General features: G+C 42.9%; 4 protein-coding genes across 4 annotated transcripts; all 4 read right to left on the bottom strand.

Annotated features, from left to right (window-relative positions):
• Positions 1-2,314: 2,314 nt before the first annotated feature.
• Positions 2,315-10,806, bottom strand: LOC117058973 (vomeronasal type-2 receptor 26-like). The gene is made up of 5 exons (XM_033170402.1): positions 10,589-10,806; positions 8,967-9,258; positions 5,809-6,036; positions 3,715-3,841; positions 2,315-3,216 (listed from the first exon to the last, which is right to left on the bottom strand). Exons 1-5 carry the CDS (start codon positions 10,804-10,806, stop codon positions 2,315-2,317), a joined length of 1,767 nt encoding a protein of 588 aa, XP_033026293.1.
• Positions 10,807-12,810: 2,004 nt separating this feature from the next.
• On the bottom strand, positions 12,811-23,877 carry LOC117058972 (vomeronasal type-2 receptor 26-like). The gene is made up of 5 exons (XM_033170401.1): positions 23,798-23,877; positions 21,524-21,815; positions 17,909-18,124; positions 14,090-14,216; positions 12,811-13,712 (listed from the first exon to the last, which is right to left on the bottom strand). The coding sequence occupies exons 1-5, from the start codon at positions 23,875-23,877 to the stop codon at positions 12,811-12,813; spliced, it is 1,617 nt and encodes a 538-aa protein (XP_033026292.1).
• A 5,439-nt stretch (positions 23,878-29,316) lies between these two features.
• Positions 29,317-34,090, bottom strand: LOC117058623 (vomeronasal type-2 receptor 26-like). Its single transcript, XM_033169908.1, has 4 exons — positions 33,800-34,090; positions 32,108-32,335; positions 30,810-30,936; positions 29,317-30,218 (listed from the first exon to the last, which is right to left on the bottom strand). Exons 1-4 carry the CDS (start codon positions 34,088-34,090, stop codon positions 29,317-29,319), a joined length of 1,548 nt encoding a protein of 515 aa, XP_033025799.1.
• Positions 34,091-40,507: 6,417 nt separating this feature from the next.
• Positions 40,508-43,945, bottom strand: LOC117058622 (plasma membrane calcium-transporting ATPase 1-like). The gene has a single exon (XM_033169906.1). The coding sequence runs from the start codon at positions 43,865-43,867 to the stop codon at positions 40,538-40,540; it is 3,330 nt and encodes a 1,109-aa protein (XP_033025797.1). The 5' UTR covers positions 43,868-43,945; the 3' UTR covers positions 40,508-40,537.
• Between the last annotated feature and the right edge of the window lie 17,159 nt (positions 43,946-61,104).

The following is a 61,104-nucleotide window of genomic DNA, read 5'->3' as shown; positions in this document are numbered from 1 at the left end:
CCAGTCTGCAATGAGTTGCTCTAATTTTGTCAGATTCAAAAGAGCAGCTCTGTGACAAGCACAGGGACTAGTTTGGTTCATATGGGAGAGGCGGTCCTTAAGGCCTTGTGGTCCTGAGCCATGAGGCATTATAGATCAACACCAGCACTTTGAATTGGGCCCAGAAACTAATTGGCAGCCACTGCAGTTGGACCAGGATCAATCCTTAGTCAATTCAGATTGGTCTGATACATATATTGTGTTTTCTTTCACCCCCTTAAAATCTCCTACTGTTTTATTATATGGGATGCGCCCCTCCCCAGCGACGCTCCTGCAATATTCAGTTTTGCAAATACATGATTATTTGTGTTTTGTCTGCTCATACCTCTGAGTTATGGGTGGTGCTGTGGGTTAAACCAGTGTTTTTCAACCTTTTTTGGGCAAAGGCACACTTGTTTCATGAAAAAAATCACGAGGCACACCACCATTAGAAAATGTTAAGAAATTTAACTCTGTGCCTATATTGACTATATATAAAGTAATTCTCTTGAATAGGAATCAAATAAACAATTTTTTCCCACGGCACACCAGGCAACATTTCGCGGCACACTAGTGTGCCGCGGAACAGTGGTTGAAAAACACTGGGTTAAACCACAGATCCTAGGGCTTGCTGATCAAAACGTCGGCATTCGAATCCCCATGACGGGGTGAGCTCCCGTTGCTCGGTCTCTGTTTCAGCCAACCTAGCAGTTCAAACGCATGACAAAGTGCAAGTAGATAAATAGGTACCGCTGTGGTGGGAAGGTATACGGCGTTTACATGCACTGCTCTGGTTCGCCAGAAGTGGCTTAGTCATGCTGGACACATGACTTGGAAAAACTGTCTGCGGACAAACGCCAGCTCCCTCGGCCAGTAAAACAAGATGAGCGCCACAACCCCAGATTCATTCACGACTGGACTTAAGAGACAGTGGTCCCTTTACCTTAACCTTTACTGTTTTATTATTAAAAACATATACAAAGATTTCATGGATCATCTAATATAGGTAGCAATTTGGGTTTGATAATTTTGTTAATGTGCATCCATAGAATCTGTGGCATAGATGTTTTAAGGGCACACTTGATGAGAAGGCAGGATGTGTAGAGTTTGGATTCCATATTAATACTCTCCCTTCTTATGCTCACTGATTTATGCAAAGCTACAAGACACTGGGCATCCTACTTAAGCCCCCAAAGCCTCACTTCTAACCCAGACTTCCTGGAACAGCACATTAAGTTCCTTTCAGAGCCAGAGCATTGCATCACTATGCCATCTTTATTGCCAATGCTTATTGCGCTGGCTGCTTCTTCCTCGTGTGCGTTGAACTTTACATCTACATCTTATTCCTTCCTTCGTTTAATGTGGGTTTCATGTGGGCTGTTGCTTTTTTCTATCTCATCTCTTTCCCGCTTCCAATTCCAGGTGCCCTCACACAGATAGTTCTGACGCAGTCGGATCCAGTATTGAAGAAACCTGGAGAATCCCATAAACTCACCTGTGCTGTTACTGGATTTGATGTTAATGCATATGTTATGGAGTGGGTACGGCAAAAACCTGGAAAAGGATTGGAATGGCTTGCGGAGTACTATACACCTGGGACCAATTATTATTCCCCTACAATCCAAGGGCGATTCACAGCCTCAGCAGACAGCTCCAACCTCTATCTGCAAATGAACAACCTGAAAGCAGAAGACACGGCTGTCTATTACTGTGCAAGAAGAAACACACTGAATGAGATCCCACTAGACCTCAGACAAAAACCTTCCACTGCCTTTGATTTGGTGACAAATTGCCAGAGGGGGCAGCAAACAGTCACAAACTAGAAAAGCAAGTTACAGAACACAGCCTTCGTTTTTTGGCCTATCTTCTGCCTACAGTGAATTGCTCCAGCTTTCCTGTTCCAGTTTTCCTGCTACAATAGTTAAAAATGAACAGTCTTAGCCTTCATTGTTAAATGATACTTTTATTTCTTGAATTTGTTCAGGTATGTGACTGAAATGAAATGAATCAGCTGGTATTGTATCCTGAACTGATATGGGAGGTCCACAGCTTCCATTGCCACAAACACCTCACAAGAAATGCAAAATTAATATCAGATTAGCATTATAATATAATGAAATATAATGATAATGGTAATTATAACATAACATAACATAACATAACATAACATAACATAACATAACATAACATAACATAACATAACATAACATAACATAACATAACATAACATAACATAACATAACATAACATAACATAACATAACATAACATTATATTATATTATATTATGACATTATTTAATAATTTTTCTTTATCTGTTGCTCCTTAATGTTCAGCTTAGGCTTCAGCAGAATAATATAACATTTAGGCCCAAAGATACAACCCAATAGTCCAGCACTAGAGGCTAAGATAGAGAAGATCTCTACTGCTACCATATATTTCCCCTTGGTGCTCAGGTAGGTAGGGACAAAGGACAGCCAAACACTGCAAAACAACAACATGCTGAAGGTGATAAATTTGGCCTCATTGAAAGTGTCCGGCAACTTCCTGGCCAGGAAAGCCACATTGAAACTGATGATTGCAAGTAGGCCCATGTAGCCCAGGACAAGATAAAACATTAGGACGGAACCTTCGTTGCATTCAACTATAATCTCTGTAGCCTGGGATTGCAGGTCCAAATCTGGGAATGGGGGAGAGGTTGCCAGCCACACTGCACAGATTCCTACTTGGATAAGAGAACAGGAAAAGACAATGGAGTTGGTCAGTTTTTTGCCCACCAGTTTCCTCATGCTTGACCCTGGCTTTGTGGCCATGAAGGCGACAACTACCGTGATGGTTTTGGCCAGCAAACAAGAAACTGCCACAGAGAAGACAATGCCAAAGGTAGTTTGACGGAGAATGCAGGTCACCTTCGTAGGTCTTCCAATAAACAGCAAGGAACAGAGGAAGCAGAGGAGAAGGGAGACAAGGAGAATGTAGCTGATGACCTGGTTGTTGGCTTTGACTATAGGGGTAGCTCTGTTCTTGATGAAAAGTCCTAGCACGAAAGCTGTGATGAGCGAAAGAGAAACAGAAACCAAACTAAAACTGATCCCCAAATAGTCTTCATAAGACAGATATGTCATAACTTTGTAGATGCACCTGTCTCTACTCTGGCTTGGGTACTGCTCATCTGGGCATTTAAAGCATTCATCCATGTCTGAAAAAAAGAAAGGATCCGTCATTGTGCCAATTTCTACGTAAATTGAGTCATGTGGAATTTTCTGGTCATTCTGTCATCTTATTATTACAGTATATTTGTATCCTACTTTTGCTGCAGGGAGTTGGCCAAGGGACCAATCCGGCAACAGTGCACTGGGCCCAGAACATCCTATTGACATTTCTGCCGGACACTGCCAAAAAAAATGATAAGAACAGGGGAAAAGTGAACACCTTGTTGAACATGCTCTTAACCCAACAGACCTTCAGTGGAAGAATGATTTTCTGTAATTTTGGGAGCAGGAGGTTCCAACTCAGCTTAACAGAAACACAACGCCACCATTGACTTGAATAGGCAGAATCAGATCCTGCAATTTGGAAAATGGCCAGCGTGGCCAATCTTTATGTCACCTTTTCTTCCTGAGTATTTGCAAAAGTGCTCAAAACACAAAATATGGCAAATTGTTGGCTAGAATAATCGATGAAGTGCATCGCCTACCTTTTTGGTGTGATATTTTCCCTTCTGGGCAGGGAGCACAATCATAGCAGCAAAACTTCTCCCCTTCTTTCTTTTTCTTCTGATAACCAGGAGGGCAGGAATCACTGCATACAGAAATAGGCATCACCTATTCATAGCAATGAAGAGAGATTAAGGTTGGAAAAATTGTGTGTAGGGCACCAGGGGCAGGGGAGAATCTTCATTTACTGGCAAGCAAAGAAACAAGAAAATAGTAGACTAGTGTACTAGCAGGAAGCTGGGAATCTCACCTTACATACCCCTCAACGATCCCATTTTAAGTGGGACATCTTGTAAATTACAGAAGCTATCCCAGCTTCTGATTGGCTCCAGGGATGTCCTGTTTTGGCTCCCACGAGACCATGGCCCTGTAAGATGTGCATTTTGGGGGCACCATGCTCTTGCGTATCTCACCTGACTCACCCAGGAGCATGGCCCAAAAGACGCACATCCTGGTTTTCCTTCTGGGCATGTTGTAGGGTGTGACCTTCACAGATCCACTATCAAGCTACAAAGGTAGAGAGGGGATTTATTGGGTGAGGCATTAAAAAAAAAATTATATATATTTTGGGATGTTGGATTTTGCTATCTCAGGAAAGAAGCAGCGGCGATACTAGAATAATCATTTACTGATCCAGAGCCATTTTGCTCCACAGTGCTACAGGATCCCCCCCCCTTTCATGTGTTCTCCTACAAAATAGCATGGCTACAGCCATATCCCTCCCTCCCCCAAAATTAATGTGACATTTTTATTCATTTTGGCCATTCATATAACTGAATCCGAGAGAGGGGGAGAGAGGGGGGGGAGATGGAGGTATTATGTGTTCCAAGTTCTTTAGTCATGGAGGAGGGAAGATGGCCTGCCGTGGATGGAGTTGCACTCCCCTAGAAGGAGCAGGTTCTTTACTAGGGGTTACTCCTGGATCCAACTTTGTCATTTGACGCCAAGGTGGCCGTGGTGGCTAGGAGTGAGTGCTTATTTTCAGTTATGGCTGGTCGGCCAGCTACTGCCCCTTTTTACAGAAAAATTAATTGACTATGGACTTCCATATTGGATAGCTGCAATGCATTCTGTATGGGGCTGCCCTTGAAGATTGATATGCCACCTGATCCAAAAAGCAACAGCCAGGTAACCTTCGTAGGTGTTCCAAGAAACAGCAAAGAACAGAGGAAGCAGAGGAGGAGGGAGACAAGGAGAATGTGGCTGGTAACCTGGTTTCCTTTAGAGCACGTAGAATCCCTATTTCTAAAACAGCTGCATGGGTTGCCAGTTCATCTCTGGGCTGCATTTAAGGTGTGGCAAAAGCTGCAAACAACATAGGCAAGACTATCTGCTTCTTTGCAGAACTCTCAGGTATTAAGACCAGGAGAAGGGGCCTCTTTGGCATTGTCACTGTACTCAGAAGTGTGTGTGTGGGGGGGGGGGTTGGCTTGGGAAGCAGCATTCTCTGTGGAAGCCACTAAATTGTGGAAATTCCTCCCCTGGAACAATCATTATAGAGGTTTCATTGCAGGCTGAAGGAACATCTTTCCCCCGTGGCTTTTGATACATGATATTTGTGATTTCAGGACTCATCCTATTCCTGTGACTATAATGACATCCTTATATCATACCCAATCAACAGTGCCTTCAGGGTGGTTAAAAATGGAAGCGAAAAGCCATCAACAAAAATAAAAGCAAACAAATAATAAAACTACAGTACCGAAAACTCATTTCAGGTACCACTATGAATGCTCCCCCTCTAAAAAAAAACAACCCACCCACCACCTAACTCAGGCTTTATCTTTCTCCTGCTCAGTCCTACCCAAGTTCAAAAGGGCCTGGTAAATATTTCCCATTTAGCATACTGTTACTTGTACAGTGCATATCAAATTGCTTCCATTTATTTGCTGCATTAATGTATCACCTCCCTTTAGTTCTAGAATGCAATAGGTGCCAGCAACTCTATCATGGGATCAGTACATGGTAAAGTTAGTAAAGGTAACTTTTAGCCCCCCACCCCCACGCCAATCACCTATCCTGAATCGTCTACACTGATACTGGAGTTCTTGCCCAGAGTATCGAAGGATCCACACCTGATTAAAGCTCATGTGCCACAAAATGAATTTGTCATTGATGATGAACTGTTCCCCTTCACCAGCATTCAGATTCACCATTCCTACTTTCAATTTAAGGAAGGAATTGTTTGGGAATATGTCCATGTTCACGATATCAAAGCTGGCTATTAATTCGCCACGATCATTTAAAGACACATTTTCTCCAGCTGAGTTGTTAAATGAAATGCCTTGAAGAAATGGGTGGAGCTGGTGGGAGCAAAACAGGGAAATGCAGTGGAGACTCTCTCTTTGATGTGGTTTTATGAATATGTGCCTTGCTATTCAAATTTTTCATATATTTTTCATATGTGCATGTGTACACACACACACACTCTCTCTCTCTCTCTCTCACACACACACACACACACACACGGAGGACCCAAGATTGAAGAATATTGTTTTTAAGGTCCTTTGGGCACAAGCCAATGAGAATGACAACAAGAAATGCACCACTACATTGATGAGACATGCTCTTTCACTTCATGCTTATTACTTCATTATAATGAAGCCATTTCACTGAGGAAATATTACCTGCCAAGGTTGAACACTGCGAAGGTCAAGCCTTGCAAACCCCATCACTGCTCCGTATTTGATCCAAGAGGATTCCATGGCATGCAGCGCATGAGCTATGGCATAGACAGCATTATAGACATTGTAACTGTGGCCAGTCATGCTCATTTCAAACACAGACCTGGGAAGGCTCTCCAGTCTCTCTTCTCCGGTACATGTCATGTTCAACTTTGCTGGCAACCTGGGATTTGGAAAAGAACATTCAAATGCCTGCTCCCAGAAAACCTTGGAAAATCCATCTTCTTGGGTAGGATGAAGTTTTTTGTTCTGGATATATGCGCGGAACCCGCGAGGCTCATTCGAGTGAATTGCAAAGGATATTGTGCCATCGAATATTTGAAAATTCCATCTCCTTAAAATGAATGTTACCGAAAAATCTATCTGAGCTGTCATAATCCACACTCTTCCAGCAGATGTGTTTTTCCCCAAATCAGGGATTAAAAAAGCTACAATGGTGGTCAACCACATGAAGGTCATAGTTTCACCATAAGTGACAAATGCTTTGGCTTTGCTCTCCATGAAAGGCATGTTAATACTCCATCCCATATCAACAAATTCATCAAAGGAAAGGAAATTCCCCTGGTTTGGGATTCTTTGAATGAAAGCTGAACAGATTTTATTCTGAGAAAACAGGGGCTCTAAGATCTGCAAGAAATGGTCTCCACTGTCATCATCCACAGCAAAGAGCCCAACCCAGGTCCACCCAAAATGCTGAAGCAGAAGAATAATTCCTGTGTACTGCTGGTTTTCACTGGGTGCTATGTGGTAAAAGGAACGGGCCTGTTTTGTATGACCCTCTTCTGGGGCAAATGCTCCATATGTAAGCTAAACAATTTTTTAAAAATGCAAATATTTTAGAGCTTTGTTACTAGGAATATTTGAGTGCATTTTTATTTGAGTTCCTTTTTACAGAGAGTTTCTACTTTTAACTTCAACAACTCTGTGACAGAAAGCTCAGTCAGACCAAAGTTTGGTGATTTAGCGCCTCAGAATTCTGTCCAACAGCAACCTCCTTCTGTTTAGCTGTGGGTACAACTAGCAGGAGGGGAGGGGAGTCAGCACTTTGGGAGTTCTGACCCCCCCAAAGGGGGGGGCAGAAGCTGCACAGCTACAAAAAATATTTTGTGGGTGCTGAGACCCCAGGGGCCCCTGGAGTCGGTGCCTCTTCTTCTGGGGAGTTGTTGAAACACTGCATTAGCAGCAGCAAAATGACCTTCCTGGGGCACAAGCCTGCGCAGTGTGTATGTGGGTCCTGGGCCGCCCAGATGACAAGACCCCCCTCTCGGCCTCACCGATATGGTCCGAAAGAAAGAGAAGAGGAGGAGGAGGAGGAGGAGGAGGAGCAGCAGGAGGAGGAGTTTGGATTTGATATCCCGCTTTATCACTACCCTAAGGAGTTTCAAAGAGGCTAACATTCTCCTTTCCCTTCCTCCCCCACAACAAACACACTGTGAGGTGAGTGGGGCTGAAAGACTTCATAGAAGTGTGACTAGCCCAAGGTCACCCAGCAGCTGCATGAGGAGGAGCGGAGATGTGAACCCGGTTCCCCAGATTACGAGTCTACCGCTCTTAACCACTACACCACACAGAGCAATATGTTTGGCACCAGCTTGACTGCAGAAAGCATGCAAAATGCCATCCAACTGTCTTAGCGACTCCACTCTTGATTTATGTAGCCTTTTCTTCTCAGAGAGATATCACACAAGGCAGTGGAGTTTTAGGACCAGAGTTTTCCTTGCCCTCGATGGGCTACCCTCCCAGGTTGACAAGCCCTATCTGCTCCTCACTTCCTCCTACAGCATGTGCAGAAACCGCCTTCTTGGCTGTTGGATCCATTATTGCTCTTGTCCTCTCAATCTGCCAGAGCCTGTCTTCTCTTGCAGGTTGAAGTCCTCCAGTCACTGGTGGTTTGAGATGTATCAGCTAGCCTCACCTGATTTAGCCAGTCAGTCAAAGGCATTCATGGGGTATGGCCACTGTTGAATGCTGACCCCTTCTAGGAGTCACAGGTGAGAGCTGACTGCAGGGTGGGACCAAAGACACTGGGGGAGGAAGGGGGTTTGGTGGTTGCAGTCTGCCCCAGGTGTCATCCCTGAGGGGGGTGACAACACCCCCCCAGGGATGCTTGCTGTGGGCGCTGCCACCTTGGGATGCTCACCCTGCCCCCGCGGGCGGCTAGCCCCATCCCCGGGTGCACAGCCTGTGTGCCACTCGGGGCGCCAGAGCAGCTAGCTCCACCTCTGACCAAAGGTGGACAAACTACCCCAAGAGAAGCATGACATGTCCCTCATCAGAGGTACTACCCCTCCCCTAACACCCCATGTAATCTCTGAGCAATGGACACGATTTGTTTAAAAAGAATCTGCTAGAATCACCTCACTCTGTCCTTTTGTATGTTCACCAAACTCAGAATCCATTCTTATTCTGATTTGGAACTTTAGATATTATACAAAAAAATACTTTCTAGTTAGTTTTTCCTCTCCCATTTTCATAACCACGTAATCACCCTCAGTATTAGAAAACATGCATCAATTATAATACAAGTGCAAACTCCAGCCCCTCGTTACCTGTGGGATCTTGTAGAGGACTAAGATATCTGCCATGTGGAAGGAGATATCAGAGCCAAGTGCTCCAATAACGGCTACTAGGTTCTTCTGGGTGCCACATGCATAGTTGGGAACAAACCGGTCTGATTTGAAGAGCAAGTCTAGAATAGTGCGGTGGAATATCTTCTCCTGATAGTAGCTGTCATAGATGTGGAACCCAAGTGTGACATTGGGCAAAATCTTAGGGTTCTCGTTGATTTCATTGATGGCAAATGCCAAGGCCAGGATGTGCTGGTAGAACTTGGTCACCATGCTGCAAATAGAGTTATATGTCCTTTCAAAAATGAGTTCTGCACTGTGCACAATGGTTTTGCTCCAAAGACCATGCTGATTTGCACAACCCAACCAACATTTTGAAATACTCCTATGTAAATATAGTACAATGATGCTTTTCCACAGTTGTCAAAAGCCATCATTATGGCTGTAAAAACAACTATAGTCAGGAGCTTCAAAAGTGACTGGAAACAGAAGGAAGGATGAAGCAAAGAGAGATGGCAGTGGGGAAAAAGCAAATGGCAACTGAAAAGAGGCGCCATCTGGAAATATATATGCCATGTAATGACAGACAGAGAGACAGACTACATCCACGTTTTATCTTTAATGGTTTCCCACAGAGACATATGGGAACTGGAATTTGTTAAGGGTGCTAAGACTTGTTGGGAGACCTTAATCTTGTTGCAGAGATACAAGTCCCACAGTTCCCTGGTTTAGAAGAAGCTAAGACTGTTCAAAGTGGTACAATACTAATTTAAATGTGTAGTGCAGGTATAGCCACAAATAGATGGCATAATATGTGTATCTATCCAAAAGTAGCTATCCAACATACTTTCTTCTGTTAACCATGCCAGCAGTTCCCAAGAAGTGAAGCTAAGAACTTATTCATGTAAAGTGAATGCTTTATGATGAATTAATGACCATTTCTTCTCTGACAGGTTGAAAACCGACCTCTTCAACGTGGTTGAATTTGGAAAACAATTTTAGCATTTTTCATCAGGGAGGGAGTGTTTTTCTTAAAAAGAAAACCATATGGAGTTGCCACTGGGTGAATGGGTCATTCTTAGTTTCCCCAGGCCCCAATGTGGAACAGTTCTAAATCACTTTCACCCACTGCGCTGACTTTCTCTTGATAGTTTCCAGGAAGCTATTATTATTATTATTATTATTATTATTATTATTATTATTATTATTATTATTCCCCACTTTTTACCCTGATGCCACTCAATGTGGTTCACCCCAACACTTTTCCCTCTAGAGACACTGGACCAAGAACTCTAAGCGTATATGTAGATAGGCAGATAAATAGATAGACAAACTGCAAATGTAAAAAATGGAAAGTGTTAATGACTGTGCAATAAAGAAATACGCTGATGTAGATACAGGTGGGTAGCCGTGTTGGTCTGCCATAGTCAAAACAAAATAAAAAATTCTTTCCAGTAGCACATTAGAGACCAACTAAGTTAGTTCTTTGTATGAGCTTTCATGTGCATGCACACTTCTTCAGATACACTGATGTAGATGTTGATGTTTACAAACCCTACATTTCCCAGCTCAAATGATAGGAGATGTGAAGAAGGGGTCCTTACATCGGAAACTCAAAGCCCAGCTCCTGAGAAGGATATACCTGGAAGGAAACTTTGGGAGAAATATAAAGTATCTGAGAGGCAATCCCACCAATGAGGAGGGTTCCAAGTCGATGCCACTCATGGGGAACAGGGAAGGAGTCCATTCCAGGACATTTCATGGCATCTATTTTGCACTCCTTCAGAGGCAGCAGCAGCAGCAGAAGAAGAAGTGTGACCATTTTTGAGAAAAGCATTTCTTTTGAACCGATCCTCCTGTGTCCACCTACGGTCTCACCATTGGCACCAGTCTCATTTTTAAAAGAAGCAGACAATTGATACCAACTCACACTTCCAATATACAACGCAAAAAGAAGCATGGAAAAGCAAGATTTGAATTACAGGAAGCACACATGGATTTGAAGCCAGAAGTATATAATGGAAGGTGCAGAGTGCGGGAATCTGTCTCAGTTCAATCTGACAGAGCCCTGCTGGGCTCTTGCCCTCACCCCAGCTCCAAATGTCACAAAAGGAAGGTTTTATAGACACTTTCTGAATTACTTATTGGTGTTGTTTCTAGTGCCTTCTGCAAAACCAAAGTTGCACTGAACTAATTATTATGATATGGATAATTGTAGAGAAATATAATTACCTCCTCTGAGCTCTAGTGCTGAAAGGCACAATTGGTATCAGGTGTGTGTGTCTATTGTCACCCTAATTGGAGACCACGTGGGAGATGAGTTGGAGATGAGTACAGATAGAAGGGAGACATCTTTGAACTTTGAACAGTTGGGGCTTTCTTATCCCCCATTCCCACTTTCAGGATCCATTTGCACCATGCATGAGGTCCAGTGCCGAGGGCCTTCTGACGGTTCCCTCATTGCGAGAAGCAAAACTACAGGGAACTAGGCAGAAGGCCTTCTCGGTAGTGGCGCCCGCCCTGTGGAACTCTCTCCCTTCAGATGTCAAACAGATAGACAACTACCAGACATTTAGAGGACATCTGAAGGCAGTCCTGTTTAGGGAATCTTTTAATGTGTGATGTTTTAATGTATTTTGATTTTTGTGGGAAGCCGCCCAGAGTGGCTGGGGAAATCCAGCCAGATGGGTGGGGTATTAATAATAATAATAATAATAATTATTATTATTATTATTATTATTATTATTATTATTATTATTATTATTGGAGTAATATACCACTTTATGCAGCCATGGATTCCCCCAAAGAATCCTGGTAACCACAGTTTGTGAAGGGTGTTGTTTCAAGACCCCTATTCCCTTCGCAAAGCTACAATCCCTCTTTCACAGGGACTCTAGGAAATGTAGATCCGAGTGGAAAATAGGGGTCTCTTAACAGTTCTCAGTACTCCTTAAATACTACAGTTCCCAAGATTCTTTGGGGGAAACCATGGAAGTTTAAAGTGGCATAACAGTGCTTTAAATGTTTCGTGGCAATGAACCCTATCAGAGAACATGTCGTCAATGAAAGTCACTCTTACAAATTTTGATTTGCTGAAATCTGTTTTTCCTGTTTCTTGCTAGGGGATAGTGACAGTCACTCTTGGTTTGATATACGTAGAGTGAATGTGGTCTACTATTTGCCGATCTAACCTACAATGTTGAAAGAGGTGTTCCAATCGAAAGAGGGATAGTTCTTAATTCCCGGAATTCCATCCTGAAAACCTAGGAGTTACTGACGCTCAGTGTCAACAGTGCTGAGCTAGATAGTCCAGTGGTCTGATTCAGCATAATGCAGGTTCCTATTTCCCTTTTTGTCCACATCACTGATATGCTAAATCATGATCAGAAAGGGCCACAGTTCAATGGCAGAGCATCTACTTGGCAAAAAGACTGCTCAAGATTCATTCTTCCATGGCTCCAGATAGGGCTGGGAATTAATCATGTCTCAATTCCTGGAGATTTACTCTTAGTCATTGTAGAATATACCAGTGCTCTGGCTTAGTATAAGGCAGGTTCAAAGTTCCTCTCATTGTGAGATAATTCCTGGTTATTCCTCTGTTGATAGAGGTTTTAGCTGCTTCCTAATCAAGTCACAGGTTTCAGGTAATCAAAACTTTTTTAATAATTTCTGCCTAACAAGAGTCAGCTGAAATAGCATAATACACTAGTAGTACCCTTTCCTGCACAGCATTTACAACAGAACATTACACCCTGCACATATTGTAGCCCAAACTCACTCCTTCAAGAGTCCTGTTCAATTGAAGATGCATATGGCCTTGAATTTGCTAATTCTTTCTTCTTGTTAGCTGCTCCTTGGTGTTTAGATCAGGCCTCAACACAATTATGTAGCATTTGGGGGAAAAGATACAGACCAGTAACCCAAGACTGGAGGCTAAGATGGAGAAAATCTCCACAGCTACCATGTATTTCCCCTTGGTGCTCAGGTAGGTTGGAACAAAGGAAAACCAAACGCTGCAAAAAATCAACATGCTGAAGGTGATGAACTTGGCTTCATTGAAAGCATCCGGCAAGGTCCTGGCTATGAACGCCACAGTGAAGCTGATGATGGCTAGAAGTCCCAGGTAACCCAGGACAAGATAGAACATGATGGCAGAACCTTCATTGCATTCCACTATGATCTGTCCAGTTAAGGAATCCATGTCCAGATCTGGGAATGGAGGAGAGATTGCTAAGCACACCACACAAATGCCTGCTTGAATAAGAGAGCAGGAAAGGACAATGGAGTTGGCCAGTCTTTTCCCCACCCACTTCCTCATGCTGGACCCTGGTTTGGTTGCCATGAAAGCAACAACCACTGTTATGGTTTTGGCTAATACACAAGAAACAGCCACTGAAAAGATGATGCCAAAAGCAGGCTGACGGAGAAAACAGGTCACTTGATTAGGTCTTCCAAGAAAGAGTAAAGAACAGAGGAAGCAGAGCAGGAGAGAGAACAGGAGAATGTAGGTGAGGTCCCGGTTGTTGGCTTTGACTATGGGTGTATCTTGCAGCTTAATAAAAATCCCTAGCACTGAAACTGTGATCAGGGGAAAAGCAAAAGCAATAGATGCTAAACTGATCCCTAAAGGTTCTTCAAGAGACAAAAAAGTTACAGTTTTGGGAATACATTTATCTTGGTCTCTGCTTGGGTATTCCTTTTTGGGGCATTTGAAACAGTCATCCATATCTGAAAAATGAGAAGAATTGCCATCTCAGTGCCAAAATACATATGTGTATATATAAATTTTCTTTTTAAAATGCATATATATATATATGTGTGTGTGTGTGTGTGTGTGTGTATGTTTTTACTGTTTTTCTATATGTAACTGTTTTAGATATGTTTTACTATATCGTAAAGCATGTCAAGATACCATGTAGGATTGTTTGTTTGTTTGTTTGTTTGTTTACTAAATTTGTATACAGTACTGCCCTATAACCGCAAGTCTCAGGGTGGTTAAAACATAAAATCACATTATGGGATGCAATCCATAAATGAAATTACAGCAGCAGAAGCAACTGACAATACTGGGAATCTCTGGGGAGCAGAAGGGTCCCATTACTTACCTCTCTGTGTTGAAATCTTCCCTTCCGGACACAAAGCACAATCATGACAGCAAAATTTCTCTCCTTCTTTCCTTTTTTTCTGATAACCAGGATGACAAGAATCGCTACACACAGAAACAGGCTTCACCTGCCCATAAAGATGAAGATTGAAGAAAAGCTTAGTAGGATGCCTATCTGCTCATTTACCTGGTAAATGCCATGTTCTCTAATGATGAGCTGTCAGAGGAGCTGAATAAGAAACAGTTTTATTGATGATTTATTTTATTTATTTATTGTCATTGTCCGTATATACACAGTATACACAACAACGAAAATCAAACACCCAAAGACCGGATTTACCATACACATTTGCACATATCTCCAACACTCTCATCCTTATTAAAACATAATCTATTAAAACATAACATAATCCAGAGTATAACATAACCTATTAAAAGCATAGCATAACCTAAGAGCCTGTCTCATTCCCTACTACTCACTGCTTACTATTACTTACTACTGACCCTGAGATCATTATTAAGTGCAATCAAAGCTCTTGGATAGAAACTATTCAGAAGGCGTGTGGTTCGAGTTTTCATTATCCTGTATCTTCTGCCCGAAGGCAACAGTTCAAAAAGGTTGTGAGCAGGATGGGTGGGATCTCTCAGGATGTTGTGTGACTTCTTCAAACAGCGAGACGTGAAGATCTCGTCCAGGGTTGGTAGTTGGAGCCCAATAACATTCTGGGCAATTTTAATTATTCTCTGTAAAGCCTTTTTATCCGTTACAGAGCTGCTCCCATACCACGATAGTATACTATAGGTTAAGACACTCTCAATGGTACTGTGATAATAGGACAGGAGTAGGTGCTGAGATAGATTCAATCCCCTGAGCATTCTCAGGAAATACAACCTCCCCTGCACCTTCCTCACAGCCATATTAATATTTACAGTCCATGAGAGGTCCTCGGAGATGTAAATGCCCAGGTATTTAAAACTGCCAACCCTCTCCACCTCCTCGCCATTTATGTGCAATGGTAAAAATACACTTTTCTTTCTCCTAAAGTCAATTATAAGTTCTTTGGTTTTTTTGGTGTTAAGCATAAGATTATTTTCTTTACACCATTGAATTAACCCCTGTACTTCTTTCCTATAAGCAGACTCATCATTCTCACTAATGAGCCCCACCACTGTTGTATCATCCGCAAATTTGATGATTGTGTTGGAATTATACAGTGGGGTGTAATCACATGTGTACAGGGAATAAAGAAAAGGGCTTAACACACATCCCTGAGGAGCTCCTGTGCTTAATACTAGGGTAGAAGAATAGTAAGATCCCATTCTCACTGTCTGTGGCCTATCAGTCAGGAAATTCCTTACCCACAAACAGATCTTCTGATGTATACCCAGATTGGTCATTTTAAAAAATAACCTGTCTGGTAAAATTGTATTAAAAGCAGAACTATAATCCACGAACAACAGCCTTGCGTAGGTTCCCTGTTGTTCTAGATGACTCAGTACAGTATGAACAGCAATAGAGATAGCATCATCAGTAGATCTATTACTTCTGTATGCAAACTGGAACGGGTCTAGAGTGGATGGAAGACCAGCCTTAATATAATCCAGCACCAATCTCTGATGTACAACAGGTCTCCCCCACCTCTTTTGCTTCTTTCTCTTTCTGCCTCCAGCCCTGCCTCCTTCTTTACCTTCCCTCCTAAACTAGATATGAGAGACACCTTTAAATATGTAGTCACATTTACCCTAACAATAAGCACATGATGAACTGGCATGGAAGAATTTGGAACATTGTGCATGTTGCATGTGAATGCTACAATCTACAAAAAAAAAAATCCTCAACACATCAGAGCTTTTTTTTGCAGTTTACTGTTTGGTTGAAGACAGAAACTAAAGCAGCACTCAACCCAATGTCCTCTCTCACTCCTGTTCTTCAATCCTGTTCAGGCCGGATTTAGGTTTGATGAGGCCCTAAACTTGGGGGGAAAGTGATGACAAACCTAGACAGCATCTTAAAAAAGCTTTTTGGAGAACAGACAGGGCAATCACCCAGTGCTGAGGTCATCATTGATCAGTCAAATTTCCCAGAGCAGCAAGCAGTGACCTCTGCAGAGATAAAATCTCATCCTCTGTCGTCCCCTTCTTCTTGTGCCCTCCATCTTTCCCAACACCAGGGTCTTTTCCAGGGAGTCTTCTCTTCTCATGAGGTGGCCAAAGTACTGGAGCCTCAACTTCAGGATCTGTCCTTCTAGTGAACACTCAGGGCTGATTTCTTTAAGGATGGATAGGTTTGATCTTTTTGCAGTCCATGGGACTCTCAAGAGTCTCCTCCAGCACCGTAATTCAAAAGCATCAATTCTTCGGCGATCAGTCTTCTTTATGGTCCAGCTCTCACTTCCATACATTACTACTGGGGAAACCATAGCTTTAACTATACGGACCTCTGATAGAGAGTTCAAAACTAAATAAAGCTCCAGGTGAAGACATGTTGCCGCCAGAGCTATTTAAGACACATATGGACTGGTGGCAACCTATCTTAGCCAAGCTCTACACCTACATAAATAATACAGCTCAAATGCCAGCTGGTTGGAAATTGAACATCATTGTGCCAATCTACAAAAAAAGAGATAAAACCCTCCCCCAAAACTACCACCCCATTAGCCTGCTGGATATCCCCTCCAAACTCTATGCTCGTCATCTGCTCACCAAATTAACAGTCTGGCTAAGTGAAAATAACATTTTATATGAGGAACAAGCAGGGTTCAGAGCTGGATATAGTACCACTGACCAGTGTTTTACACTGTCTCATATTATCAACAAATATACCAATCAAAACAAATGTAATCAGTTTGCTGCCTTCATTGACCTATCTGCTGCCTTTGACTCAATCAACAGTAATAGACTGTGGGAGAAACTCTCAAATGCCAATATAGAATTACGACTATTATTATTAATTTGTGAATTGTATCGCGGCACCGAAACACGAGTCAGGGTGGGTTTAAAGGGAGGTCTGTAGGAAGCATTCAAGACATCAAAAGGCGTGAAACAAGTCTGCATATTGGCTCCCACACTTTTCAACTTTTATATAAATGTTATGATGTCACACCTTGCACTGGCGCAATCCCCTGCCCCATCAATCAGTAATAGGAAAATATCTTGTCTGCTGTATGCCAATGATGTGGCGCTCCTGTCACTCTCCTGATTAGGTCTTAACAATCTGCTTACAGCCTTTAGCATGTATTGCAAGCGGGAAGACCTCGTCGTGAATTACTCCAAGACCAAAATTATGGTCTTTGGGAAGCGTAGTCCCAGATTCAAATGGAAAATGGATCAGCAGAATCTGGAGCAAACATGCTCCTTCAGATATCTGAGAGTTCTCTTCACTGAGACGCTATCATGGAAGGGGCACATTGATGCTACGAAATTCGAAGTGCAGAAAACTTGTGGGGCATTAATGAAATTCTACTTTACAGTGGGTGGCCAGTTACTAGAACCTGTGTTGAAAATCTTTGCCAGCAAAGTGGTTTCCCAGATGCTCTATGGAGTAGCGATATGGGGCATGGACCCAAATGCTAACAAATTCAAAATCTGAGGAGCCTCCAACAGGAATATCCTGATGATCAATATCTTCTCTGCTGAAACCTAAAACAGGCATGGGGGATCCAACTCCCATCAGCCCCAGGTACCACAGCCCAGTGGTCAGGGGAGCTGCAGTCCAGCAACACTGGTCTGGTAGTGGGGAGGCTGTCTCAGTTGAATATCAGGTACCCTGCACTGCCTTTATGGCTAACACCCACCCATTAAAATACCCTAGAATCCAGACCTGATTGAAGCTCCTAGGCCATGTTATTATCTCCTCGTTAATGAGTAATTCTTTCCCCTCAAGAACAGTTCCAACTTTCACTCTCTGGAAGGACCTGTTAGGAAATGTGATCACATTCGTTATATCAAATCCTCCCTCCATTTCCCTGTTATTGTGGAAGGACAATGTTTCTCCAGCTGAGTTGTTGAACAAAGTAGCTTGCAGAAATGTGTGGAGCTGGTTGGACAAGAGGGAAAAGACAAACAAAGAATAAACACTTTGCAGACTTTTGGCTAAAATCAATGATAAATATTTGCTAAGTTGAAGTCTACATGCTGATATATACATGTTTATGTGCACAACCCAACACCTTCACTTGCCCCAGCTGCAACAAATCATGTCTCTCCCTTATCAGTCTCTACAGCCACAGCAGACGCTGCAACCTGTCAACAGTTTGGCTTCAACCCCAAAGGCACACTCCTCCATTATCTCCCAATACAGATGGTTGCCAGCAACAACCAACATGTATATTTGTATGTATTGCTTCATGCCACACCAAACTCTGAGCAGTGTGAGGATTCAGGTGGGATGGAGGGACAGTTGACACTCTGAAGCCTTTATGATGTATTGTTTATTCACACATATTGAAAATCTGAGCCTAAAATGGATGGGCTCACAGCATTAGCACCCCAGAAGGTCTTGCTACTTCCATTGTCACAGCCTTGGCTTCTAGCAAAAATCAAACATGGCTCTCACTCGCTGGTTTCTGCCTGCTTCTGGTCCAGCTCTGTCACACACTTCTCTGGCTTTTGTCTTACTCACTACCAGCCAGGTGAGGGGGGCACCCATTTGCTGTGTGGCACAGAGAAGCTTCCCTTGTCAGACTAATAATCATCTTGTTTTGGGTCTTCCCATATTGCATGTCTGCTTTGACACTCTAAGAATAGGATGCTTAGACTACTTTCTTAGATGATACATTCTTGGAATTTGCTGATGAGACAACAGTTATTGGGCTTATCCAGGAGGACGATGAATCTGTGTATAGGTGAGAAGTAGACCATATTGTTTCGTGGTGCACCGAAAATAATTTGGTACTAAATGCCCAAAAGACAGTAGAAATAGTAATTGATTTCAGAAGGCACTCTTCCATTCTGCCAGCACTTTCCATTCTTGGTAACATGGTTGCAATAGTAGAGTCCTTTAAGTTCCTGGGCTCTATAATTTCTTATAACTTAAATTGGTCAAGCAACATCAATAGTATTATTAAAAAGGTCCACCAGAGGCTGTATTTCCTGCGTCAACTAAGGAAATTTAAATTGCCCCAGGAAGTGTTGATCCAATTCTACAGAGGCATCATTGAAACTGTTCTTTGTAGTTCTATAACAGCTTGGTACGGTACAGCCTCCAAGAGAGACAAGAAAAGGCTCCAACAAGCTGTAAGAATTGCAGAAAGGGTAATTGATGTTAGCTTGCCTACAATAGAGACAATTTATGCTACCCGAGTTAGGAAGAGAGCAGAGAGAATTGTAGCAGATCCTTTACATCACGGTCATCATCTGCTTGATTTACTTCCATCTGGATGTCGCTACAGGACTTCATATACAAAATCAGCCAGGCACAAGAATATTTTTTCCCTTGTGCCATTAAATTGTTAAATTCGTAGTTGTATAGCTGAAGGGGAGGTAAATTATGGGTGGGGTTTCTTTGCTTCTTTGTATTGTAAGAGGAACAGTGTCTGTATTGCAATGTAGCCAAAACAAATTCCAAGTATGTTGGAAAATGTACTTGGCCAATAATAAATTATTCCTGTTCCTATTCTGAACTGTAGATTCTCCATTGAGTGATGCATTAGATGAGCTCCAATGTCTCTCCCAACTCCATGATATTATGGCATGTGAGTAAGATGTACAACACCATCATATCAATGCAGAGTGACGTTGTCACCTCTCTAGCCTTGTACAAATCTCTTCACATAAATAAGATTATTTCATTACCTTCCATGGCTGGAGAACTTGATGTTCAAGGCTCTTGCCTCCGGCCATTGCTATGTCCTTGGATGTAGCTGAGTACATGTCCTCCAGAGCATGTGCTATGACATAGACAGCATTATAGATACTGTAGCTGTGACCACTCATGCTCATTTCAAAAGCAAACCTAGGAAGGAGCTCCAGCTTTTCCTTCCCAGTACATTTCCCATCAGCCTCCAGTGGTTCTTCAGGATCTGGAAATAAACAGTCAAATGCTTGCTCCCAGAATACTTTGAAAAAACCATCTCCTTGTGCCCAGCCAGGTTTTATGGTATGAAGGAATTGCTGGGATCCTTGAATCTCATTTGAGTGAATCTTGAAAGAAAGGGCACCTTCAAATAGCTGAAAATCTGTGCCCCTCTCAAAACCTGTCAATGTAAAATCAAACTGGGCAGTCACAATCCACACCTTTCCAAACGATCTATCTTCCTTATATCCAGGAAATCCTAGGAATACATATGTATTCAGCCACAGAATAGTCATGGATCCACCATAAATGACAAATGTATTGGCTTTGCTCTCTGTGAAAGCTAGATAAATATCTGAGGCTATATCATTGACCTCATAAATAGTATTCATATTGTTTTGGTTGGGGATTTTTTGAGTGAAGGCTGAACACATCCCATTCTGAGAAAGCAACCATTCCAGGGCCTGCATAAAATGTTCTCCATTATCATCATCCACAGCAAACAGCCCAACCCACATCCATCCAAAATGTTTCAGCAAGCTAATAATCCCCATGTACTGATGAGCTTCATTTGGGACCATGCTGTAAAAGGAAGCTATCCTCGTTTTTTCTCTCTCCTCTGGGATAACTGAGCCATAAGTGAGCTAAAAGAGAAGGTACACATATTTTTTAAATATATTTTTATTAATTTTTGCATATATTTTCCATATACCACATAACATCTCTTCTTATCTTATACATATTTTGGCTATAAGCCTAGGACTTCCATCAACTCCGTCTAATGATTTTCAATCTTCATCACTTACTCCTGCATTTCATTTTTTTCTCTATTACTTTAAATAGTCCATAACTAATAATCCTTTTCATAAATTTTCCCTGCAATATTTCATATACTGGTAGTCCTCCTTACAAAACTTCTTGCAATCCTACTAGCGTTGTCAGTTGTTTACAGTTGATTTTCAAATAGTCCACATATTTTCTCCAATCTTCTAAGAACTTCTGATCCCACCAGTTTCGAATTCTCCCCCTCATCTTGTCCAATTCTGCATAGTCCATTAATTTCATCTGCCACTGCTCTTTCATCGGGAGAAGGTACACATATTTTAGTTGTGGTATCTCAGTGCACATGCCTAGGAATATAAGGAACATTTGCAGATCGAGCACACAGGTGTTTCAAGAATTACACCTAGGGACTCTCCTGGCTTAGTTTGCAAAAAAATGACAAAGTATGATACAATTTCAGGAGAATTGTCACATGTCTCATAAAAGCATAATGCATGATCCTGTGCTTCCTCTTTCAGCTGAATTATTTGATGCTATTCTGGTTCTGGTTCTTTTAAAAAAAAGAAAACAATATAACAGGTAACAGGTAAGATTAATCTTCTCTCTCCCATCCCCCAACCATCCACGCATAAAGCCTACCTGCGGAATCTTGTAGAGACTCAGTATGTCTGCCATACGGAAAGAGACATCAGAGCCAAGTCCTCCAATGATGGCTATGATCTTTTTCCGGCTGTCACATTTGTAGTTGGGGACAAACGTCTGTGATTTGAAGAGCAGGCCAAGAGTGGCATGATATGTCAGCCTCGCATCATAGTAGCTGTCAAAGATGTGGAACCCAAGTGTGACATTGGGCAAGATCATTGGATTCTTATTGATCTCGTTGATGGCAAACACCAAGGACAAGATATGCTGGTAGAACTTTGTCACAACACTGTAAAGAAAGTTAAGTACTCTTTGGAAGGGAGTTCCCCAGTGCAACGAACCGATACAGAGCAATAATCCTCTACCCTGGCTTACTTTGCCTAAAATGTAACAATAATTATGATACCAATATTTTCTTTCCCATTTATCATTAGTATTAGTGTTAGTTTTATAGCAGCAGCAGGATGAGTATCTTTCCACTATTCCGATGCAGCACGCACCATGATGTCAAAACCTTACAATACAGAATTATATCTATCTATCTATATCTATCTATCTATCTATCTATCTATCTATCTATCTATCTATCTATCTATCATCTATCTATCTAATCTATCTAATCTATCTCATCTATCTCTATCTCTATCTCTATCTATCTATTGTGTGCAGTTTTCTATTTTTTACACACATACACACACACTTTATTGGTTTTAAAAACTATGTAACATAAGTAATCAACAGAAAATAAAAATAAAAACAAAAACAAAAATAAACAAACATTCATTTCATAGTTGGTGCTTGCTGTATGTAACAGTTTGTAGTTGGTTTCAACATGACCTCTGGTCCCCCCATTGTGCTTCCTAGATTACACTCTTTATCTGCACACTAAACTTTGTCTCCTCTTGGTTGTTTCAATTACATTAAAAGTCAATCCAGACCTGTCAATGGATTTATATTTTTGCAATGTTCTTTTAAATAAACTCTGTATACATCCCACTCTCTGTTGATTTTTTTGTCGGTAACGTCACAGAACCTTGCTGATAATCTGGCTATTTCTGCATATTCTCGCAATTTGTTTTGCCAGTCGAATCAACCCTGGAAATCAATGGGGTGACAGATGTTGCAGCCAGATCGCCCTCACATCCATGGTAGAGGACAAGCATCCTGAGGTCACATTAAGAGTAGCCAAATTCTGTGTGATTGACATAAAACTTAGGGAACAAACAGTGCTATCATAATTATTAAGGCCTTAAATGATAATTTTATGTCATATTTTAGTGACTAAGTTTTAATTTATATATTTTTTTAATTGTTGCTATATCTGTATTGTCCCTGTTATACCTAATTGCAAATTCAAATGTATCCCTATCTTGTTTTATGATTTCCTTGATACTGTATGTGGGCTGGAACTGGTCTGTGACCGTAATAATAAATTCAAGTTTTGCCAGTCTAATTTGGATGGCATAGCTTCTCCTTTACAACCTTTTTGCAAATAAAATTCTGGCTGCTACTGTAGCATACATGAAAATTCTCCTGAATTTCTTTGAGATTTCATTAATCATTATTCCTAGCAGGAAGGCTTTGGGCTTCTTGGGGAAAGAGTATTTAAACATTTTTTTAAAAAAGTTCATTATAGATCACCTCCCAAAATTCTCTGATCTTTTTACAGTTCCACCACATGTGGAGCAATGTGCCTTCTGCCTCCCTGCATTTCCAACAGGTGTTTGGCCTAGATCTGAATATATTGGCTAGTTTGACAGGTTTTAAATACCACCTGTAGATCATTTTCATGCAGTTCTCTTTTAAATCATAGCATGCCATGAATTTAATATCTTCTCCCATGATTCCATTTGGATGTTGTAGCCAAAGTCCCTGGCTCACTGCACCATTACAGATTTGACTTCTTCCTCCTTGACCTCCCAGTCAAGGAGTAGCCTATACATTTTAGAGAGTGGTTTATATTTAATTCTTTTTCAAGTCTCGAAGGTTCTGTGGAAAAACTGATTTTTAAATTATTATTATTATTGGAAGGTCTCATTCAATTGGAAATACTGTACCACATCCAGTCTGTCAGGTAATTTCAGATTTCTTTTTAAAAAATTAATTTTAGCCTATCATCTTTTTCTTTGTAGGTTGGCCAATTACATCTCTTATTCCTCTTTTTAACCTCAGTTTTCTATTTTTCGCTAGCAACTTGCAATTTTGTTCCCCCCTATACTCCATCTATTCTTTTAGCACCCCTGCCCAAGCTCACAAAAAGCAAATCCTTACTTTGGTACATCAAATATATCCCGAGAAGGAGGCTCCTTGAAGAATAGTTCACGGAAATTGTATGAGATCTGAGAAGTCATCTCACTAATGAGGAGGTCAGATGGCTTATACCACTCATGTGGAACGGGGCAAGGTTCCTTCATCAAGCACTGATTAGTATATACTTTGCATGCTACAAGCAGCAACAACAACAACACCTTCAGATTCACCAACATTGCAGCAAAATTGCTCTCTGCATTGCCTTGCTCTAGCATCCAGCCTGTCATGAAGAGGCTACATAGGATGATGCCTCGCTGTCAAAAAAGAGAAACACATCGCCTTATATTTAGCATCATCAAGGGAAGCCCTTCATACTTTGGAAGGCCAGCACAGACTGCCCAAGCAGACTCTGGAGTCTAGCCCATTAAATGGGAAGGATCTTATATCATAGATCTAACTGACAGAACACTACCTGTGTGCCTCTTGCCATTCATCTCTATTTTGTTTGCCTTCTACATCTCCTTTCAGATACCTTCATTTTTAGTGCCATTGGGAACAGCTTCAGGCAGGTGTGCCAATTAGAGTAAACTACATAACAGCAGGAGGAAATAATTACTTGTACAGAGTCTGGGCCAGGGGGTCACTTTGGGTAGTCAACATGTTTTTTCCCCTCCTTGGATATGAGCCCAAGTCCATATATGTACACTCTTTAGTGAGACAACAAGAGGGAAGTGGGTTATTAGATTTCTATAGCCATCCTACAATAGGAATTACAACCAAATATTTGAAAACAAAAATCTGTATTTATTTGTTTATTTGTTTGTTTGTTTGTTTGTTTATTTAAAAACCCACAATAACTCTGTGAAAAAAGGGGGGAAAGCCTCCCAAAACATATCCTTATATTGTAGCTTTGTGAAGGGAATCCGTGCCTCCAAATTCTCTTAGCACCTTTTAACAAACTACAGTTCCCGGGATTATTTAGCGGGAAGCCATGGCGGTTAAAGTGGTATAAGAGTACTTTAAATGTATGGTGTGGATATGACCATAGACCCTCATGTGTGCATGGCCCACCATATGTTGCAGGACTTCAACTCCAGTCAGCCCCAGCCAAGGCCAGGGATTATGGAATTGGTGTCCCACAATTCAAGGGTCACAGATTCTCCATTGTGATGTAACTGATTCTCCCCTCACCACCTCTCTAATACACATATACACACGGTGCATCTTCTTCCTCTGCCCCCTCCCTTTATCTCTTCCAGAGTAGGCTTCCCATTGAGCTGCTGGTTCTTTCAGGGGATGGTGGGGGATTCATCTCATCTGTAATAAATTTCATACTCAATAATTCTAAGCTCTGGTTTCTGTCTCATTAATATATCTCCGTTTTAGATGAAGCCCGGTGTTATGTTTACTGCTTGTTCTCCAGCCAGGTCTGCCATTTCATGCTAAGTTTGTGTGTGTTATTAGGCACTTCTACATGAGGGCACACAGTGACACCATGATGTCGGGCATGTGCTTTCTTGAAGAATCATAGGAGTGCATTGAAAAGAAAAGACTGTATAGATCAGTGGTAGAAGCACATACAGATGGCACACAAAAACAAATGAAATGCAAATACCCACAGGTGGGAGGAAGAAAAGGTGAAGTGCAAATACAGTGGTACCTCAGGTTACATACGCTTCAGGTTACAGACTCCGCTAACCCAGAAATAATGCTTCAGGTTAAGAACTTTGCTTCAGAATAAGAACAGAAATTGTGCTCTGGCGGCGCAGCGGGAGGCCCCATTAGCTAAAGGGGTGCTTCAGGTTAAGAACAGTTTCAGGTTAAGAACGGACCTCCGGAACAGATTAAATACGTAACCAGAGGTACCACTGTATTCACATTTGGGTGGGGAAACCACATCACAGTTCAGTGGCAGAGCAAAAGGACTGTTTGGTGTAGAGCCAGTTTGGTGTAGTGGTTAAGAACGGCAGACTCGTAATCTGGGGAACCGGGTTCATGTCTACACTCCTCCACATGCAGCTGCTGGGTGACCTTGGGCTAGTCACACTTCTCTGAAGTCTCTCAGCCCCACTCACCTCACAGAGTGTTTGTTGTGGGGGAGGAAGGGAAAGGAGAATGTGAGCCGCTTTGAGACTCCTTCGGGTAGTGAAAAGCGGGATATCAAATCCAAACTCTTCTTCTGTTCAAGATTCATTCTTCCATGGCTGGGAATTTCTCCTATCTCAATTCCTGGAGATTTACTCTTGGTCATTGTAGAATATACTAATGCTCTGACTTACTAAGGCAGGTTCAATGTTCCTCTCATTGTGAGATAATTCCTGATTATTCCTCTGTTGACAGAAGCTTTAGCTGCTTCCAGTGGCCAACAAGAAGCATTCGTGTTGCAAGTAACATAGTATGCATGATTATCTGACCATGATGATCCTGTTTTATAATCTTGCTCATATGAAATTGTAGATCTAAATGCCATAAGCCCCCCCCCCCCTGATTTTGAACCTACTCTGAGTATGACCAATAGAACATATATTCCATTGACTAGGGCTGCAAACCTATATCCAATTGCCTGGGAGTAAACTCCACTGAAGTGAATGAGGATTACAGAAGACATGTATGGTATTACTCTCACAATTATACATTGTGTTCAAGAGTGAAACTAAAAGGAGAAAAAAAAAATCACTGTACAAAAACCAGCCATTATTAAATTGATTTAAGATGTATTTTATTTATTGCCCGTTTCAGGTATTTTAATAAATTTTATTATGTTATAATTAAAATGGTTGCAAGGGGAGAGTATCAATTGTAAAAATGAATGTACTGCCGAAAATGCTTTATCTATTCCAAACTATCCCAATTATTATTAAGGAAAATTGCTTTGACGAATGGAGGAGGGACATCACAAAATTTGTTTGGCAGGGGAAGAAACCCCGGGTAAAATACAAGCTGTTAACAGAACGGAAAGAAAAAGGAGGTATGGCGCTCCCGAATCTACAATTATACTATGAAGCAGAATGTCTAATATGGGTCGGTGAATGGATTAGATTGGAAAGGAACAGAATATTGGATTTGGAAGGATTCAATTGCAGCTTTGGCTGGCATGCGTATCTTAACTATGATAAAGCCAAGATAAATAAGGAATTTACTAATCATATTCTGAGAGGAGCATTGTATAAGGTATGGAAAAAATATGAAAGATATGCGGAAATGCAAACACCATGGTGGATATCACCGATAGAAGCCATTGCTAGGAAAAGATTAAATATAAATAAAATCTGGCCGACATATAGACAGTTAATAGAAAATCAGGAAGGTAAATACAAATTAAAATCATATGAGGAATTAAGAGAGCATGGAATTGATAGATGGCAGTATATACAATTGAATAGTATGTTTACTGTAGACATAAAGAAAGGTTTTTCAAAGGAAACTTCCAAATTTGAAAGGGTGGTGATCCAAAACAACAAAAAAGTACTTTCGGGCGCATATAATTTGTTATTGGAGTGGGATTTAATGGGAGAAGAGGTTAAAGAGGCAATGCTAAGATGGTCCAAAGATCTTGGATATGCAATAAATTTGGAGCAATGGGAGAAATTGTGGGGAAAGGATATTAGATTTACGGCTTCATACAATATTAAAGAAAAATTTTTTAAGATGCATTACAGATGGTACTTGACCCCCGTGAAACTTGCAAGCATTTACAAATTGAAGTCTAACCTGTGCTGGAGATGTGGGAAAGAGGAGGGGACGCTACTACATATGTGGTGGCTATGCGAGAATATAAAAACCTTTTGGGTGATGGTACATACTGAAATGACAAAAATGATGCAAAAAACAATGGTAAAGAAACCAGAGGTGTATCTGCTAGGTTTATTAGACGACCAAATACCAAGAGGAAAGGAAAGTGTTTTCCTGTATGCCAGCACTGCCGCCAGAATGGTGATAGCAGCAAAATGGAAGACAGAACAGGTACCAACAAAGAATGAGTGGTTAAGTAAGTTAAGTGAGTATTTGTTAATGGCAAAATTGACAGCAGCAATAAGAAACCAAACACACCAAAAGTTGAAAGAACAATGGAAATGCTATGAAGTGTATATGGAGAAACATTGCTCAAAGAAAGAAGTGCTAATATGCTTGGAATAAATAGGTATGAAGGAATTTTAGGATTAGTAAATTAATTTAAAGAATTAATAAGAGGAGTATAGCACAAGTTAGTAATTATGAATGTACAAATAAGGCATAAATAAGTAATTATGAATGTACAAATAAGATGTAAATAGCTTTAAGGAAGTCGAAAGAGTGCTGGAGGGAAGTCAGAGGGATGTGGGGGGGTGGGGGGAGATGGGATTAAAGGGAAAGGATGAGAACAATGATATTGTATGTTACTATGGAAATGTATGAGATGTAATGTGTGTTTTTCTTTTTTAATTAATAAAGTCTAAATTTGGAGAAAAAAAAATGGTTGCAAGTCACCCTGACCAGTACATGGACACAAGAGGGATGATATTCACAAATTGTATCCTAAACTTCCACATTTTGTGAATTTATGATATATATGTTACATCGGCTTAGAACAGGAGTCCACATTAAAAAAAACAAAAACATTTCTTTTACCATATATAGGAACAGGTGCTTACTGCTAGATTAAGCTCACAGTTTGGAATCCATAGGGCAGGCAAACATATAACAGAGCAAATTGTACTGTACTCTTTTCTTTTTATTAGCGGCTCCCTCTTTTCACAATGACTTGGCATGTGGAGATCTCTGCAACCACCATAACAAACAAAACATTTGCTAAGCAATAAACAGTCAACATCTGTCAGGAGTAGCCCAGCTGCTCACGAGGAGAGGGAGAGAGGAAGCCCTGCTCTTCAAGGGAAGAAAGCTCACGAAGCTATAGGGAACCTGAGCCCCTTTTGCAAACGGACTCCTCCTCCTCCTCCTCCTCATCCAGCTTATCACAGGAATTGTCTCCAAATGAGGGATCGTAGCAAGGGCTCCGTGACACTGCTGAAAGACCCAGCACCACCAGCCAGACAAGATCGGACAGAAGCTCACAGCTTCCGACACAGGGTCCGCGCAGGGGAGCTAGAGGACCCAGGAGACATCGTTTCAGGGTGCCGAAAATCTGGTGTTGGGTGGGAAGAAGAAGGAATGTACTTCTGGATTCTGATAGTGATTGAACGGTCAGGTTTTTGACTATCTCCACTTATAAATAGCAATGCTTAATAAATAGCTTCAGTTTTCAAAAGAGGCTCTGTTGTTACTCATGAGCAGCACTGGGGAAGATCCTGACAACATCCAAAGATTTTACTCTCCAACATATATTGGTTCTACTCATGTAGTGCATACTTGTAAGTTCGGGGCCTCCCCAATGCCTCATTCCTGACCCTCATAGTAAGCAACCTCAACCCATCTAACATAACTCAGGACAATCCAGTGAACCGCTTCTATGTGAAACATACATTGCTTGATGCTTACTTCTAGAATAAGCCCTAAGCACCCACTCCATAGTACGAAAACATATAACAGGCAAATACAGTGATCTAAAACTTTCTTTTTATTAGTTGTTCCTTGCTGTTCAGTTCAGGCCTCAGCATAATAATGTAGCATTTGGGGAAAAAGATACAGCCCAGTAAACCAGCACTAGAGGCTAAGATGGAGAAAATCTCCACAGCTACCATATATTTCCCCTTGGTGCTCAGGTAGGTTGGGACAAAGGACACCCAAACGCTGCAAAACAGCAGCATGCTGAAGGTGATGAACTTGGCTTCATTGAATGTGTCTGGCAACTTCCTAGCCAAGAAAGCCACAGTGAAGCTTATGATAGCCAGAAGGCCCAAGTAGCCCAGAACAAGATAAAACATGATGACAGACCCTTCCTTGCATTCCACTAAAATCTCTGTAGTCTGTGAGTGTTTGTCCATATCTGGGAATGGGGGAGAGGTTGCCAGCCACACCATACAAATGCCTGCTTGAATCATTGAGCAGGAAAACACAATGGAGTTGGCCAGTCTTTTTCCCACCCACTTCCTCATGCTGGACCCTGGTTTGGTGGCCATGAAAGCAACAACCACCGTGATGGTTTTCGCCAACACACACGATACAGCCACAGAGAAGACGATGCCAAAAGCAGATTGTCGTAGAAGGCAGGTCAACTTCCTGGGTTTCCCAAGAAAGAGTAAGGAACAGAGGAAGCAGAGTAGGAGAGAAATGAGGAGAGCATAGGTGAGGTCTCTGTTGTTGGCTATGACTATGGGCGTATCTTTGTGCCTTATAAAAGTTCTGAGCACCAAAGCCGTGATGAGTGAAAAAGAAAGAGCAGCTGAAGTGAAACTGATTCCCAAAGAGTCTTCATAAGAAAGATAGGTTATCACTTTGGGGATGCATCTGTCTCTGTTCTTGTTTGGATATTGATCTTCTGGGCATCTGAAGCATTCTTTCAGGTCTGAAAAAGCAAGAGGTGCCATCACAGGGTCAAATTACATACAAAGCCAGATCTCAAAGATGTTCAGTGTGGACACTGAAGGTCATCATAACCGCTACTTCCAGTTTCCACACATGGAGTCAGTCATTTTAGTATTAACTGCATTCCTTCTTTCCCTCCACACTAATAATGAATACTTGAGAAACAATGAAGTGGTTGGATTGGTCCTATATATTACACATAACAGTTAGCAGATCTACAACCTGATTAGCCAAATTCAGAAATACTGGCAGGTAGAAGGAATGGCACCCACTGGTCTGTCAGGGCAGCTTGAGTGCTGCAATCTGTGACTCCCTAGCCATGCATTGGGAACAAATTTCTCCCAACTAGCAACGTGAGCCTGGGGTATGTAAACTTAACATGCATACTTGGCCCTGCTGTCCACCCAAGTGTGCATTGTCTCCAAATACCCATAAAACCCCTTGAACATATATTGACAAACCCCAACTATTTTTGAGCCACTCGGCCACATGTTCATGTATCCTGACTGGTACTAAATTTCATGCATATTAATCCTGTATGTATCAATATTTGATGCTCTCCATTACATACTTGTTTGGTTTGAAAACTTCCCTTCTGGGCACAGATCACAACTAAAGCAGCAATATTTCTTCCCTTCCTCTTTTTTCTTCTGCTGACCAGGGGGGCAGGAATCACTACATACAGAAATGGGGAGCACCTATCCATAGGGGGGGGGGAGTTGAGAGAGCTCAGAATGAGAGATAATATGGTTGAGAAAAATGTTAATCACCTGAAAGTCAAATAAGGAAGTGAAAAGTTGGCACATTGATATTAAATGTATTTATTCAATATCTGTCCTGGGAAAACTGGTGGAAACTATTATTAAAGATAAAACAACTCAGCGTATAGAAGAACAAGCTTTGCTGAACTAGAACCAGCCTGGCTTTTGTAAAACCAAGTCCTGTCCCACTAACATACTAGGGTTCTTTGAGAGTCTCAGGGAATAGACAGACATCCCTCTGATAAAGAGATGCAGAATGTGGAAGATTACAACACATTAGCTAATAGCCCAGGTCCTCAGTGTTTCGACCAATGCAGCATACATCCTGATTCCTCCGTCTCACTCTTATTGCTCAGCATTCAGCCAGCTAAAGCCTTCAAGGTCCAAGAGCACCCCAGAAACCAGATGCAGCAGCAAAGGGAGCTGAGTTGGCTATGCTGCTGTCACTCGAACAATACTTGTGAATGCTCACTAGGAAAAGGTGCCCTATCACCTTCTCAAAGAAAAATAGGAGAAAAATGGGGTTCCATCCAAAAAAAATAATGCTTGGCCCCCAATGGTGACGGTCTACTCACACATTGCTTTCTGAGCATGCTTAATTTTTTTTTTAATGCCACGTTACAGGCAATGCAATCATACCTCGTGTTGCATCCGCTTCATGTTGTGTCTTTTCAGGTTGTGTCCCACGGCAACCCAGAAGTACATGAACGGGTTACTTCCGGGTTTCGACGCTCACGCCTGCGCAGAAGCACCAAATCGTGCCACGCGCCTGCGCAGATGCGGCAATTCGAGTTGTGGGCTTTTCATGTTATGAACGGGCCTCTGGAACGGATCCCGTCCGTAACACGAGGTACCACTGTAGTTCTTTTTTAAAGTGTTATAATAGCTTCATTCCCCCGCTCCCGTTGATTCAAGTCTTGTACTGCTTCCCCTAACAATGGGGTGTGGCATATCCTTCCCTGACAAACAAGCAAATGGATTATTATGGAATCAGGCCCAGTTATGATACAGACCCATTACAGACTGAAGGAAGCTTCACACTATCATCTACCCTGAATCACCTATCCGGATAACGGAGCAGTTTTCTCGAATACCCAAGAATCCATACCTGGTTGAAGTTTCTGTGCCACATGATGAGATCCTCATTAATGGTGAATTGTTCCCCTTCAAGAGCATGGGGAACCACTCTCCCAACTTCTATTTTTAGAAAGGAATTGTTTGGGAATATGAACATATTCATTAAGTCAAAGCTGGGTACAAATTCCCCATGATCATCAAAATACACATTTTCACCTGCTGAGTTGTTAAACAAAATGCCTTGAAGAAACAGGTGGAGCTGTTGGGGAGAGAAAATATAAAATAAGTATAACTTCCTGGAATTTTTCTTCCGAATCTTTATGAACGCCTTTGTTGCTATTATATATTCATCAACGTTCCTCCTTTTTTATTTATAGAAAGCTAATACTGAAATGTGGTGGTTTTTTTCAGATTTTAGTTATAGGAAAAATGTAAATTCATACAATTTATAATAAAGTAGATTCATATGTTCCTATGAGTGATTACCTGTCAAAATGTTACCTGCCATGGCTGAAGATTCCATAATTCAAGTCCTATGCTACCCAATGTTCCTTGGCGCTTGGTCCTTAAGGTCCACATTGCATGCAATGCGTGAGCTATGGCATGGACTGCAGTGTAGATACTGTAGCTGTGCCCAGTCATTGCCATTTCAAAAACAGACCTAGGGACGCTTTCCAGCTTCTCTTCCCCAGTACAGCGTTCATCATCATTATCATCCATTAATCCCAGAGAATTTGGAAGTGAACATTCAAAAACCTGCTCCCAAAAATCTCTGAGAAAACCATCTCCTTGTGGCGAGTAAGGATTTCTGTTTTGAAGAAACGTTTGGAACCCTTGAGGTTCATTTGAGTGGATTGCAAAGGAAATGGCGCCTTGGAAAAAACCAAAATCCCATCTCCTTAAAAGAGGTGTTACTGCAATATCTATCTGGGCTGTCAAAATCCACACCTTGGTAAAAGATGGGTCTAGCTTTAGCTCAGTAAATGACAAAGCTACTATTGTGTTCAGTAACATGTATGTCATAGTTTCACCGTAGAGCACAACTGCTCTGGCTTTTCGATCGTTGGCATATTTATGTAGCTCAAATCTTCCAATCTCCTCGGGAGTAAAGGTATGGCCTTGACTTAGGATCCTTTGTGTGAAAGCGGAGCAAATTTCATTGTTGGAAAACAATAGCTCAATGGCACGTAAGAAATGATCTCCACTGTCACTGTCCACAGCAATGAGTCCAACCCATGTCCACCTGAAATGCTGGAGTAACCGTACAATGCCCAGGTGCTGATGGGCTTCACTGAGGACCATGTTATAAAAGAAGGGAACTTGTGCTGTATCACTCAATTCTGCGGCAAAAGATCCATAAGCGAGCTGAAAGGAAATGTACATGTGCTTTAGGGATATAGTAGATGGGTACCTGAATGCATGTAAATCCATTTTTATGCATTTATGCATTTCTAGCTTTGGTTAACACTCACAGCGTTATAACAAATATTGTTGATGTTGATCCCTGACAACAACCATGGAGAATAACTCCTATATACCTACCTGTTTCTAAGTCATTCTTTCTGTTCCTCCACGTGCTTGAAACATGATTTTGCCTGGTTATTCATATATGTAGATATAAATATTTCAGTCCATAATTTCTCTCTCTTTTTTGGAATCACAAAATCAACCCCACAATGAGACAGATATCAGATATCAGGCTAAGAAAATGCACAGATCTTACCTGTGGAATTTTGTAGAGACTTAGGATGTCTGCCATGTGGTAGGAGACATCAGAGACGAGTCCCCCAATAAGGGCTATTAGGTTTTTCTGAGTGGCACATCTATAGTTGGGAACAAATCTGTGCAGATTGCAGACTACTTCCAAAGTGGCACGATAGGTCATTTTTGCATCATAGTAGCTGTCACAGATGTGGAAGCCAAGGGTCACATTGGGTAAGATCTTGGGATTCTCATTGATGACATTTATGGCGAATGCCAGAGCCAGGATGTGCTGGTAGAACTTTGTCACCATACTACAAATAGATTCACAGATCCTTTATAAATGCTACAGTGCATGTAATTTATTTATTTTTTGGAATGTTAAACCCAGCCAGATGGACGGGGTATTATTATTATTATTATTATTATTATTATTATTATTATTATTATTATTATTATAGCAATTTTAATTTTGACCTCATATTGTGCTTATTACTATATATATATACATGAATTTCCATTGTGTGTCTTAAAAAAGAAAATCCCAATGGTTATGAAAGTGAACTATAGTCAGAAATGGCAATGGTAATCAAGGACAAAGAATCTGAATAATGTATTTAAAAAAAGAGAATGTGTTAATGTGTATAGAACCACCTGGAAAGAGTTACCCTTTGGAAATGAGTCATATTTAGTGAAATGAAAGTGCTTTGTTGGATTTTCCTAGCTCAGAATCCATACATTTTGCAGAATAATAGGAAAATATAGGGGAGGGGGTATAACACAAGTGCATTGTGGCAGGAAATCTCCTAAAATTCAGCAATCAAAAAAGGCTGGGAAATCCTTTATTTTGCCATAATGCCCCCATGTCAGTGTATGCTGGAATCTCATGCACTTCACTGCAATTCTCCACTCCCCAGCCTGAGTGTCGTTTTCAGATACTTGTCCTTTCCCAACTTTTTTAAAAAATAATTGGTATTGCTCAGGAAAAAAAATACATTTCTCCATATGTAAAATCAGAACGATTTGAGACAACACTGAGTCCCGCATTTCAAGATCAGACATTCACACAATTACAGGTCTCCCTTACTATGCAATGGGAAAGTCTGGGCACAACATGTGCATGTTTACATGCCTATGGTCACCTCTAGTCAGTCTCTATTTTGAGATTAGGGATTAAATCATATACCTGAAATTTTGGTGTGCATTAATAAAAAATGTTTAAAATATTTATGGGGGGGATAACTGTTTTCTTTAAGGAGATAAACAAATGGTAAGGGGAAGTGAAATGGAAATGCATGAGCAATTGTGTGATACTGATCAATTGATGGAAAGGTGCGAAACCATCGTGAAAACTAATGAGGACAAAAGCTCAATAAATAACATATAATGTAAAGCTTCTGTGTAAGTCTTGTGAAGCTTTTCAGGGTGAAACCTCACTGAACAAATGTTCTGCAGGGGCCCTGGGATATACAAAGCAATGTGTTGGATGCATTTGACATGTTCTGTGCCTGTATTAAAGATTTCAAGCTCACATGACATGGAAAGGGGGGGTTACTTACATTGGAATATCAAAGGGCTGCTCTTCCGAAGGGTGTGTTTTAAAGGCAAGTTGGGAAAATGGAGATGTGGTCTGAGAGGCAATCCCACCAATGATGAGGTGCCCTGATTGGTACCAGCTGTATGGAACATGGAGGGGATCGTTTTCAGCACATTGCATGATTTATCTCGTGCTCTTTCTGAACAGTAGGAGAAACTGGAAAACTTCTTCTTCTTCTTCTTCTTCTTCTTCTTCTTCTTCTTCCTCTTCCTCTTCCTCTTCCTCTTCCTCTTCCTCTTCTTCTTCAATTATAATGAACGGCAGTAGTCAGAACTGCACCAGTCTTATCTTCAAGAACAACAAAGTTGGAAAACATATGCCTTGTGTGGCAGAAAACTTGAAATGTGCCCCCCCACCCCAACCCTGCCCTGGATCACACATGTGGAAGGATTTATAGCCACATCAGAGTTGCATATACATTGTTGTTGTGTGTTTTTCAACCATACACTGGAAACAGTTGGCCAAGACAATGGAATACAGTGATTGAGATAATTGCAGTGGAGATAATTAACATTTGACGAAATATTGGCCTCTGGCGGACACGACTTGTAAAAATCCCCCCCCCCCCCCGCTCTCTGATGGCAAAGTAACTGGGAGGAAGAGTCAACAGAATCAAGTGAGCAAACACCAGCTTCAAGTTTTGGCCCTTGGGTTGCATCAGAAAAAAGTGATGAAATATTCAGCCTAGATCTGGCAATGGCACAACCGGAACCAGTTGCCCATGATAGCAACACAGTAAGGGGCCTGTTGTAGTGGATGAAATATCTATGTAATCCAGCTTCCTGTTTGCAACAGTGGTCAACCACCGATTCCATGTACATGACAATAGCAATTTCCTGCTGCTTATTTCTGGAAGTGGTATTTGGAGGCATGGTGCTTCTGAACCTGGAGCTAACATATAGCCTTCACTATTAGTCATTGGTAGTTTTGTCTTTTATGAATTAGTTTTAAAATGCATAGGCTGGTTGGCCACAAACATATTTTGTGGCAGTGCCTTACATGGGCTGCCTATGTTTTATATCAGAGCTAGGAAACCACTAGTCTAATTTAGGTCCACCAGGTTTTGCAATGTGTCCCATGAGGCCATTTCCCCCAAACTGTGGCATCTTGCCCATCAGATGATGTCACTGCTGAGGTCCTATGATGGACGAGGAGACAGGGTTTAATCCTGCATTGACTGTCTGCCCAGTATATGGCAGGGCACTGTTACGGAAATTACAGGGGGGGGGTCACCTAAGTCTCCTCCCAAGTAAACTCATTGGGGTACGGAGTGCTGCCCTTAAGGGAACCCATCTCTCTGCCATGATCCAGTAGGCGAGAGACCACGTACACAGGGAAGTGCCTCAGCAGGTAATCTCTGGGTGCTTCAGGAAGCCACTGGGCTAATATCCCTCAACCAGAATCCCATTGTTCTCTCCCAGATAGGTGCTCAAGATATCCTTGCCAATACTTAACACCCATTCACCTTTGGTCAGGGATATCTCCCTGATATTGCTTTGTTTTCCCCATATGTTAATCTTGTTTATCCTATATGTTAATCATGTATAACCCTCCCCTTTTGTAGTGATGATGTTTTAGTGATGTAGTAATGCCGTTTCCAAACTGTATTCTGGGATATGGTAGGAGTTTTTAAAAGTTCTTGTAACGCTGCTCCCGGTGTGCAGTTTGACTAACCTATTGCGCAATAAACCCTGTTTTGTCCTTTGCTCCAGTGGCCAGACTCCTTTTATTTAACTCCGCAGAAACCAGTGGGCTTATCCCCAAGGGCCAGGTGCCTGGGCAGTTCCACACCTGGGATTTTCCGTTACAGCACAGGCACATACAACCAAGGCAGAGGGATTTATTCCCTGCTCAGCCTGGTTTGATAATCGCCTAGCCATTTTGCCACCCCTGCTGCTATCTTCCTGATTGCTCACAGAAGCTGAGTTTCTTCATGGTGCTCTTTTTGCTTACTCCATAACCCAGATTTGGAGAATCTTATGCTCCCAGGCCTCTTTATCTGGCCCTTGGAACTCATCCCAGGCTACATCCCATACTGATCCTACTTTGCATACAAATGTTGCCCTCCTTTGGAGGATGGGACGGTGCGTTTGGCTGCTAACCAGAAGGTTGGTGATTTGAGTCCACCCAGGGATGGCTGTGGGCAGGATTCCTACATTGCAGGGGGCTGGAATCTACAGTTATATGATTCTCCCTGTGTAGAACATCCCTGTGAATTCTAATACAGTCTCTTGGTTATCTCAATGGAGGATTGAAGGGGATATGCAAAGATGGGCAGATGCTAGTTTACTGTACAAAACTAATAATCACATTTGCTGTCACGGCTACTCTTGTCTCTGGACCTTGACATGTGGCTCTCAGGAGGTTGCCAAAAGGAGCATGTGATCCTTGGGTGAAATTGGTTCTCCTAAGCAATGGTTTGGCAACCTCTGACTTTCCAAATTTCCCTGGATTTGGATAATAGCAGTTACACTAGTAACCTCCTCTAGCACAAACAATGGTTGGAGATGGTGGAAGTTGTGTCCAACAGCCAACAGGAGGCTCCCCATCTCTGGAACATAAAGACAGAGGGTGGTGGAGTTTGGAGACAGGAAGAAGTGCTGTTAGAAAGAAAAGGCAGGAGGAATTTGGGTAGGATGAGAAGATCGGGTGATGGCAAGAGCAAATGAAATTCTGCAGTAGACACACATGGACTCTAGAGGGCACACCACTGGATGAGTTAAATGGCAGAATGATAGACAGACAAATAGGCATAGTACACCTGATGCCTTTTTAAATGTGTTATGGTACGGTTACCAGACGTCCCCGGTTCCCAGGGACAGTCCCCGGATTTGCAAATCAGTCCCCAGACAAATTCTGTCCCTGGAATGTCCCCAGATTTGCAAATCTGTCCCTGGGAAATGTAGCAGCAGCAGCCTCAGCAACCCGGAGCCAGCCTGGTAGCGCAGTTGCCTCTGGCTGGCTTCAGCAGCTGCTCGCTGCCAGAACACATTATATGGGGACTTCCGGAGAAGAAAAATGGTGGGCGCCACGGCAGCGAGCAGCTCCTGAAGCCAGCCAGAGCCAACTGCGGTACCAGGCTGGCTCCGGGCTGCTGACTGACACTGCCGCCACCACTGCCGAAGGGGAACCGGGGATGTCGGGCGGTACAGATCTCCTTCCCCCTTGCTTTTGACTGATTGGGGGAGGCTCAGGAGTCGCGGGAGGGTGCCCGTTGCCCAGTTTTTTAAAAACTCTGTGCATTTATGTTTCACAGGGTGCGAAAGAAGGGCTTTGCACCTCCTGTTCTTTTGCCCAGGGTCTTTTGCCTCACCATCTCCACTATTGACTCCCTGTTGCTACTCAGCTTCAAAAAAGAAAAGAAAAGAAAAAAGTGTCCCCGGATTCATGGGGGGGGGGGAGAGAAATCTGGTAACCGTATTATGGGAGGGGGAGATTATTGGCTCGCTTTTGTTCTTATTTTTATGATGTTTTGTATTTTTTATATTGTAATTTTATGTTGTGACCACCCTGAGATCTACATAGATAGATATAGGGAGATATACAAATTTAATAAGCAACATAGGTATCTGGCCACTGCAAAAACAGGATTCTGGAGTAGATGGGCCTTTGTGCTGTTCCAGCAGGCTCTCTTGTGCGTTGAGAGTTGAGGGAGTTCTGCTAGTAGCCTATGCTATATGTGTCTCCCCTCCGCTGCGTCACTTGACTCAGCTCTTTGAAGTCTGCTGTCCTGCATTATGAACTGAACAAAGTGGCATTCCCATACCCTCCAACATTTCTCCGATGAAATTAGGGACGTCCCATTCCATAATGATAATTTTACTATTTATACTCAACACATCTTACTGGGTTGCCCCAGCCACTCTGGGCAACTTCCAACATATATAAAAACATAATAAAACATCAAACTTTTTTTTTTAACCTTTCCCTATACATGATTGCCTTCAGACGTCTTGGAGATTGGATAACTCCATACCGTCCAACGTTTCTCCAATGAAAATAGGGACATCCCAAGGAAAAGTGGGACATTCCAGGATGAAATCAGAAATTGAGACGGCTTCTCTAAATTGGGGATGTCCCTGGAAAATAGGACACTTGGAGGGTCTGCATTCCAGGTCAGCTGCCACCTACCCTGAATGCTGTCTCAGCAGGTGATGGCTGTACGGAGTTTTTTTTCCCTAGCCAACAGGAGCCAGAAAAGGTCTCCTTACTGGCCAGGAGAACTGAATCTCAATTAGACCAATTGCAGGCAGCCATGGAGGTGGGCACTCTTCAAGGGACAGGCCCAACAGAGCCGGCAGGCTTCACTTGGGTGTGCACCCGGGGGATTTACAGAGGAACATTTTTAAGCAGAGTCTTTACGGCCATATCTCTGGGATGCTGCAGCAGCCGGATTCCCGCAATAGGAAGGGGTTAGACTAGATGACGTCTGAGTTGCCTCGCAATCCTACAGTCCTAAGGCTTTACAACATATTTGACTGGATTCTTTTTATTATAAAAAGTTTTTTAAAGCAATCTTTATTATTTAATCATCTTCTCCCATAAGCAACTATTAAGAACAACAAGCAAATACACTTAGCCTACTTGTAGACAGATCTATCCCATCTCGACTCTCATACGAATAGGAGCCCAGCAGCTATAAAAATAATAATAATGGTCTGAAATACTGAGGGAAACAGCACATTTCCAAGTAGGCAGTTGAGGGCCTCGAGCAACTCAGCCATTTGATATCAGTTGAAAGCATGAACAGGCACCAAACTAAAAGCTTATGCAATATTCATCTATCTATCTATCTATATACAGAGGTAGGGGACAGAGAGAGGCACTTCAGCACTGTTTTGAAGACACCCCGTGCAAAAAAAGTACATTTAAAGTCTCAAGATCCAGCAAAGGTCTGCTAACATAATATTCGGACCCATCTAGGAGGTAAGGTTGAGCTGAGTTGCTATTTTGGCTGCTTACATCCACCCGCACCACCAGTATCTTCTAGTAAATTCATTTCTATTTCGTCAGAGAGCTTTAAAAAAATGTGTCATGCTCACCGTGCTGGAGAAATTCCTATCTGTTTCTTACTAGAGCTACTGTGCATAAAACTCTCTTTTAAAAAAAAAATCAACAGCAGCAACAAGTGAAGGAGTTTTCAGAATCACTACTTGTGTTCTGTTAGATGGTTTTATTACTAGCTGAGCGGTGTAACTCATAAGGGGGAGTACGGAACGTATTTACTACTTTGTACTGAGTTTGTACTCTGTTCACACCCCTACACCATGAGGACTGGCTGATTCGGCGCATTTCCAGCTCACCATAGTCAATCTCTTCATACATTTCTTCTACTTGAGTCATGTCCTCTTTTGGCGGTTTGTCACCAAACGTTGGCAGGAACCACAGATAACGATTCGGGATGTATACGATCAATTGTCCCCATATCAATGTCCCTAGGCCAAAAAAGATGGACCACAACCACTGCTCCAGTGAAAGCTTTGTGCAGCTAAAGGGCTTCCCTCCAAGCTGAACAATCATGACCTGTACGACCAACGTTCCCACGCTGATAAAGCAAAAAATGGTATTACTGAATATCCCCGAGAAAACATTCCTTTCCCCATGAATCTTCCGGGCGTTGACCTCGTTAAAAATCTGCATCATTACAAATGTGTTAAATACAATGGTGTAATGCTCGGTAGGAGGGTAATTCATGGGCACATTTCTCGCGTTCTCGATATCAAAGAACTTTTCGCCTGCAAAAACAAGGGAAAATACAACGGCCATCTGGTAAATCGCGTGGAACAAAATGTTTTTCAGCATCGTGCGGGAGATAAGAGGCTTATTTCTCCCATAAGGCTTGCGTGCCAGCAGAGCTTCAGTTGGCTTTTCTGTTGCTAAAGCAAGAGAAGCAAAAGTATCCATTATGAGGTTGACCCACAGCATCTGAACAGCTTTCAGAGGGGAATTCTGGGTGACACACGCCCCAGTAAAAGCGACTACAACGGCTACCACGTTAACAGTGAGCTGAAACTGAAGGAATTTGGAGATGCTGTCATACACATTCCGACCCCACATGACAGCTTTGACGATGCTTGAGAAGTTGTCGTCGGTGATAATGATATCAGAAGCTTCTTTGGCGACATCAGTTCCAGCAATGCCCATTGCAAAGCCAACGTCGGCTTTCTTTAACGCTGGCCCGTCATTGGTACCATCTCCAGTCACTGCTACCACCTGCCTTTGTTCCGTGATGTTGCTGTTAATGATCCCTGTGACCAAGTTATACTTGTCAGCAGGTGAGGACCTTGCAAGGACACAAAGAGTAGGCCAAACTCTGTCTATTAGCTCTTGTTTAATCTCTCCATCTGGACCGCGTATCAGCCGATTAAAATCGTGACCCTCCATGCACACAGAGGTTTCCCCTTGCCTCATAATGCCACATTTTGTAGCAATCGCCCGAGCTGTGTTGATGTTATCCCCAGTAATCATACGTACAACGATGCCAGCTTTCTGGCATTTTCTTATTGCGTCAGGAACTTCAGGTCTCACCGGATCTTCGATGCCTACAATTGCAATACAGGTCAAGTCCTTGAAAATCTCATCCTCGTCGTCCCAGTTGGGTTCTGAGTAGGCAGCTGGAAATTCCTTGTATGTCAGGCCTATGGTGCGGAGTCCCTCAGAGGCCATTGGTTCAATCACATTATTGATCACATTTTCTTTGTCTTTTTTGGAAAAAGGTCCTGGATGCCCATTGGCATCCAATATGCGGGTGCATTTCATAAGCAGTATTTCAGAAGCTCCTTTGCTGTACAGCCGAAAGCTGCCATTGGGTTTCTTCAACACTGTGCTCATCGATTTCCGGTCAGAATTGAAGGTGTACACTTTGTGCAGTTTTTCTTCCGTTATCTTGGCCCTTACAGCCTCGAAATTCTGGTTCAGGTCCAACAGCAAACCAAGTAAGGCGCATTCTGTTTTATTGCCAATTTGGCGAGGGAGTCCTCCTTCCTTTTCTGGAGGCATGATTGTAGATGTATAAGCACAATTTACAGCAATGCCTTCAAGCAAGTAACTCATTGTGGTGGGCCGAATCATTTCAGGGATGGGGATAACTTTATAATGTGCGCTACCAATAAAAATTTGGACTACTGCCATTCTGTTCATGGTCAAGGTCCCCGTTTTATCAGAACAGATCGCAGTTGCATTACCCATGGTTTCACAGGCGTCCAAGTGCCTCACGAGATTATTATCTTTCATCATTTGCTTCACAGAGTAGGCAAGGGAGATGGTGACAGCCAGTGGCAGGCCCTCTGGAACAGCTACGACCAAAATGGTCACTCCAATTATAAAGAACTTCACGATATGCTGTATATAAATCGGCGTGCATTCAACAGTCCAAACACGCTTCTCAATTGCAAAGGTTTGAACCAGGAAAAAAATGATAAGGACGAGGACCGTGATCACTGACATTGCCAGACCTGCTTTGCCAATCTGAAGGGCTAACCGTGTGAGTTTTGCTTGCAGAACTGATTTTTCTTTCGGGTGTGAGGCATGCTTCTGGGCACTTTCCTCGTCCCCAACTTGGTTTCCAGACGCTTTGTGGGGCTTTGGGGCAGATTCCTTGCTGTGCCCAGGAGTCAAGTCCCCTGAATTTTTGTGCTTCTTCTCTGCCTGGTCGTCTCCGACTCCGAGTAAAGTGAGGATGATCCCTGTTTGTGAGTTTATGCCCACAGCTGTAATAACCATTTTCCCAGAGCCTTCCATCACATGGGTACCTGAAAGTAACATCGGGTCCACTGTCAATGACTTCTTGACGTGATCTGATTCCCCTGTGAGGGAGCTCTCATCAACTTTCAGATCGTGCCCCTGGATAAGCAAACCATCAGCTGGCAAAAGGTCACCATATTTGATCTGTGCAATGTCCCCAACCACTAATTCGGCTACTAGCACCTGCTTGCATTCCCCGTGCCTGATGACAGTAAACTTCTGCTCACTTTCAATGCGACTCTGCAACCCCCTAAATTGCTTTTCCTTACTCCAGTCATTGAAGGCAGTTACCAACACCACACACACGACAGATAAAAGTATTGCAAACCCTTCGATCCAGTCAGCCTCCTCCTCTTCCTCTTCCCCTCCGGGGGCTTCTGCCTGGCATGCTGCACTATTCCCTCCAGGTGGTTTATAAAAAGAGAGTCCCAAGGAGATGATGGCTGCAGCTTCTAAGATACATAGCGTCATGTCCTGGAGTGCTTCCCACATTAATTCCAGGAAAGTTAGGGGCTTCTTGGGTGGTATAAAGTTGCTTCCGAATACAGCTTTCCGTAGCTCTATTTCTGCTTTGCTACCAACTATTCCAAGTGTGGGTGAAGTCCGCAGTCGTTTACAGATTTCAGAGATATCACCATAAAGTTCCTTTATTTTCTCCACTGCCTCAGACTTGCGGTATTCCATGAGGTTTCGCAGCTCTGAGAGAGTGATCCCGAAGTTTTTGTCAGCAGTGTCTCTAGTGACCATCATCCTGTCTTCCTCCACAGAAAGAAATGAGAGAATCAAGATGGCTGCTATTCTCTATCCAGAATCAAGGAAGGTTTTTTCTTTCTTTCTTCCCACCACACCACTTGGTCTGTACAGAGGACAGCAGGGGGTACTGTCAACTCAATAGCAGAGGGCCTTGTAAATTCAGAGATCCATCATCATTTACATGTCTACACAAGTTCTTTTAAATTACCTTCTGTATTATTATTTTTTAACCAGGCAAGAACGATAGGCTCAGATCTTCATTTATTCTCAATTTCCGCACCATGTACTGTGTGTTTGCTTCAGTTCTTTTCTTGCTCCATGTTCGCAGCTCAGCCCTGTCCCAACAGCCTGGTATCACTAGCTCTACGTTTCAGGAAAAGGATGTAAAACACAGCTCTGTATTTCAGGCTCTTTCATTTTCCCATGTTGGTTGATGTCTCCTCAAAAGCGGCAGTTACAGGAGGATGGGAAATGGAATCAGAATCCCACCAGCAGCCAATGAATCATGGCTTATGTCACATTTCCCTTAGCTCTGAGTGTACATGTCACTCATAGGTGTGGTGAGTAGAGTTCAGAATTCTAAATTCTGATTCTGTTTTCTTATCTCTTTCACTTTGTTGATGAATTCTGTTGCTGTTTTATCATCACTTTAAGTTTCCCTGGTGAATCATGAGGCTGTTTCCAGGTGGCCGTAACTTTGCTTGGTGAATTCTTATTCTTTCTTTCTTTCTTTTTAGTATAAACTTTTTTGGGGGAGGGGGGGGTTAATTCTCTCATGCTGTTCTCTGATCACTTTAACTATAAAATATGGATTCTGAAGCTAGGGACCCCAACAGACAGGGCTTTTTGGGGGGGAAGGGTATATCTACTGTAATAGTGAACTCTTCAATTCTTCCTCCTGCTTCTCACAAGGGGGCAGGCATGGTGTGGCAAATGCAGGATGCCTTCAGCTGCAACTGAAATAAATCCACAATCCAAGTACTGTTGCTGTTTTCAGCTGTGAGTCTTTTTTAGACATTTCCATGATAACTGTTTATGTACAAATCCCAGGACAGATTGACTACCTGAGAGACTTTCCCACACTTGTCTCTGTTTCTTCAGTCCTTGGATAATGATTCATGGTGGGGAAATGTACCTGAGTTACTGGCCGAGGGAGCCGGTGTATAGCTTCCGGGTCATGTGGCCAGCATGACTAAGCCGCTTCTGGCGAACCAGAGCAGCGCACGGAAACACCGTTTACCTTCCCGCCGGAGCGGTACCTATTTATCTACTTCCACTTTGACGTGCTTTTGAACTGCTAGGTGGGCAGGAGCTGGGACCGAGCAACGGGAGCTCACCCTGTCACGAGGATTCGAACCGCCAACCTTCTGATCAGCAAGCCCTAGACTCTGTGGTTTAACCCATGGCGCCACCTGGGTCCCTACCTGAGTTGTTAGGAGAACAATATTCCCACTCCCAGAGATACAATTCCCAGAGCTCCCTGGGAAGAGGAACTGACTCTGGGAATTGTAGCTCTTGGAGGGGAATAGGGGTCTCCTAACAACTCCTAGCACTTTCCACAAACCACAGCTCCCATAATGCTTTGAGGGAACCTACGCATTTTTAAAATGGTGATACAGTGCTTTAACTGCATGGTGAGTGTGGCCTCATGGTATGAGGCAATGGGCTGAAAACCAAGGACAGCCACCACCAGCAGAAATAAAAATCTGTCACTAGTACCAAAACCCTTTCAAAGCACCCTCCACATCCAAAATACTGGATTTTACATTCCACCCATACACCACCCATTACAAATTATCTCGATGCACGTGTTTGCATTGAAGCAGTGGCAAAGCCATCAATAAACTTTGATGCCAAACCTGTTTCCAAATACCCTCTTTATGTATCATGAGCCACTGAGGAGGCCTCATGCAAATATCTCCAGGAGGTTTCAAAAGAATCTCCTTCAATATAAAAGTTTCACATGCTTCCACTCCCCAAATCACTAGGACATTACTTCATTAACGTTATGAAGTTTTTCTTATTCTTGTTTTCTTTGGCGGCCTTCCCGAAATGTAAGTGTATTTTCGGTGGAAAGTTGAGAAGTATTGGAGGTGACTGGATAGCGCTCAAACATTAATTGAGACATTCTCTGCTTTTAGGGGTCCTCTCAGACGTTCAGATTGTATTGTCTGGGTCAGGAATGGTGAGGCAGGAGAGAACCTCAGCCTTCTCTGTAAGGTCACAGGTTTCTCCATCTCCACTCAGCACTGTGTGTGGCACTGGGTGCGCCAAGCACCTGGGAAAGGGCTAGAATGGATTGCAAGCACATACCCCTATGATGGGGGAAAGTGGTATGCCCCTTCTCTGAAGAACCGTGCAACCATTTCTTTAGACAACTCCAAGAACGACGTCTCCCTCCAGCTGAACACCCTCACAGCTGCAGATTTGGCCATGTATTTCTGTGCCCGAGAATACCACAGTGAGATAAGGTCTGCTGGGGCTGTGTATAAAAAAAGGAGGAACTGCTTCTGAATGCAGAATCCCCACTTGTAATTGCTGAGTAATAAATATACTGTGTAAAGATACTTAACCAAGCAATCCTGTTCTCTGCTGATGCTGGGGAAGGAACAATTATGTTGCAGCATTTCAGTTATTGGCCTAATGAAGCCATGGTATGGGCATTTATTATGTGACCCAACATATTTGCTTTTGATGAAATTATGAGATGTGGTGAATGTTGGACCCAAAGCCTAGCAGGGAAGTGGCAAGGACATGCACGCAAGCCCCACTCTTAAAGACTTCACATACAGTGGCCACCCTGAGTCCTCTGACACCACTGCTTCTGCCTGTGTTTGGGATTGTGTGTTTCTTTGCCTTGGCATTATTAGACATAACCTCAAACCTGCATTTGTAGGAGCTAGCAGAGCTCCATCAAGTAAGCCAGCTTCCTCACCATACACTTGATTCCCAGATTATGATTGTGATTATTTTCCATTTATTTTATTTTATTCTTACATTACTACAATGTTACAATAAAAAACCCATCTTTTAACATTTTTGCATTACTATATCTACACTAATAAAGTGCAAGTGTCTATGCGTCCGGTCCTTGTGTCCGTGGGATTGCGCTACTGCGCATGTGCCCCACGGAAAGCCGTTGGGACTTGGAACACAGAGACTTCGGGCGGCCGGGCGAAGCTGTTGAAGTGGCGGGTGTGCACGGGAACGCGGCGGGTGCGCACTCGCATGGACGTACTTCTAAGCGGCTTTTAGTTTGGTCCAATCGCCTGCTGTTTACTCAGCTTTGTTCCCCTCCCCCCTCTGGCTTTAATCTTAGCTGCCTTTGCACTTTCTCTTTCTCTTCCTTATTTCTTTCCGCTGTTTCCCCCCCCCCAAAATAAATAAATAAATCTTGGGCTTTTCCTATTGCTGTAGAGGGGGTGAGGGTGGGGAGAACTTACTCCGTTCGTTGTCACCAAGCAGTAGATTTTATAAAGTTGAGTGCGGAGATTTTTACCGCTATCTTCGCCGCTTCGGGTTTGAGGCTTCCTGTTGTGGGGAGGGTTCTCTCCTTGCGCCCGGGCTTCCCCCTCCGTCAAACAACGATAGAGATAGGAAAAAAAAAACCTTATCGGCGCTGCTGGAACCTTTCAACACAGGGTCACCCCCTGTGCATTTTTTGGGGTCGCGTAGCCTTCGCGGCGCCCCAGTAGCCCCTCAACAACTGCTCCAGTCTCAGAGAGCTCGCAGAGCACACCCGTCCTGGTCGTGGTAAAAAGTCCCTTGCCCATCATTCACCACATATGCTCTAGCGCCCATTAATTTAACGGGTTTAAACGGGTTTAAAGCACTAGTAGATTATATATATATATATATATATATATATATATATATATATATATATATATATATATATATCCAATTATCCTTGATCAATTTCACCCTTTTATATCCTTGTGATTTGGCATCATTAAGTTTGTTACTGTATCCTTTAATTTGTGCTCCCCCCCTTTAATTTGTGTTTAAACAATATTCGTACAATATTAACCATAAAATCTTATGTAGCTCTTTTATCATAACTTTGTGGATTTCAGTCTAAACATATCAATAAGTTTCTCGTGGAACATCATTTTACCATATACTCACCTACACGTTCCCATTCTTTCTTTTAAGTTTTGATTAGATAAAGTCCCATCAGTGGCAGAATGGCAAATGAAATTTTGTGAATTCATTGAATTGGCCAAAATGACGGCAGCAATTAGATTACAATCTAATCAAAACTTGATTCCCAGATTAATAACAATGGAAACATGACGCTTTTAACACCAAGCCAGCTTTTTTTTAATGTTTCCATCTGTATTCCACTTCACATGCAGCCTGATGAAGCGGAACTAAAGACTGCTTGCTACTTTGCCCCAACGACGTTCTTGTCCTAAAAGCCATTTCTCAACTGAAACATTTGCTGAGATATTTGTACCAACAGAAGCCCCATGAAGCACCCAGGAATCAAACTTTGTTCTGTGTAAGAAGAAGAAGAAGAGTTTGGATTTGATATCCCGCTTTTCACTACCCGAAGGAGTCTCAAAGCGGCTAACATTCTCCTTTCCCTTCCTCCCCCACAACAAACACTCTGTGAGGTGAGTGGGGCTGAGAGACTTCAAAGAAGTGTGACTAGCCCAAGGTCACCCACCAGCTGCATGTGGAGGAGCGGAGACGCGAACCCAGTTAGCTATGTCGATTTTTGTTGCAGAATAAGTCCCACTTCAATAAATCACCAGCTATCTGACAACCACTTCCCCAAGGTGGAAGCCATGGACACACACATAGAGAATGTCATAGCTTAACAGACACTGTTAAGGCTGGAAGCAAGCCCTATAACCAGAATTGCTTCTAGTACCTCCTTTTATGTTAGGAGTCACAGGTGGAAGGCCTCATGCAAATATCTCCAAGTTTTCAAAAGAATCCACTTCATGGTCTCTGGGTGTGGAAATTTCTTCATTGGGAGAAAGGTTGGAGTAAGGACACCTTCTCTTCACACACAAGACTCTGCTTCTCCTAAAACATGTATGACACTTCAGATATGCATGTGTAACAAGGGTTTTTATTAATGCAGAGAGAGCCACCTATTAAAACACACAAACATTGTAAATATGATAGACAGATACATGGTTAGATAGAAAGATAGATAGTTTCTCTCCTTCTTCAGGTGGATTTATAAAACCAAAAGGTATGTATCTGGTGAGACTGAAAGGTATAGAGCATGGTTAGTAGCCAGAGCTTACAGTGAGAAGCTTGGTAAAGCAAGATTTAATGGCATTGCATTATTGTGACAAAGATATGGTAATAGCTGATTTGTTTATAAAAAGCTTTGAGTATGGATAAACATGGAAATTTTTGTAAAGCAATTGCAAATGAATGAAAAAGAAAAAATCAGATTGATCAAACGGGCGAAAGGAGAATTCAACTCCACTGGAAGGAAAACCCATTAATCTCTACCAAATGTCATTTTGCACATTAAGTATCTTATCACAAAATCAGACCTCTCCCCCCTCCCGTTTCTCACAAGGGGGCAGTCATGGTGCAAAGATGAGAAAATGCCCTATCTCCCATGACTGAAATAAAATGCAGCTCAAAGTACGGTTGGTGATTTCATCTGTGAAGGCAAATACTTTCTCAGATGTTTCCTGGTCAACCAACTTTCTATGAGCCCCTTGAGACTTTGAGTCCCCGAGAAACTTTCTTGCAATTATCTCTGTACTCTCAGCCCATGGGCAACAGTTTGTGGGGAAGAAATCCATGGCACAATCTTCTTCTCTACAAATATGGATGCCCTGTAGATTGAGGGCATGGGTAAACAAAATATTTGTAGTACAGCAGAATATTTGTAGTACAGCACTTTGAGCAGAAAATCCCAGATCTAGAGAAGTCGCCCTGGCTTCTGTTTAAATGTCCTACTTTCTCAGCCATCATCACAGTGAGGCCCAAATCTCCTCCACAGCCACTGTGACAAGTCATGAACGCTGACGTACTTAACTTCTTAACTATTTATTTGTGCTTTTACGTTGTATTTTAATCTTGTGAACCGTCCTGAGATTTCATGATGAAGAGTGTTATTTAACTATAATAAAATGATATTAATATTAATCATCATGATCTCTCTCCAACTTCACAATGGCTACCCCAAGGGTGGCTACCCCAAGGATGAAAGGCGTGGGACTCCCAAAACATTTGGATGAGTTTACCCACCCCTGTCCAAAGGCAAATGCTGGTGAGGAGGACTCCTTCTTAATTCACCCAGACAACCTCCACGCTCCTGCTACATCCTAATCCACACCCCTTCTGTGCTTACGATTTCTTGTCAATCAAACCCTCACCAAGCAAAAGGGAGAGGGGTAGGTGGAATTGGCTCAACTTTGTCTCTTTCCTTTGCCTATGAAGGTAAATTGCCTCCTTTCAGGTGTAGAGGACTATTAATTTTTTTTATAAAAATGCAATTTTCAAAAAATTTCCCTCCCTGCAGAGGTAGCATTTTTTTAAAAAAAGACTCTTGAGGTAATTTCATGAGGGGAGAGAAATAATAACGGTGTTGCATTTGAGAGGGTAGTGGGCAATCCAGGGGTGGAAGAAGGGTGCACTGGAGTGTGAATATAGAGATGGAACCTATACCTTACATTTTCTTTATTTACTTAAAATTCCTATTCTCCAGGTTGCCACAACAGAGCTCCCTCCCAGCACAATTTTTTCACAAGCTGCATCTGAAATTATAATTGTATTACACCAACGGCACCTATATAGGAGCAGGGGGAAGGAGCCTGAAATAATAATAATAATAATAATAATAATAATAATAATAATAATAATAATAATAATAATGCCTTTTACTATCCACCACAATCAGCAGTTTTAAAGTATAACAGATAGAAAAATCCATCCCCAGTTCATTAATCTCTTGCAAACCAACCTACAACACCAACGTCTTTGATTGAATTTTACTTTCCAATTTTGACCCCTCCATTAGAACTCCACTCTTTGTTGCAGCACACCAACAGCATCTCTATAGGTACATGGGTCAGGGAGTCTGAAATAATGTTGTTGTTGATGACGATAAATGCCAGTCCCTTTAACTATCCTCCACAACCAGCCGTTTTAAAGTATAAAAGAAGAACCCATCCCCAGTTCATTAATCTCTTCCAAACCTTGCTTCAACACCAACGTCTTTGATTAAATTTAGCATTCCATCAGAACTCCTCTCTGTGTGCATTTCCTTGTGTGTGTCATTGTGTGTGCAGGGGACAAAGAGGATACCAGCAGCAAACCCTGATCCCCCAAACTGCTTTTATCTGCCTCATGGGCCTCACTGGGGAGGTCTCATGTAAATGCCACCAGGAAGTTGGGAGTAGTTTCGGATGAAAAGCCCTGAATATAAAATCTTCACTTTCTTCCCAGCCCAGAATCCCCTCTTTCCGGCATCTCTAGCACATTCATTCACAAACATTATGGAGCTCTTGTTGCTCTTGTTTTCTTTGGCGGCTTTTTCTAATGGTAAGGGAAGTTCTACAATATTAATTTACTTCATGTGGCAGTTAGATGACGAACAACCATTCATTGCCATATTTTCTCTTTCCAAGGGGTCTCCTCAGACATTCAGCTTGCATCATCTGGGCCAGGAATCGTGAGACCAGGAGAGAATCTCAACCTGATTTGTAAAGTCACAGGTTTCTCCATCTCTACTCGTTACTATTGGTGGCATTGGATCCGTCAATCTCCTGAGAAAGGTCTGGAATGGATTGCACAGATATACCCCTATGATGGAGACACAAGATATGTCCCTTCCCTGAAGAACCGAGCAAGCATTTCTTCAGATGCCTCAAAGAACGAGTTCTCTCTCCAGCTGAACTCCCTGACAGCTGCAGACTCCGCTGTGTATTTCTGTGCCCGTGATGACACAGTGAGACAAAGCCTATTGGGCCCTGTTCAAAAAGTGGAAGTCCTGCTTCTATAAACAAATACACTGTGAATGTTTTGACAGAGCAATTCTACATTCCACAGATGATGCAGAACAACATCTAAACTGCCTGCCTCTTCAATCTGTAACTTAATCCAGAAATGATTATACTGACGGAAACCTGCAGAAGTGACAGACAATGGAAGTAGACCAATGTGGATCAGAACAGCACTGTACAAAAAGACTTTGCGTGTGGAGGTCCCCAACACCACTCCCAAATAATTCGGACATGAGACATCATTTTTTGTTTGGGTTTTTGGCAGAATTTAGGCCACAACTTTATTAAATTACAAATCAATGTTAGTGGTTGCGGAGGCATTGGTCCAGACTAGCTGCCCAATGGGACAGAGTTGACCATGAGGGAATTCCCATCTGGGGAGAGATCTGGGGTTTGGTAACCAGAACCCTCCCCATCCCCAGTGGGTCCCAGGGGCTCTCGCATGGGCCCTGACCCATACTGGGGTTTCAGACTAGCATATGAGCCCCTGGGTTCCTTTAACGGAATTCTCAGCACACCATCACTATTTGGAGGGACTACCGCCCCTCAAATCACACATAATGACCAATGGCTAACCGCCAACCTTACAAGTTGTGACTAGTTGCTAAGCAGTAGGCAAAAACCAGATGGCAACAGTCAATCAGCCAACTGGCAAAATTCCTACCAGGCCCCTTCCCCAAAAGCAGACGACCCCATGACAGGCATAGCAAGGTCAACACAGAGGACTAAACACAGGGGGTGAGGGCAGTAGATCCGAAGCATGCAGCCAAGAGGGCGGTCAGTCATGAGGCTGACCCATATATAGGCTGCTGGCTGTCCATCACGAATCAATACATGTGAATCTCCCTAACAACACCCCCAAGCCCAATCAGAGCTGTGGCCATCTATACTATTCCGCCCACAGCAATGGAGGTGGCATGCTGGCCCCCACCGCAACACGTGCTCTCTATGAGGAAGAACCCGCTTTGCTGCAGCATTTTTTCCCTACCTCCTAAAATCAATATCCAGTTTTACGAATACATGATTCTTTGTGTTTTGTCTGCTCATACCTCTGAGTTATGGGTGGCGCTGTGGGTTAAACCACAGAGCCTAGGGCTTGCTGATCAGAAGGTCAGCGGTTCGAATTCCCATGACGGGGTGAACTCCCGTTGCTCAGTCCCTGCTCCTGCCAAGCTAGCAGTTCGAAAGCATGTCAAAGTGCAAGTAGATAAATAGGTACTGCTCCAGCGGGAAGGTAAACGGTGCTTCCGTGCATTGCTCTGGTTTGCCAGAAGCGGCTTAGTCATTCTGGCCACATGACCCGGAAGCTGTATGCCAGTTCCCTCGGCCAGTAATCCGAGATGAGCGCCGCAACCCCAGAGTCGGACACGACTGACCTAATGATGAGGGGTCCCTTTACCTTTTTACCTCCTAATTATACTTAAGGCTGCTGGCGATAGACCTCAAGGTGGAATGTGGACTTTTTCAGAAATGGTGAATTGGCCATTGTGTCTTTCTTCATCATCCCATCATCCCTTGGCATGATGTGAAACCTCCTCTGTAGCGCATAGAACCTGGGAAACCCAAGTTCAAATCCCTACTTGTCCACGAAGCTCACTAGATGATTTTGGGTCAGTCACGGCCTCTCAGCCTCACCAACCTTGCTGGGGTGTTGTGGGGAAGATATAAGGAGGGGGATATTATGTATAGCACTTTGAATTCTTCGAGGGAAAAGCTGGGATAAAATGCTCTGAATAAAGAGAATAAATTCCAAGGCAATGGTGTTTATATGTATGCATGCATACCACAGTCAAGTGGGTAGAGGTGATTAGATTGGTACTCATGTCCACACAATTACCTCTCCATTGTGGTGAGGAGAAGAATCACATTTGGAAAACGGTTTGGAATGTCTGGTCAGCAATGGTGTGTTCTGTGGCATGTTAACATGTGAGTAAACTGAAAGAATAAAACTTTAAAATATCAAGATCTTTCACTTAAAATGTGTTATGGTGAAACTATATGTTCGGTGCTGCTTTGCTCTTCCCAATATGACTAGACTTGAAGATACACCCACAAATCTGTGCCAAACCTCATTTTGCAAATTAAGCATCTGGTCAGAAACCAAGGCCCCTGGAGCTATATTCCACCTCTTCCTGCTCCCCACAAGGGGGCAGTCATTGTGTAAAGAACAGAAAATGCCAAAAGCAATGAATGGAATGGCAATGAGTTTCCCCACCCCTATCTAAAGGCGAATGCTGGTGAGGAGGACTCCTTCTTAGTTCACCCAGACAACCTCCATGATTCCACCAAATCCTTAGCCACATCCCTTATGTGCTAATGAAGTCTTGTCAGTCAAACCCTCCCCAAGCAAAAGGCAGAGGGGTGGGTGGAATTGACTCAACTTTGTCCCTTTCCTTTGCCTATGAAGGCAAATGGCCTCCTTTCAAATGTAGAGCACTTTTCTAAATATTTATGCAAAGGAAACTTTTAAATATCTCCCTCCTTGCAGAGGAAGCATTTTCTTTAAAGACTCTTGATGTGATTTCATGAGGGGAGATAATAAACAACGGTCTTGCGTTTGGGAGGGTGGTGGGCATTCCAGGGCTGGAGGAAGGGTGCACTGGGGGTGTGAATATAAAGACAGTACCTATATCTTACACTTTGTTTTATTTACCTAAAAATTCCTCTTCTCCAGGTTGCCACAGGAGAGCTCCATCCCAGCAGTTTCCCCCCACAAGCTGCATTTGATATTATAATTGCAGCACACCAACAGCAGCTCTATAGGAGCATGGGTCAAAGAGGCTGAAATAATGTTGTTGTTGATGATGATGATAAATGCCAGTCCCTTTTACTATCCTCCACAACCAGCAGTTTTAAAGTATAAAAGAAGAACCCATCCCCAGTTCATTAATCTCTTCCAAACCTTGCTTCAACACCAACGTCTTTGATTAAAATTAGCATTCCTTCTACGCCACTTCCATTAGAACTCCACTCTGTGTGCATTTCCTTGTGTGTGTCATTGTGTGTGCAGGGGACAAAGAGGATACCAGCAGCAAACCCTGATCCCCCAAACTGCTTTTATCTGCCTCATGGGCCTCACTGGGGAGGTCTCATGTAAATGCCACAAGGAAGTTGGGAGTGGTTTCGGATGAAAAGCCCTGAATATAAAATCTTCACTTTCTTACCAGTCCAGAATCCCCTCTTTCCTGTATCTCTAGCACATTCATTCATCAATATTATGGAGCTCTTGTTGCTCTTGTTTTCTTTGGCGGCTTTTTCTAAAGGTAAGGGAAGTTCTACAATACTAATTTACTTCATGTGGTGATTAGATGACAAACAAACATTCATTGCCATTTTTTCACTTTCCAAGGGGTCTCCTCAGACATTCAGCTTGTATCATCTGGGCCAGGAATCGTGAGACCAGGAGAGAATCTCAACCTGCTTTGTAAAGTCACAGGTTTCTCCATCTATACTGAGTACTATGCATGGAATTGGATCCGTCAATCTCCTGAGAAAGGTCTGGAATGGATTGCATGGATATACCCCTATGCTGGAGGCACAGCATATGCCCCTTCTCTAAAGAGCCGAGCAAGCATTTCTTCAGATGCCTCAAAGAACGAGTTCTCTCTCCAGCTGAACTCCCTGACAGCTGCAGACACCGCTGTGTATTTCTGTGCCCGTGCTGACACAGTGAGACAAAGCCTATTGGGCCCTGTTCAAAAAGGAGAAGTCCTGCTTCTGTAAACAAATACACTGTGAAAGTTTTGACAGAGCAATTCTACATTCCACAGATGATGCGGAACAACATCCAAACTGCCTGCCTCTTCAATCTGTAACTGAATCCAGAAATGATTATACTGACGGAAACCTGCAGAAGTGACACACAATGGAAGTAGACCAATGTGGATCAGTACAGCATAGAATCATAGAATCATAGAAGCATAGAGTTGGAAGAGACCCCAAGGGCCATCCAGTCCAACCCCCTGCCAAGCAGGAAACACCATCAAAGCATTCCTGACAGATGGCTGTCAAGCCTCTGCTTAAAGACCTCCAAAGAAGGAGACTCCACCACACTCCTTGGTAGCAAATTCCACTGCCGAACAGCTCTCACTGTCAGGAAGTTCTTCCTAATGTTTAGGTGGAATCTTCTTTCTTGTAGTTTGAATCCATTTTTCCGTGTCAGCTTCTCTGGAGCAGCAGAAAACAACCTTTCACCCTCCTCTATATGACATCCTTTGATATATTTGAACATGGCTATCATATCACCCCTTAACCTTCTCTTCTCCAGGCTAAACATACCCAGCTCCCTAAGCTGTTCCTCATAAGGCATCGTTTCCAGGCCTTTGACCATTTTGGTTTCCCTCTTCTGGACACGTTCCAGCTTGTCAGTATCCTTCTTGAACTGTGGTGCCCAGAAGTGGACACAGTATTCCAGGTGAGGTCTGACCAGAGCAGAATATAGTGGTACTATTACTTCCCTTGATCTAGACGCTATACTCCTATTGATGCAGCCCAGAATTGCATTGGCTTTTTTAGCTGCTGCATCACACGATTTTGCACTGTACAAAATGACTTTGCTGTAGCATTGTTTCCCTACCTCCTAAAATCAATATACAATTTTGCAAATACATGATTCTTTGTGTTTTGTCTGTTCATACCTCTGAGTTATGGGTGGCACTGTGGGTTAAACCACAGAGCCAAGGGCTTGCTGATCAGAAGGTCGGTGGTTCGAATCCCCATGTCGGGGTGAGCTCCCGTTGCTCGGTCCCTCCTCCTGCCAACCTAGCAGTTCGAAAGCAAGTCAAAGTGCAAGTAGATAAATAGGTACCGTTCCAGCGGGAAGGTAAACAGTGTTTCTGTGCACTGCCCTGGTTCACCAGAAGCGACTTAGTCATGCTGGCCACATGACCCAGAAGCTGTACGCCAGTCCCCTCGGCCAGTAACGCGAGATGAGCGCTGCAACCCCAGAGTCGGAAACGACTGGACCTAATGGTCAGGGGTCCTTTTATCTTTTTACCTCTGAGTTATGCTTAAGGCTGCTGGCGATAGACCTCAAGGTGGAATGTGGACTTTTTCAGAAATGGTGAATTGGCCATTGTGTCTTTCTTCGTCATCCCATCATCCCTTGGCATGATGTGAAACCTCCTCTGTAGCACATAGAACCTGCGAAACCCAAGTTCAAATCCCTACCTGTCCGTGAAGCTCACTAGATGATTTTGGGTCAGTCACGCCCTCTCAGCCTCACCAACCTTGCTGGGGTGTTGTGGGGAATATATGAGGAGGGGGATATTATGTATAGCACTTTGAATTCTTTGAGGGGAAAACTGGGATAAAATACTATGACTAAAGAGAATAAATTCCAAGGCAATGATGTTTATGTGCATGCATGCATACCACAGTCAAGTGGGTAGAGCTGATTAGATTGGTACTCATGTCCACACAATTACCTCTCCATTGTGGTGAGGAGAAGAATCACATTTGGAAAACGGTTTGGAATGTCTGGTCAGCAATGGTGTGTTCTGTGGCATGTTAACATGTGAGTAAACTGAAAGAATAAAACTTTAAAATATCAAGATCTTTCACTTAAAATGTGTTATGGTGAAACTATATGTTCGGTGCTGCTTTGCTCTTCCCAATATGACTAGACTTGAAGATACACCCACAAATCTGTGCCAAACCTCATTTTGCAAATTAAGCATCTGGTGAGAAACCAAGGCCCCTGGAGCTATATTCCACCTCTTCCTGCTCCCCACAAGGGGGCAGTCATTGTGTAAAGAACAGAAAATGCCAAAAGCAATGAATGGAATGGCAATGAGTTTCCCCACCCCTATCTAAAGGCGAATGCTGGTGAGGAGGACTCCTTCTTAGTTCACCCAGACAACCTCCATGATTCCACCAAATCCTTAGCCACATCCCTTGTGTGCTAATGAAGTCTTGTCAGTCAAACCCTCCCCAAGCAAAAGGGAGAGGGGTGGGTGGAATTGACTCAACTTTGTCTCTTTCCTTTGCCTATGAAGGCAAATGGCCTCCTTTCAAATGTAGAGCACTTTTCTAAACATTTATGGAAAGGAAACTTTTAAATACCTCCCTCCTTGCAGAGGAAGCATTTTTTTTAAAGACTCTTGATGTGATTTCATGAGGGAAGATAATAAACAACTGTCTTGCGTTTGGGAGGGTGGTGGGCATTCCAGGGCTGGAGGAAGGGTGCACTGGGGGTGTGAATATAAAGACAGTACCTATATCTTACACTTTGTTTTATTTACCTAAAAAATCCTCTTCTCCAGGTTGCCACAGCAGAGTCACCTTCCAGCAATTTTTTCGACAAGCCGCATTTGAAATTATAATTGCAGCACACCAACAGCATCTCTATAGGTGCATGGGTCAGGGAGGCTGAAATAATGTTGTTGTTGTTGTTGTTGTTGTTGTTGTTGTTGTTGATAAATGCCAGTCCCTTTTACTATCCAACACAACCAGCAGTATTAAAGTATTAAAGAAGAACCCATCCCCAGTTCAATAATCTCTTCCAAACCTTGCTTCAAAGCAATGTCTTTGATTAAATTTAGCATTCCATCTATGCCCCTTCCACTCTGTGTGCATTTCCTTGTGTGTGTCATTGTGTGTGCAGGGGACAAAGAGGATACGAGCAGCAAACCCTGATCCCCCAAACTGCTTTTATCTGCCTCATGGGCCTCACTGGGGAGGTCTCATGTAAATGCCACCCGGAAGTTGGGAGTAGTTTCAGATGAAAAGCCCTGAATATAAAATCTTCACTTTCTTCCCAGCCCAGAATCCCCTCTTTCCTGCACCTCTAGCACATTCATTCACAAACATTATGGAGCTCTTGTTGCTCTTGTTTTCTTTGGCGGCTTTTTCTAAAGGTAAGGGAAGTTCTGCAATATTAATTTACTTAATGGGGAGAATAGATGACGACCAACCATTTATTGCCATATTTTCTCTTTCCAAGGGGTCTCCTCAGACATTCAGCTTGTATCATCTGGCCCAGGAATCGTGAGACCAGGAGAGAATCTCAACCTGCTTTGTAAAGTCACAGGTTTCTCCATCTCTACTCAGTACTATTATTGGAGTTGGATCCGTCAAGCTCCTGGGAAAGGTCTGGAATGGATTGGATGGATATACCCCTATAATGGAGGCACAGAATATGCCCCTTCTCTAAAGAGCCGAGCAACCATTTCTTCAGATGCCTCAAAGAACGAGTTCTCTCTCCAGCTGAACTCCCTGACAGCTGCAGACTCCGCTGTGTATTTCTGTGCCCGTGATGACACAGTGAGACAAAGCCTATTGGGCCCTGTTCAAAAAGTAGAAGTCCTGCTTCTGTAAACAAATACACTGTGGAAGTTTTGACAGAGCAATTCTACATTCCACAGATGATGCAGAACAACATCCAAACTGCCTGCCTCTTCAATCTGTAACTGAATCCAGAAATGATTATACTGACGGAAACCTGCAGAAGTGACAAACAATGGAAGTAGACCAATGTGGATCAATACAGCACTGTACAAAATGACTTTGCTGCAGCATTTTTTTCCTACCTCCTAAAATCAATATTCAGTTTTGGGAATACATGATTATTTGTGTTTTGTCTGCTCATACCTCTGAGTTATGGGTGGCGCTGTGGGTTAAACCACAGAGCCAAGGCTTGCTGATCAGAAGGTCGACCTTTCAAATCCCCATGATGGGGTGAGCTCCCGTTGCTTGGTCCCTGCTCCCGCCATCCTAGCAGTTCGAAAGCACGTCAAAGTGCAAGTAGATAAATAGGTACCGCTCCAGCAGGAAGGTAAACGGTGTTTCCATGCACTGCTCTGGTTCGCCAGAAGCGGCTTACTCATGCTGGCCACATGATCCGGAAGCTGTACGCCGGTTCCTTTGGCCACTAACTGGAAACCTGCAGAAGTGAGAGAAAATGGCAGTAGACCAATGCAGATCAGGACAGCACTGTACAAAAATACTTTGCTGCATCATTTTTTCCCCTACCACCTGAAATCAATATCCTGTCTCGCAAATGCATGATTATTTGTGTTTTGTCTGCTCATACCTCTGAGTTATGCTTAAGGCTTCTGGCAATAGACCTCAAGTAGAAATGTGGACTTTTAACAAAATTGTGAATTGGCCATTGTGTCTTTCTTCATCCTCCCATCATCCCTTGGTATGATGTGAAACCTCCTCTTTAGCACATAGAACCTGCGAAACCTGGGTTCAAATCCCTACTTGTCCATGAAGCTCACTAGATGACCTTGCGTCATTCACAGCCTCTCAACCTGTCCTACCTTACTGGGGTGTTGTGGGGAATATATGAGGAGGGCGATATTATGTAGAGCACATTGAATTCTTCAAGGGAAAAGCTGGGATAAAATTCTATAAATAATTAGAAGAAATTCAATGGGAATGGTGTTTATGTGTATGCATGAAACTTAGTCCCAGACACCTCTCCATTTGTGGTGAGGAAAAGAATCAGATTTGGAAAACATGGTTTGGCAGGTTTGTTCAGCAATGGTATGTTCTGTGGTATGTTAAGAGAGGAATTAACTGAAAGAATGAGCGTTCCCCACATCAAATGGGGTGTGCATGTTGCGAGGTCGCGAGTAGACCCATTGCATCACAGTGGCAGCTCCTGGCAGTTGGTCTGGCTTCACCTTCCCTAGGTTGGGATACCTGTGGACTCCACCCATTCTAGCAGCCGCCCAATCCCGGCTGGGGAGGTGTTGCCAGGGGGATTGGCCAGGTAGAAGGAGCAATTATACAGTACACACGATAGAGATTGAGTCATACCTGGGAAGCGGCCATTGGATTCAGAGCTTCCCCACCCTCCACTCCCTCAATTGACACTTACTTTGCAGGTTAACCACCTTTTTTCCACAGCCACACAGCCACGCAGGTGCTGCTATGAAAAGGTCGCTGTAAAAGGGCCGGAAAGGAATTTCCCAGCATTGGCAGGTTTCGCCTTTCCCGTAGCAATTCGTCACAACTTGGGGGGTTGCAGGCCTTGGGCGGAATCCTTTAGTCATTTACAGGATTGGGGGGCGTGGGGTGGCGACCCCTGCCCCCATTGCAGTGGCGATAACAGGGTTCCCGTTAAAGGGGTCTCGGGGCGAGGCATTGACCAAACGCTCAGGGTCGTCACTGCCCTCCCCTTCCAGCGGCAGCGAACATAGGGGGGTGGGCTATCTGCTTGAACATATGTTCTCCAGACTAGCCCACTTCCCAGTCATGCTGGATAACCCTGAAGTTACCCAGAACCCTGGCTGGGGGGCT

Source organism: Lacerta agilis, chromosome 14, assembly GCF_009819535.1.
Source record: "Lacerta agilis isolate rLacAgi1 chromosome 14, rLacAgi1.pri, whole genome shotgun sequence".
Lineage (NCBI taxonomy): Eukaryota > Metazoa > Chordata > Lepidosauria > Squamata > Lacertidae > Lacerta > Lacerta agilis.
The sequence above is the reverse complement of the archived record's forward strand: the minus strand, read 5'-3'. Positions and strand labels throughout refer to the sequence as shown.

Excerpts from the sequence above, each read along its gene's own strand:
- LOC117058972 (XM_033170401.1), bottom strand. The coding sequence starts at position 23,877 with ATGACTTCTCAGATCTCATACAATTTCCGTGAACTATTCTTCAAGGAG. Across the intron at positions 18,125-21,523 it reads GTCTCTACAAGATTCCGCAG|CTCCACACATTTCTGCAAGC; the intron begins GTAGGCTTTATG and ends TTGTCCAACCAG. Across the intron at positions 14,217-17,908 it reads GGCCTAGGAGCTTCAATCAG|GTGAAGCCTGTTTCTGTGTG; the intron begins GTCTGGATTCTA and ends CTTTATGGGCAG.
- LOC117058973 (XM_033170402.1), bottom strand. The coding sequence starts at position 10,806 with ATGGTCACACTTCTTCTTCTGCTGCTGCTGCTGCCTCTGAAGGAGTGC. Across the intron at positions 9,259-10,588 it reads CTGGGCTTTGAGTTTCCGAT|CATGGTGACCAAGTTCTACC; the intron begins GTAAGGACCCCT and ends CTCTATTTGCAG. Across the intron at positions 3,842-5,808 it reads GGCACATGAGCTTTAATCAG|GTGATGCCTATTTCTGTATG; the intron begins GTGTGGATCCTT and ends TGCTATGAATAG.
- LOC117058623 (XM_033169908.1), bottom strand. The coding sequence starts at position 34,090 with ATGGTGACAAAGTTCTACCAGCACATCCTGGCTCTGGCATTCGCCATA. Across the intron at positions 32,336-33,799 it reads GTCTCTACAAAATTCCACAG|CTCCACCTGTTTCTTCAAGG; the intron begins GTAAGATCTGTG and ends TCTCCCCAACAG. Across the intron at positions 30,937-32,107 it reads GGCACAGAAACTTCAACCAG|GTGCTCCCCATTTCTGTATG; the intron begins GTATGGATTCTT and ends CCCTATGGATAG.
- LOC117058622 (XM_033169906.1), bottom strand. The coding sequence starts at position 43,867 with ATGATGGTCACTAGAGACACTGCTGACAAAAACTTCGGGATCACTCTC.